This window comes from Pleurodeles waltl, chromosome 2_2 (assembly GCF_031143425.1).
Source record: "Pleurodeles waltl isolate 20211129_DDA chromosome 2_2, aPleWal1.hap1.20221129, whole genome shotgun sequence".
NCBI lineage: Eukaryota > Metazoa > Chordata > Amphibia > Caudata > Salamandridae > Pleurodeles > Pleurodeles waltl.
Window position 1 is genome coordinate 517,806,852 of NC_090439.1, and position 72,089 is coordinate 517,878,940.

Below are 72,089 nucleotides of genomic sequence, written 5' to 3' on the forward strand. Positions count from 1 at the left end.
GCGAGACTTGGGAGACTTGGGAGACTTGGGAGAGAGGCGGCTGGAGAGGTCCGGACCCGAGGGGGCTGCGAGCGGAGCCCGGCCGGCCCCGGGCGTCTTGTGCCCTGAGCACCGACCACCTTCTGATCCCAGTGTAGGGGTCCTGGTCACGGGACGTGGGGGTCCCTCCGCCTGAGCCCACTCCTGGCCACTGGCCGGACTACGTTAGGCCCGCCGCCGCCGCTCCGAGACACCGCGCAGCCGCCTCCAGCCTCGCCGTCCCAAGTTCAACCCTCGGCAGCGCCCAGCTCAAGCTCAAGCTCAAGCCACGCCGCGCCGTACAGGACCTCCGAGCCACGGTCTCAGCGCATCGCGGGTCGGATTTGTTTTCCCGGCGTTGCAGCTGTTTTTCTTGCTCTCTTCAGCTCCGCTCCCAGGAATACAAGTACCGCAAGTACCGCAGGGGATCGGGGGGGAGCGCTCCGCGCCCACACTCCGGCTCGCGGCTCGGGAGCCCCGCTGCACCCCCCTATGGACGGGCCAGGCCAGGCCAGCATACGGCGTCTCCTCCTCCGGCCGCCAGGTTGCCGCGATCGCAGAGCGAGCACAGAACCCGGCCTTCAAGTATCCTGACTCCAGTCCCGGGCTGCTGTGCCTCACGGCTGCTCTCTGCTCCCCCATCTTTCCACTGCTGAGCTGTTTGGAGGCCGGAGGTGGAGGTGGAGCACGAGAAACCCGAGCGGCGGGAGCTTAACAAGTGGCACAAGTGGCACAGTGTGCCAAGCACTCAGAGGAACAACACCCTGGTAACAAGTACCGTCAGCTCCTCCAGCGTTACTAGAGGAGGCGCGATTACCACGTCTGCCAAAGGCGCAGTCTGGTTGAAACTACAGCCTATCAGCTTGTCGCTCTTAGTCGTTTGGAACTGTCTCCATCCCCACTTTTGGTTATCTAAAACCCCAAGTCTCCTTTCACGTCTCTCCTTTTGTAAGTAACGGAACTGGAAACGTCTTGGTTGATCTCTTACGTCACGAGGCCAAGTCAGAGGTCAGAGTCAGAGATCGCGGTGAAATTACCTACGCCCGCATCGTGCTGTAGACCTGTACACCTGTGTTGTATACCTGTGTGCCCCTGTGGTCCTCGGGGTTGCTGTTCCTTCTGCTGGTCTCCACGTCTCCCCTCCGCCGTCGCCTGACATCGCGACCACTGTGTGGGGAGAGCGTTTGACGGGACAGGACGAGACTACATTACCTAGATCCCCTTGCACCCCGGAAGCGGAGCCAACGCATTTTGCGCGCCCGAAGGCGCTATTAAACTGATCCTGCCCCTGGCTGAGCGGGAGCTGAGCCCGGGCAAAGGGCGGGCGGGCAAAGGGCGGGCGGGCCGTTGTGTGGCCGTTGTCTGGCCGTTAGGGGGCCGGAAGGGGTTGGGTTGGGCCAATTCGCTAAGCTGTTAATTGCTGTTAATTGCTTCTATTTAATCTGATAACGCTTTAGTAAGCTGTATACTTGGGCCCCATTTAATTGAGTTATTGTGCCTTCTGGGTCATATACACTTGTTGTTCTGTGTTATTGCTGATATATGTAGGTGCCCTATACTTTGTTACGATATAAACGATATAAAAGCTCTGTGTAGGGCAGGGCTATAAATACTAGACAGTCCATCGAGAATTTTATCAATACTAGTAGTGGTTGTTATATACGTGAGGGTGGTGTAGAATGGCTAAAAATATCTCCACCCTGGATAATTACCTGGTTAAAATGGTGAGCAAGATAAACATTGATAGATGGAAATCCTTAGGGAAGGAGCCCACCTCAGAAGTTTTTTCTTCTGTAGACGATGGTAGCGGTTCTATTATGGTGGATCCCTTTAATATTGAAGCTCTCCCTTTGGAAAACCCAGCCATTTTACCCTTAGTTTTAGAACCACCAATTCAAGACCCATTGGAGCCCCCGAGTGAGTCTGCATTGTCTCACTCTCCTCCTAAGAGAGCTGTTAGAAAATGCAGAAAAACGCAAATTAAGCGGGGGAACATACATCTTAAACCAACGATAGAACATGGTCATAGAAGTAATGTAGCTAATAACAAAATTATAATTAATAAGGACGATGTGAATTGTGATCTCTTGGGTCACATCGCTAAGCTATTTGAGGAAAAACTAGACCATATGACTAAACCTCTTATGGAAAAAATTGAATTGTTATCTACGGAGGTCTCTAGGTTGGGTGGTCTTTTAGATAAGATGTGTACGGAACAGACTATGAAACAATCTGAACTACCCGTTCAATCCGGTAACTCTGCACAATTGGTTGTAGCACAGAGGTCATGTTTACCAGAATCTAGGGAGCCTCCATGTATGGTGGATAGTAACTCTCATATGAAAGCAGCTGCAACTAATACCGTGAGGTACACTACTCCCGTGAACAGACCAAATCATATTAATCTTCCACCTGATTGTGAACCATATGTCATAGTCCTTTCAAATGTTCCTCCCTTAGACCCAACAGCAATGAATTTCCGTGAGGAATCACATGATTCTCTCAAACGGAAATCAGTTGCTTGGTTAAACAAAAATTGTGGTTTCCCCCCACTTCTATCCGATCATATACTGTCTACTAGACGGGTACCATGGATCGGAAACGCAAGGAAAAATGTAAGGGGGATTGTGTAATTGTTAATTTTAGGCACCCTCAACATGTTGCGACTGTTCTTCTTAGAGCAGCTTCTTTGGATGTAGAGGAGTCTGACGTGGGTGTGCATCCTATGGGTTATTTTTATAGACATCTAGCCAGTACATCAGAATTTTCTAAAAAACACAGACTCTTGACTAATAGAAGAAACACAAATTTTTATACTCCAATTGAAAATAGATTTTCGGTACTGAGTACTCTGGATGAAAACGATTGACTCCCACGAGCAGGGGAATTTATCACAGAAATGTTAGTATATACCCAGACGTGGGAACAAAAACAGAGTATAGAATATTTAGAACCGAAACCTTCGAGCCCCAGAAATCCATGGACAGTTAAATTGGTAAAAAGCGTTAAATCCCCTTATTCTATTTCGAGTGAGGTAATCAGTTTGGGCGTACCTGATAAGCGCCTCATAGTGACTATGGAGGTTAATGACGTTAGTAAAGACTATAATCAAGACAAAGAGTTAAATCCGTTAGTTGAACTAGAGGATGTTACAGAAAAAGACAACTTACCTATAGTATTAGATTCACCCTGTGTAAAAGGGAAAACAAATATTAGAATGATATCTTGGAATATAGCTGGCTTAGCCAGGAACCTTGAGGATGTGGTATGGTGTTCCTATATTGAGAATTACGATATCATACTCCTACAGGAAACTTGGATGGTAGAAACCCCCCATAGGTTGGGGTATAAAACATACTGTTCTTATGCTATTCCATCAATTAGAGGTAGAGCCTCAGGGGGGCTGGTTATCTGGGTTAAAGTGACTTTAGAAATAGATATCACCCAGTTATCCATCCCCTCTCCGGACCTACTAGGCCTAAAAATTGATACTAGAGGGAAAGAAACCATACATTTAATAAATATATATAATAGACCGTCCCCATCTATCAAGGAATCAGAGGTGGTAGAACTCTTGGAATCCTTTCTAGATTCATTAGGAGATAATGTAAAGGTGTTAGTTGGTGGGGATTTTAACTGTAAATATGAGCCTGTCTTGGGGTTGGAAAAATTACTTGATGCACAAGATGCTGCTAATGATATCTTGCCCTTAGAATCTGCAAGTTCAGTTAAAAGCACAAAAGCCGCCTTACAGATTTTACAGTTGACTGTGGTACACGATCTAAGGGCTTGTAATGGTCGATTCCGATCAGACAGACCAGCAGCTCCAACCTTCTTTAAGGGAAATTCCAGGTCACATATAGATTTTGTAATGGCTACCCGGAATATATGGGACCAAATAACCGATTTCAAGATAGACCATAGGACGGAGAGTGATCATTTCCCCCTCCAACTATGGCTAGACTCTCAATCATATATTATTAGATCCGAAGAAGAGACCCTATTAAATACCACGGTCACGGAGCTAGAGGTAACCAATAACAGGCGTGCTCTAAGATGGCCATATATCTTGGGAACAGAAAAGACGCTGATAAATATTTACAATGTATTTACTGAAACGGTTTGAGACTTACAGTCAGCATTAGTAGGAACACAAGGTGTTCTTGATTTACATCTTAAGCTGGTAGATGCACTAACTCCACTATTGAGTAAAATTTATAAAAAAGATGGTAATAGGATAAGGAACCATCTTGAGACAGCGAACCCATGGTATAATAAAGATTGTCGAATAGCAAATTCAAGACTGATCCAGGCAGTAAAATCCGGGAACTGTTTGGATATAAAAAGCGATAGACTAGCCTACAAAAACACTATGGCCCAAGCTAAAAAAGCATGGGATGAAAGTTTTTGGGAGGATCTCTTGAATGCAGCTAAGTTACGGGATCAGAGCATGTTCTGGAATTTAATCGCTAAGGGAAATAAGCAGGGTAAATCAACAAAGGATATTTTCCTAGATGAAAATACTTGGTGTGATCACTTCACTAAGCTCTATGCTAACAAAAAGGAGAGTTTGCCCTTCGGGGACTACGAGACAAACTTAGAAATGAGCATTGCTCCATTAACCTTTAGTTTAGAAGAAACTAATAAGGCTTTATCAGCTGTGAAAATGGGCAAAGCCCCAGGCCCTGATAAAATTCCCGGCGATCTACTAAAATATGATGTGGATGTGTGGGGGCCTTATATAAATTACCTGAGTAATTCCATTGTGGCAGGCACACCGATCCCCGATTCATGGAAAGGGGCAGAAATCATAACAATTTTTTAAAAAGGTGATCTCTATGATCCAAGTAATTACCGCCCAATAAGTTTAATAGACATTTTTCAAAAGATATATACCAGACACATTTTAAATAGGCTTTTAGATTGGATTGAAGAGACTAAAATATTAACCAAATATCAGGCTGGTTTTAGAATAAAAATCAGTACGGTTGACCAGGTGTTTAGGTTTATGTGCATCTGTTGGAAGTATATAAACATAAGGAAGGGTAGTCTCTATGTGGCATTTGTGGATCTAAGGGCCGCCTTTGATCTTGTTCCGCGCAATTTGTTGTGGATTACATTAAGGAACATGGCGGTCCCTGGGGAACTACTTAAAGAACTTATCAAGCTTCATACAGGGAACTATGCAAAAATTAGATCGGGAAAAGAAGGTGAAACCTCAAGGGCCATACCTATATATCGTGGTGTGCGCCAAGGTTGCGTGTTAGCACCTACACTCTTCTCATTATATGTTAATGATATTCCGAGCTATTTAAGGAATTGTGTACATGACTCCCCGAAGCTAGGTGGTGAGCCGGTTACGGCATTATTATTTGCCGATGATACCATCCTTATTTCCCAAACTCCGAGAGGTTTGCAAAATTTGGTGGATTCTTTCCAGAAGTATTGTGTGGGGAAGGGACTTGAAATAAATCCTACCAAAACTAAGTATATGTCCATAAACCCCAATAAATCCCTCAGGATTAATCTGTCCTTGGAAAATCAAAAACTGGAACAGGTAGGGAGTTTTAATTATTTGGGGTTAATGCTGGATAGTAACATGTCCTGGAAAGGACAGATGGATAAAAGCATCTTATCCCTTAAACAAAACTCAATGCCTATTTTAAAAGTACACGGAGCTAGTTATTCCAATGCAATCTCACCGGCACTTGAAGTATATAAAGCGAAGGCCCAATCGGCCGCCCTTTATGGTGCTGAACTCTGGGGCTACTATTGTAACAATAACTTTGGAAAAACGGAAAAACACTTTGTATGAAGGCTACTTAAAATACCGACAAGAACTCCTCTAGTCCCTGTTTTCCTTGATATTAACCTTAAAAGAGCAGACTATCAAGCATTATTAAGACCACTGCTGTATTGGGTCAGGTTATGGGTAACCCCGGAGTTGAGTGATTATAAGAGTGGATTGACTGAACTAACTCAGATAGATGGTCATATGAATACCCCTTGGTTAAAATATGTATCTAAGTGGTATGAGAGATTAGGTTTATCACACCTATGGGAAGTTCCTCAGAATATGACAACATGTACCAGGAAATATGTAAAGGACACCTTTTGGTCTTATGTCAACAGAGAGCTATTGCATAGTTCATCGATTGGTATTCTGACTTTGAATTTTTTGAACATAAAAGATACACCTAAATTCGAACAATTTTTGGATGAGATCGGTCCTCCACTGGCAAAAACACTATATCTACAGTTTAGGTATGGGGTCTTACAGATTAATGCTTACACATGTAATTGGGGAGGGGTAAAAGGTTGTGAATTGTGCACTCTCTGTACTTTAGGGGCTAAAGAAGATGTTGCTCATCTACTCTTCTTTTGCCCAGTATACAAGAAACCAAGGGATTGTTGGATCAAACCCGTTTGTAAATATGTGGGGGTTAGATCCTACAAAGAAGCAGAGCGCATATTTCAGTCCAATACTTCACAATTAGTGGTGTTTGGCACGAGTAGATTTTTATTTAATGTGTACCTTATCAGAAAACGACTTGGTCACAAGCTGTAATATTCTATTAGGTGGCCCGCTCTTTCCCTTCCTTGTAAAGGTATATGATGCACTGTTTCTTCGATCCAAGTTAATTAATTCTTTAGCTCTGGCTTTTAATTAATTTATAAACTGTTATTTATATTTTTATATGCGGTACTGCTTAATCATGGAGACACCCATATATTTCTTGCCAATTGTATGTATTGTATCTTATATTTAATTGTGAAATGTATATATGTATGTTGTATTTATCTCTTGTCTTGACTTTTATGGCAATATTTGCCGAAATAAAGTTTAACGAAACGAAACGAAATGGTACTGTGGCAGTGGGAGAGGAAGTTTGTAAAGATGTTCGGTTTTGTTTCTTTGGACCTGAAGAGGAATATAGAGAAAATGAGGAGGTAATGGATGTAGGTGTAGAGCAACAGGACACAGAGATAGTTCAACATAGTATCTTCGGAAACAACAGAGTACGTTTGTATTTGTTGTCACCACACTCATTGCAAAAGCCAAACCCGTAAATTATTTGTATTTTCTAAAACAGAGGAAGAAAACAGAGGTAAGTGGCAGGACGTTGATGCATATCTATTTGTAGAAGAATGCCTTCATTTAGCCATGAAGCAAACCATATGTAAGTATTGTAATGATACATTAGAGGATAATAAAATGCCAGCTAGAGGAAGGTTAGAATTTTTATTGATCCCAGTACATCTTCAACAATTAAATGTTTAGGACTCAATTCTCATTAAAACTATACATGCTCTTCAAGCAATAGTTTGAATGGAACTGAAGACAGCGAAAGTACCAACACCAGAGGTACAGAAAGGACTTAAAGAAAGAGTAGTCCACTTACCCCTAAAATTAAAACAAAAAGTTGTGACTCTGAATATTGAGAGAGATATCGATGATCCACTCATCTTTCTAGTAAATGGTGTACCCACTAAAAATAAAAGCAAAAATATAGTAGAATTAAGTAAAGTGAAAAAGGTCACATTATACTTAAAAGAAAATAATGTTTTTTTGCAAAATGTTTGATATTATTGAAGATGTAACTTGTATCGATGAGGAAGTATTACAATCAAGTGGACAAATAGAAAAAGCAGATAAACACAAATCAGGAAACATATATGAGCACTACAGTATCCATCCACTTCATTCCATGGAAGCTGTTGGAGATTACATTGATCTGTTTCAAATGAAAAAAGCTAGAGGAGTTTCAATGAGTGTGTGGGGAAAAAAGTTTAGAAGCTTGCTGTTTTCCACAGCTATTTTCTACAGGAGTAGGTGGGCGAAATGATGACCAGCCTGTACAGATATCAGCAGCTGAATACAGGTCAACAAGACTATATTCAGAAGACCCTAGGTGTTCGCCAGTGTATACCCGATATGTTCAATCTATTATTTGAGAGTGACTTATCAGGATTGTCTTACTCTGTGAACCCTATTCTAAAGACAGGAGTTAATCTGCAAAATCTGTCTGCAAGAGAGGTTGTTGACAAAGCACAAGGTAAGGACAAAAACCCGGAATATGACTTAATTAATTTCATGGCATGTCAATGTGGTGCCAATGAGTACTGGTACCATTGTAGTGGAAAACTTAAATGTTTGCTTTGAAACGTATGTGTGCCTACTTGGTTTGTCACACTTAGTTGTACAGAGTATGCTTGGGATGATTTACTTGAGTTTATAAGAGAACCAAACTCTAACATTAGAGATATTAATTTGAAGACAGCAGGAGAACTTTGCTCTTTAGATCCTGCTAATGTGTGTAGATATTTTAAACACAAGTGGCAAGCAATGCTGGGTTTCATGTGCAATAAGAAAATTCTCCTCTTGGTGAAGTTGCAGATTTCTTTTGGCATACAGAGTACCAGGCAAGAGGTGTTTCCCATACACACATGCTCCTCTTGATAAAGGATGCACCAACATTTGGAACAGATAGTGATGACTCTGTACTGCCTTTCATAGAACAGTATGTTCCTTTCGCTATTCCAAAAGACAATGATGACAAAGCCTAAGACAACAAGTTTTACGATTCCAAACACATAGATCTGGCAAGTATTGTCACTGAAGATACAGATGTAAAGGAGAATGTTACACAATGTGTTGTTTTGGAGTTCCAAGACCTATCATTTCCAAAGGAAGAGTGAACAGCTTTTTACCTGCAGTCAGGCATACACTGACATGAAAACCATCAAACAATATATATATATTCTGAGAAGTTCAGAGGCCTGCAAGTAATGATTATAATCCTGCCATTCAGAAAGACATGGAATACAACTATGGACACACAGTTTGTTGCAGACAACTCCATTGATGTTGCTCGCTTTGTTAATTTGTAAATCACAAAATCAGATAAAACAGAGATGAAGGAAATATAGGAGAAGATTTCTGCAAAAACATCTCTAATCAAGAAATTGTACAGCTTCAGCTTGAAAATGCTTCCACATAGGGAAATAAGGCCCTACAAGTGCTGTGATAGGTTGAGTTTAGCTAGCTTGTACTCAAAGTCTAAGGGAATTGTTGGGTTAGTCTAGTCAACACGCTAAACAGAGTCTTTCCCAGAAATTCAGTACCTTCCAGAGTTTGATCCAGAGAGTACAGATATTTTATAAACAAATATGTTGGATACCTACCATCCAAGAGGAAGGCCACATCTCTTTAAAGCTTTTCATCTACTTCTGTCCTTCATACATGTGTATTGTATTATAACACTCTTAATATACAAACATACTTACTTTGAACTTATATTGATTGCATTACTTAATAACTATAGGTAAAACAGGTAGTGAGTGTGATGCACAGTAATGTCAATTTAAAATAATGTACTATGCACCTATGTTTTTTCACAATCTGTATGATTGTTTTTCCCCCACTGTTCACTGACGAGTATCTATATAACACTTCATTTATGGTGTAAAAGTATGGAAGCTCAGAACAGTGAAAAAGGAAAAATTAGATGCTAAACCTATATGTATGGTTGCTGTAAAGTAATATGCAATTTATTGTGTTTTATTACTGACAACAACAGCATTTTCATCACAGATTGTGAAACAATGAAATTGTGAAACTTTAATGAACAGATTTGTATGACAATTTAACATCTATTTATGTTTTCTTTTTTCACTCCTATTAATGGATGCATTTATTGCAGTAATTGGGTAACTAATTACGTATTTCTCCTTTCATAACCATTAACAACACCAAGCAGACATAGGTAATTATATTGATACACTAATGCACACTGATTAAAACAGTGATATTTCCACTTGTATACTTGTACACACACTAACATACCCAGACACACACTTATACATGCACTGACATACCACCCATACTTTGATGCACACACTGACACATCCATACATGCACTCATGTACATACTGACACAGCCAGATAAAGACGGATGCATACAGTGACACATCCAGGCACATACCAATGCAGATATTGAGACACCCAGTGAAAAAATAATGCATCAAATCCTACACCCACACACTCACTGATGCATAAACTCATACACCCAGACACACATTAATATAGATACTGATAAACCCAGAAACACACCAATCCACACACTTACAGACCTAACCAATACTAATGCAATCACTGAAACACCCAGACACACTGATGCATACACTGACACACCCAGGTACATACCAGTACATTAATTGTTAATCCCTGTGAAAAACTAATGCATCCAATAATACACCCAGGCACAGACTGATGCATACACTGACCTGACCACATAGATAATCATGCATACATCAACACACCCAGTTACACATCCGAATATACATTAACACACCCAGACACACAATCCTGCATACACCAATATACCCAGAGACACAGTCGTCTATACACTTACACACCCAGATCTACACTGATGCATACACTCATATAAATAGGCACACCATCAAACTTACAGTGACACACCTAGGCACCCATTCAAATATACACGGCCACTCCCAGACATGCTTTCATGCCTACACTAACATACCAAGCCACACACTGATGAATGCACTTACACATACATGCACACAGTGATGCATACACAAACACACCCAGGCATACACTAATACATACACTGACACACTCAGGTACAGACAGATGCATACGCTAACATAGACACACACACACACAATGATACATACACTAACTTACCCAGGCACACTTTTATACAAACATTAACATACCCAGGGATACACAGATCCATGCACTAACATGCCCAGGCATACACTGATGAATTCTGTTACACACACATGTACACAATGATGCATACACTAACACACCCAAGCACACACTAATGTGTGTACTAACAAACACAAGCACAGATTAATACATACTGTTTTATACCCTGGCACACACTGATGACTTCCCTTACACACACATAAGCACACAGTGATGCATACACTAACAAACCCAGGCATACACTGATGCACACACTAAGACACGGTAGCACATACTGATACATACACTAACACATCCAGGCACATACTCATGCATACACTAACATACCCAGGGACACACTCATGCATGCAAATGCATAGGAATGCAGTTGCTCTTTTTCATGGTTGCCGGACGGATTTTGCCGAACCCCCATCAACAAAATGAGCAGCTGCAGTCCCTTCAGATGCAATAGTAGAAAACTCCATAGATGAGGAATGTGAAGCGTGAACAGTTTGGCGAGATATTCTATGTGAAGAGGATTTTGCGTTCCTCACCATGGTTGGATTGCCCTGATGAAGGAGGTTGTGAATAAGGGACATTGACCCTGAAGTATAACTCCACTGAAACGCGCGTCGGCTATTTCAAAAGCGCAATCTTGAAGCAATACGAGAAATGGATTATACTCCTAAAATAGACTAGATGGAGTAGTATCAGTGAGCACATGTACTGACGTTACTAGTATTAATCTTTGCGACGTTCCCTCCGCTAAATAATTTTGGGGGATTTTTTGTGTAATTATTTGAAAACAAAGTTGATTATATTTAACTGTTGGTTGTATGTATATATGGACAATATTGACGTTCGGAGTGTTGATTTTTTGTTGAATGTTTTATATGTTTTATGTATTTGTAGATATGTGGTGTTGTGCATAATGAATTGTCTTATTGTTTTTCTTTGTTTGTATTGTTCTATCGGTTTTGGGGAAGGTTTTTTTTTGGATCAATGATGAAAAGCATATATCTATTTTTCTTGCATTATTTTGTTATTGTGAATAAATATTGGATCATTATTTAAGACAGTTTTATTTTCAGTGTCCGTCCATTCGGGACTGAACTGACTGTACAAGAACCTAGGGACAGCGATGTTGTACTTTTCTTATGCAAGGAGGGCACCATCTGTGCCCTTCAAAGCATTTCCAGAGGCTGGGGGAGGCTACTCCTCCCCAGCCCTTAACACCTATTTCCAAAGGGAAAAGAAACACTGCAGCCCATAGGGATCTCCTGGAACCCCAATACCCTGAGTACCTTGGTACCATATATTACGGTATCACTGAGGCTCTGCTAACCAGAACCTCAGTGTTTATGCTCTCTCTGCTTTTAAAATTGTCACTGCAGGCTAATGACCATTTTCATCAATTCTGATTGGCATACTGGAACACCCTTATAATTCCCTAATATATGGTATTTCGGTACTCAGGGTATTGGGGCTCCAGGAGATCCCTATGGGCTGCAGTATTTCTTTTGTCACCCATAGGGAGCTCAGGCAATTCTTACACAGGACTGCCACTGCAGCCTGAGTGAAATAACGTCCGCGTTATTTCACAGCCATTTTACAATGCACTTAAGTAACTTATAAGTCACCTATATGTCTAACTATCACTTAGTGAAGGTTAGGTGCAAAGTTACTAAGTGTGAGGGCACCCTGGCACTAGCAAAGGTGCCCCCACATTGTTCAGGACAATTTCCCCAGACTTTTTGAGTGCGGGGACACCATTACACGTGTGCACTACATATAGGCCAATACCTATATGTAGCTTCACAATGGTAACTCTGAATATGGTCATGTAACATGTCTAAGATTATGGAATTATCCCCCATGCCAAATCTGGTATTGGGGTGCCAATCCCATGCATCCCCGGGGCTCCAGCATGGACCCCAAGGTACTGCCAAACTAACTCTCTGGGGTTTTCTCTGCAGCTACCGCTGCTGCCAACCCTCAGTGGCGGCCCAGTCCCAGGAAGGCAGAACAAAGGATTTCCTCTGAGAGAGGGTGTTACACCCTCTCCCTTTGGAAATAGGTGTTAAGGGCTGGGGAGGAGTAGCCTCCTCCAGCCTCTGGAAAAGCTTTGAAGGGCACAGATGGTGCCCCCCTTGCATAAGCCAGTCTAAACCGGTTCAGGTATCCCCCAGCCCCTGCCCTGGCATGAAACTGGACAAAGGAAAGGGGAGTGACCACTCCACTGTCCATCACCGCCCCAGGGGTGGTGCCCAGAGCTCCTCCAGTGTGTCCCAGGTGTGAGGGCACAATGGAGTCCTCTGAGTGGCCAGTGCCAGCAGGTGACGTCAGTGACCCCTCCTGAGGGTTATTTAGGGTCTCTCCTGTGGGTTTCTCTTCAGAAAACGAATGCTAGAGCTCACCAGAGTTCCTCTGCATCTCCCTCTTTGATTTCTGCCAAGGATCGACCACTGACTGCTCCAGGACTCCTGCAAAACCACAACAAAGTAGCAAGAAGACTACCAGCAACATTGTCGCGCCTAATCCTGCCGGCTTTCTCGACTGTTTCCTGGTGGTGCATGCTCTGAGGGCTGTCTGCCTTCACCCTGCATTGGAGGCCAAGAAGAAATCTCCCCTGGGTCGACGGAATCTTCCCCCTGCTAATGCAGGCACCAAACTTCTGCTTCACCAGTCCTCTTGGTCCCCTCTCATCTTGACGAGCATGGTCCATGGAACACAGGAGCTGGATCCAAGTGACCCCAAAAGTCCAGTGGTTCTTCTGTCAAAATTTGGCGGAGGTAAGTCCTTGCCTCCCTACACCAAACAGTAATCCTGTGTACTGCATGAACTGCAGCTGCTAGGGCTTCTGTGCACTATTGTAAGGAATCCTTCATGCACAGCATAGCCCAGGTCCCCAGCACTCCGTCCTGCATTGCTCATCTCGCTGAGTTGACCACCGACTTTGTGGGACCCTCCTTTGTAGTGTTGAGATGACTGCTGTACTTAGATTTCTTGAATGCCTGTTCAAGTGCTTCTGCAGGTGCGGCCTGCTTCTGCATGGGCTCTCTGTCTTGCTGAGCGCCCCTCTGTCTCCTCCTCCAAGGGGCGTCCTCCTGGTCCTTCCTGGGCCTGGGCAGCACCCATTTTCTTTAACCGCGACTTTTGCAGCTATCAAGGCTTGTTTGCGGTCTTTCTGCATGGAAACAACTCTGCATTCTCCAGCACGCCGTGGGACATCTTCTGTGCCAAGGAATAGTTCCTGGCTCCACCCATTGTTGAAGAATCTTCAGCTTCTTCCCCCCAGAGGCAGCCCTTTTGCACATTCATCCGGAGTTTAGTGGGCTCCTGCCCCCCCTGGACACTTGTGTGACTCTTGGATATGGTCCCCTTCCTTTACAGGTCCTCAGGTCCAGGAATCCGTCTTCAGTGCTGTGCAGTCAGTTGTTGTCCTTGAAAAATCCCCTATCCCAACTTTAGTGTGTTTCTGGAGTAGTAGGGTAACTTTACTCCTACTTTTCTGGGTCTTGGGGTGGGGTATCTTGGACACCCTTAGTATTGTCCTACACTTCCAGCGACCCTCTACACACTAAACTAGGCCTGGGATCCATTTGTGGTCCGCATGCCACTTTTAGAGTATATGATTTGTGTTGCCCCTAGGCCTATTGTCTCCTATTGCATCCTATTGTATTCTACAGTGTTTGCACTACTTTTCTAACTGTTTACTTACCTGATTTTGGTTTGTGTGTATATTTTGTGTATTTGACTTACCTCCTAAGGGAGTATGTCCTCTGAGATATTTTTGGCTCATTGTCACTAAAATAAAGTACCCTTATTTTTAGTAACTCTGAGTATTGTGTTTCTCATGATATTGTGCCATATGATATAAATGGTATAGTAGGAGCTTTGCATGTCTCCTAGTTCAGCCTAAGCTGCTCTGCTATAGCTACCTCTATCAGCCTAAGCTGCTAGAATACTACTAATCTACTAATAAGGGATAATTGGACCTGGCAAAAGGTGTGAGTACCATCAGGTACCCACTATAAGCCAGGCCAGCCTCCTACAGAGATGCAGAGTTGTGCCCACATCAACCCTACATGCAATCCCTAGGGAATTGCACAGCATAACTTGCTGAGCCCAAAGCATTGATCTTGGAACTGGAACATACATATCCTGAAATCTCTACACTTATTGTATGTGATTGGTATTATTGTGTCCAGTCATTCAATGCAAACATATGCTACTAGTGCCTTAATGGGTTCAGAGATTCAAAAGGAAACACCGTAAAACACAATTTTTTATGGGCGAAAGTTGCAGAGCTTAAGGACACACTGCCATGTGCTCATGTAATACATACACTGGGCCACGGACGTGTTGCAATACGCGTTGCAGGACATTCTTTGGCTGATGAAGCCCCCAAATCTGCAATTGGTATGGCAACGGTTGCTGCAGTAACTCATTCTCATACAAGGGTGGATGATGACATTCTTGCCTTTGTGTATGCTTCAGCTGGTGGCAAGCCTTTACCAAAAGCATACCCCAAAAAATATTCCTGACACTTAAGTACCCCAAATAATCTTTTTGAAACAATACAAGGGGTGGGTGATCGTGTGATCCCCAACCAAGATCATAGGCTAGAACTGATCAAAGCAGCTCATGAGAGTGTTGCTGCTGAACATGCTGGTGTGGCAGCTACAATTTCTCTTTTACCAAAACGTTATTGGTGGCATGGCCTATATAAGCAGACCAAACAGTAAGTCCTTAGCTGTGACATCTGTCAACAAATAAAAGGTTCCACCATCAAGCTTCCACTGCAGACACCCCTCTAAATATCAAACAATCCTAGGCAATGTGTGTACCTGGACCGTTGCGGTCTGTAAATTCAGATAGTGCATACAAATACATTATATTAGCAGTAGAGCCTTGCTTCAGATTCCTATGTTATTAACGATTTTCAAGTATTTATCAGGACATATGCAATTGCAGCATTGCACTCGGACCAGGGCCCTGCTTTTGGGTGCAGGGCATACAGGGATGCCATGGGAACGATGGGTGTTACAGTGCATCATTCTTTTCCATACCATACTATTAGATATTTGGGGGCATATGTATATTCTTTTTGTTGTGGATTTGCGTCTTTTTTTTACGCAAATCCGGCACAAACTTCTACTAGTGTCAAAGTTATGGACTTTGCGCCATTTTATGGACGTGGAAACCTACCTTGCGTCAATGAAATGCAAGGTAGGCGTTCCCATGCAAAAAATGACTTTAAGGCATTTGCGCCTTATTTATCCTCCTGCGCAAAAATGACGCACGGGAGGAGGAGGGCCTTAAATAATCGTGCTAAGTCTGTTTAGGGCCATTATTTAATGCTTGGGTCAGGGCAGGCGTTATGGGACCTATGGGCTCACTTCCATGGTTTGAGACCATGAAAGCAGTCCACAGGTGCCCTTCCCTGCACCCAGGGACACCCCTTGCCACCCTCACCCACCGCTGGAGGACACCCATGGATGGGGCGACCCATCGCAGGTAAGTAGAGATAGGTATTAAAAAAAATATATATAAAGTGCCATGGGGGGCCCAACTTGGGCTCCCCTACATGGCACTGTGCCCAATGACCATGCCCAGGGGACATATGTCCCCTGGACATGGCCATTGGGCAGGGGGGCATGACTCCTGTCTTTGCTAGGACAGGAGACATTTCCATGCGGGTTGTGCATCAACAAATTATGCTAGTCAGGTTAGAGTCAATATTTTTGCCGCTAACCTGACTTGCACCATTCTTTGACGCACAAGCCCCATTCTTCCATATGCCTCCACTGCCCAGTTAGCGTCATTTATTTTGACGCTAACCGGGCCTTGGCACCGGCTAGCATCATCCCGCAAATATGACGCCCGGCTGGTGCATTGGAATGGCGGTAGCCGGCGTAAAACTTTTTGACGCAAATCTGTGCTAGCACAGGTTTGCGTCAAGAAGTATAAATTTGGGCCTCGGTCTCTAGTTGGCAGAGGTTTGCACCTTATCCAAGTAGGGACCACAATCCTAGTCAGGATACATCAGTTACACTCCCTTAGTTAACCTGTGTTCACCGTCTGGTAGCATGGCACAGAGCAGTCAGACTTGACTTAAGAGGCAATGTGTAAAGTATTGTGCAGCACTTTAAATGCAATAACTCAGTGACAACACCACAATAAGACTCCACACAGGCTTAGAAAAAATAGAGCATAGCTATCCGAGTAAAACACAACCAAAATGACAAAACTCCAATAAGTAGAAGTGGAGATGTGAGTTTTAGAGGATCAAATATGAAACAGTGCTTAGAAGTTACAAGTGGTCAAAAGGTTACTTGAGGTTGCGAGGGACCGGAGCAAATACAAAATACAGGCCAACCAGGATGGGGGAATAATCCGTCTACAGAACCCTCACAGGGCCTGCTGAAACAGTACATTTAATGGAGAAAAACATTGACATCAAGGGCTCGATGTGTCCGTTTGAGCAGAAATCAGCTGCAGAACCTACTTCTGAGGCTCAGGACTGGAGGGGGGTGGCACCTCAGCCAAGGATAGGACTCATAGCTAGCAGAGTCCAGCAACATGAGGAGCATTTTAGGCAGTCTTTGCTGTCCCTGAGACTGCAGGAGAACAGGGGTCAAGCCAACAAGACCCTGGTGAATCTTGGGTTCAAGGATGTAGCAAACAGATCCAGTCCTTCTCACTGCAGGTAAGAAGCAGCAGGTCAACACAGCAAAGCAAGTAGCAAAATGGCTGTCCTTTCTGCAGCACACAGTAAGCAGTAGGCCAACACAGCAATGCAGTTGCAGAGTGGCAGTCCCTCCAGGAAGCACAGCAGTCCTTCTTCCTGCCAGAATGTCTTTGGTTCCAGTAGAGTTCTGATTTTGTTGGGTTTAGAGTATAGTCTATTAAAACAAAAAAGGGCCCCAGTATGTACACGGAGAGCAGTATCCAGGGAAATAAAGACAACTTCAACTAAACTTCACTGCATCTCCTACATATTATAATTCTTGAATATTCCTCATATCATATTCAGTTTTCCAATATTGCATAAAACGTGGAGCCAACAAAAAACAAAAAAGAAATATATATCAAAAATCCAATATTTATTACAAAATGTGTGTTTTTTCATATATACATCTCACAAACATACATAAACACATGCTATAGAACTCATCAAGCACAATATGATACACTGAAATAAAACACGCTTATTATTCCAAATGCTCATCAACCCCAGGAGTTTCACACACCCTCAACCCTCCACACTCATACAATCATGCACTATCCAACATATTCAACCCAAGTAAAACAAAACTTTCATGATGCATCAAACAAATAACTTATTAGTTATTTAATCCTATAACCAAGTTTACATTCCTATAACCATAACCTTAGTATAACTTAGGAATTTGATTGTGACAACAATACAACAGACAATTAATTCTTGATAATTACATAGGCCTAAGACACGTATAACTACGTGGTTGGCAACTTCAATAAATACTATAAACCTATTAATAGATGTTCCTATAAGTAGCTTGTCGTCCAATGCAGAGTGCCAATTTATGTTTCAATGGAATGTCACACTCCACGGGAACCACCTTCCTCAGGACCTAACTATTAAAAGAATACATGCAAGACCCCAAGGCTGCCTCTAATGAAAAACAACAAATGATAATCAAACAGGCTCCAAATCCTAGACACTCAGTATCTAAAAAATATATATAAAGAGCTGCAGATTAACAGAGATAACAAATGACTGGGTAAAGTAAACTAGGGGAAAAAGAAAGAGTGAAATACCAACACCAGATACATTTGTGGTGATCATATACACCGGTAACACATTCCTTTCACCTGCGTCTGTGCTCAACAGCAGTAAAAGAACACAACTATCTTTTCTGAAGACATAGACCATCAAGATTTCTGGTAAGGTCTTTGAAAACTGCATCCCAAAAGATTTCTCTATGCAATATATAATGAAAATTTGAATTTTTTGCATAAGGAAGCTGTTGCTCATTTAAGGCAAACAGATAAGGAAAACTTAGAGAAAGCATTAGCCGTTGCCAATGATGGTACAAACACACTGTCCACTTGTGTATACACATTAAACAACATGGTGTCTTCTGCTATTGACATTATTCAAAATTACATAAACTTTTTATAATATGGGCAAAGTCATTATGCAGTTGAGTTGGACTTCACAACTCGGTTTGCGTGCCTTGGAGGCATGTGAACTCAAAGGAGTTCACCTTACACATAAACAACAGATGATGGCAAAAAAGAAGTTAGTTACATCATGCTTAATATCGCAAAGCTAGAAAAGTTTCCTTTTACAGTGGTTGAAACTCCATCATCAGCGTGGTTAACACATAGGGTGATATCCCTGCTGATATCCACATTTCACTTCATCTCATGTTTGAAACACTTTCCGATGGGCAGGTTTAAACATTTAGGAGATAGCTATATCCATGAGGTGTAGGAACTGTGCTTTGAGTTCAAATGTCTGAGTGGTGAAAAAGAGGTTTTCTTCATGGAAATGAATGTGAGACTACTGTAAGCCATTCAATGATTTGCAAACAGATGGCATTGCACGGCACTTGTAATGCTTTGGTGGCTAGGCTAACTTAGCCTGCTCCTTGAAGGTTAATCCTGCCTCTTTGATCCACCTTGTATTCCAGTTACTCTTGAATGGGAGTTACTTGATGTTGAGTGATCAAGGCTGTTGTGGGATGAGAGCAGGTGTTGTGTATGTGATTTCTGTTTCTTAAATAGTGACCTTCTGTGGAAACATTCTTTTCTCTCCGCATAAGAGATAAAAGTAGCAAATTTGTGACTTCACATTGCTACTCATAATGTCGATTTCGACAAGCTGAGCAGGCTGAAGGCACTATTGTTTCATGTGGTGCTCACATATGCCTGTGAAACCTATGACTTGCAAGTGGCAAGGTCATTAACTGAGATACAGTCCCTTTTAAATATAAACTTTCCACGACACATCAGTGAATTTCTGAGTCTCATTTTTAATGTATCCAACACTGCAGGGATTGTGCACTTCTATTTACAACCATTGGGTCTGGATTTTTACAAGTACATTGCAGACTGTCATTGGAATATTACCTTCAGCGCTCCCCTCACTATTTGTAAGTGTTTTTGGAACTTTCCTGATTGTTTTGGCATTAATTGGTGGTATCTTGATGTTGCTATTCTTGATTCGCAATGGTTGCTTCATCTCAACAAAGAAGAGTGAATAAGCTCCAACCAGTCCAACTGTGCCATAAACGCATGATGCAGGAGTGTGGAGTATCATTGTTGGAAGAATTTGATATGGACTGGTCAATGTCAAATTTGATATGGACTGGTCATTGTCATTTCAACCATTATTCAGCTGAGTGCAGCCTGCTTGCTTAGCTTTGCAAAGTTTCCAATGGTGCCCTTTTGAACACGCAATGCAAGTATGCCTTGTTCAGCAACATGTACTTATTGTGGACATTAATCTAATGGTGTTCTGGAAGAGGTCTCATTGCTGGAGTTGTCCCATGAGATTTTGGTTGTTCTATGATGCATTCTATGAGCCAGCCTTCATGGATCAAGTCGCTTTGACTCCCGGTGCCCTGACATCTGGCACACTACAGAACTGCCCCCTCAGCTATCACTATAGTTTAGGCTACGGATCATGTGTGCTTCTTTGACCTTTTGAATGAGGCTCTGGTGGTTATTTTGTCTGCCAAAGTGGCGTCTGTCCTGGATTCCATCTCTACCAATATGATTCTTGAGATTATGCGGGATTCCACCGACTTTTAATTTGGCACAATGTTTCTCAAAAGATGTATTTAATTTGGCCTTGTCCCTTTGGATTGTTCTGCTCTTTGATCGGGATATTTTTACATTTCTACAATTTAATACTTATATGATTTATAGTCCTTTATTGGTTAAAAATTGTCTATATCTTATAGCTTTTTATATGTATTAAGCTAGTTTTATATGAATACAAGAATCTGCACTCCTGTTCTGGCAAGGGAAGGGTGTTGCAGAGGCCTTGTGGCCTGGGTTTGACACCCATATTTTAGCCTAGTTCCATAGCCTTTGCCTTTTATACTAGAACATGTTTTATTCATTATCACTATCATATTTCTAGCAACGCCTGCTTTTAGCTAATTGTTTTTTATATTCTGGTCAACGGTCTCTTTCTAAGGCAGAGCTCACACTGCAGATTTTGCCAGCTATTGTACAACGTGCACTCTGTGCCTTGTACAAGGCTGCCATATACACTATATGATCTTGTACTGCCTACCCAGGAGCCAGTTCCTATCCACAAGACGCATGATTACATTGGGCCTGTTCTGCAAACTCCCTATGGGTTATTATGTAAACAATACAAAGGCATATGTAGGGTAGAGGACATTCTGGTCATAATCATTCTGGGATGTGTACCACACCACTGACAGCTTTGCAGATACTGGTGCTGACTCTTCAGCTTCTCGAGTGGATTGTCATCCATTCAACATGCAAACCTCTGCTATCCTATTCAGGCATGGGGTGGGGGTACAGCCTTAGATCGGTACAGGAAGAAGGGTTACATCCAATATGAACTAGGATCTAAACATAATGTTTGCTAGCAACCTCTAGGATCTCTGGGCTTTCTACAGTCATACATCATGATGGAGTTCATCTTTTTTACTTTTGTTGTAATGATGATGAATGTATTATGTTTCATCTGCCTTATTATTGCAGCACATGCTTTTTATACTAGGATACAATTGCTTCAATAAATGCATTGAAATCCAGTTTGCATCTTGTGTCCTGCCTTGGCATTCGTGAGTCAGTGTGTAACTGAGTGAAAGGGGTATGATCTGTTTTCGCAATTCCCCTGAGGAGTCAGAGTGTCAGGTTTAGGGTGCCACAAATCACCTTCTACCCTGCCAGGGTTGGGTGAGGCACTTCGAGCCAGCTAGGAGCTAGGCCAACAGCTTCCAAGTGATGTGGGGTTGACTCCCACCGTTGGTGGTGCTTCTGCCCTAACCATGCAATCTTATCACCAAAATAGGGGCCCCATTGCATCCCTATTGGGGGCAGATGGGGCTAAAACTATGGAATATCTGCCCCCAGGGTCTGCAGAAAATGGCCAAAATAATGCCCCAGTAATAGGTCACAATCGTTATTCAAGGGGCCACCCTCAAAAGTCTAAAATAATTGTATTCTTGGTGTCTAGTGGTTTTTGCCCCCCTTGAGGCAGATTGGCCTATGAATAAGGCCGATCTGCCCTCCTGGGGGGCTGAAAATGACCAAAATAATGTCCCAATAATAGGAAGTGACCCTTCCCCAAGGGGCCACTCCCTGCAAGAAAATAATATCCCTGATGGCTAAAAGGTGCATTCCTGCTGTTTAGATTGCAGCCCCACCCAGGATCCCACAGCAAGAATGCACTACAGAGAGACACTGAGGGAAAGGAAAAACTCCTTCCTTTCCCCTGGTGCCTCTCTGCCCTCCCTAATCCCTCCCCAGGGGAAACATGTACCTTCTCCTGGACCACGCTTGAATCAAATGGTTTCCAGTGCATCCCCCATGTGTTTTAATGATGTTAGTGCATGCCGTGCAAGCTGACGTCACCAGATCGGCAGGGGACGGGTCAGGGGTGGCAGCGAAAGTGCTTCTGCTGCCATCCCAGGTGGGGGCATGTGGTGGGGGGCATCGCGTTCCCCATGAGGAGGCGCAAGGACGGTCTGGAGCTGTCCTCCTCAATTTCCCATCATGGCTGAGGATGGCTCCTGGCCGTCCCCAGCACGGAACAGGTTAAACCATGCAGAGTGTTTAAATGAGAATTACCACTGACCTCTGCCATCTCCTTCGATTACACTTTCCAGCAGCAGGAGAAGCTGAACATGCATGTCTTAGAAAAGAAAATGTTTCGGTCCGGTTTTTTAGAAGTTCTCTACCCTGGCTTCCCAGTGATAAGCACCCACCCACAATCTGCAGCCTGGGCTGTAGCACAGGATGGGGAAGGGTGGCTGAAGTCCTTTAAGCCCAGTAGGCGGAACGCACCTGCCAGGCGCACACTATCCACAACCAACTGTCAAATATGAGACTGTACTGTCACAGAGAACTGAAAACACCTCAATTAACAGAAATAAAAGTAAAAGCCTCACCAAGAAGCTTCTCAGTTTTAAAATTTGGATAAAATCCTAACAGAACTTTTGCGTAGGTGTCCATTGGATAATAAGTTATGCATCTTCCACATATGTGCTCATTTGGCATACAATTGATAAAAATTGTGTTTCCTCTGTTCTCCTATGCAACATTAGTGAAATGTAAAATAATTACTGAATAACAAAAGGTATGTCAGTATTCACACTATTCATCAGAGGTGTGAATCCACAAGTATTCGGGTAATTAAAACACAAACTGGTGCTTTTTACAGACACTTTTGGTCCTTAAACTAGATGAAGGGGCATTTCTAATCGTTTTCAACTGTTTACGAAAAAAATCATAGACATACACAACCTCTGCTGAATTATGTTTTTATACCCTTTTATAGGGCACTTTCACCAGCCTTAGTCCTGAGGAAACCCACGAAGAGGTCAAAAAGCACAGACGTTTCAAGGGGTCGAGGAAATTGGATATTACACTCTTTCCAAGAAATCCCTAAAGGGATTACAGTTGCAGAATTGTTGACATGGTGGTTGTTTTGAAAGAGTTTTTGTAATTATATGAGTACTTTTATTGTTTCTTTGTGTAATTCATATTTTGATCTAATTTCTACTAATATTTTGATTGGTTAAGATATGTCAACATTTACGCGCTTTGATATAAACACATATTATCACAGCTGGATGGGGACACATATCCAGTTTACTTTTGTTGATAACGTAGGCATTATAGTGAAGGTCTTTTACTATGTGCTCTCTGTTCTGTAGTTTTGCCAATATATAAAACTCTTTGATACATGAATTGCATAGGGTGAATTGGCAACTCTTTTGTGTGATATGACTGATGCTGGCCCTCCTTTTCTTTAAGAGGTTTTCAGCTAAATAGCGGGTGGGGCACTTTTCATGTATGTGTATTTTAAGAGGCCCAGCCTATTTCACTTCTTTATAAAGGTGCAACCTTATTTTTAGTATCTGCTTTAAACTTGAGCATAGATGCAACACAACTAGATGATGAAAGCCTGATTCACAAATTGCACTTTGTAGTATGTTTTCCACTACTACAGTAAAGTACTATTCACAATCTGCACTTTCGTTGTACCTTAAACTTTTGTAGTAAATCACTTCTTGGATTATTTTCTATGGGAGGGTTTTGCAGTACCAGTGGTTGGCAATGTTTTGTGCTAGACTTACAACAAAAGTGTAAGTTACTACAAAAGTGATGTTTGTGACTATCAAAAAGTAGTGAGAGTTCTCAAAAGTGTAAAGATACTCAAAAGCATAAGCCGTCTGTGTGAATCAGGCCTTTCAGATGTGACCCTCTGCAGTTTCACCCCCAAGCTGTTTGCTTTCACCCCTCTTGTTTTCTGAATTTACTTTTGTTGGCCTTTGTGCACTTTACCATTGTTAACCAGTGATAAAGTGATTGTTCTCTTGCCATAAAACACAGAAAAATTGGCCTATAACTGATTGCCACATTTTATTTACTTATAATTTCCTAGTATATGGTACTCAATGTACCCAAGGCCTCTAAGTTTGATGCTACTAGTAGGCCTGCAGCACTCATTGCACAGCCCACTTGAGTAGCACTTTAAAACATGTCTCAGGGCTTCTGTTGCAGCATGTGCTTCAGTTTTGAACTGCCAATTTCACCTAGCAAAATGAACTTTTTGCCTGGCTTAAACCCTCATTTTTAATAAACATAAGTCATAAAGGACCCATTTAGCAGAGTACATCATTGTGTTTAATAAGTAGGCTATGGGGCACATTTGATACTCTGTTTGAGCTGTATCTGCATAATTTTTTTGACGCAAAAACTGTGTAAACTTAACTCCATATTTATATTTTGACGCTAGACCCATCTAGCGTAAAAATGTAGGAGTTATCGTCACTTTTTAGATGCGTGAACCCCCCTTGCATCAATGAGATGCAAGGTAGGCGTTCCTGTCCAAAAAATGACTCTAAGCCCATAGCGCTATATTTATCCCCCTGTGCTAGAATGACGCATGGATGGGAGGTGGACCCAAAAAATGATGTTAACTCTGTTTTGCACCAAATTTTAATGCCTGGGACTCACCAGGCGTTAAAATGAGACTGATACACCACTACTTAAGGAAAACTCACAGAAGGAACATTTGATACCTCCAGGACAACATGGAAGTCGTACTGCTCCAGCTAGGTACACGCCGCATACGTTGCAAACGCAGCTACCTCCACCACCACTACAGCAACCCCAAACACCACCACAGCACCCACAAAGGCAACGCAGAAGGCAGGAGAGGATATTTCAACAGAGGACAACACTCCTTAGCATCAGGGAGCGAGACATCATCAGGACTTAACGTCTCAACTGGGAGTCCATTCTACACCTACTGAACCAGATTGCTCCAGACATCACAGCCAGGCTGCAAACTCCCAATAACTTACCACCTATCACAAAACTCCTCACTGCTCTGCACATGCTGGCTTCTGGATCCTTTCAGACACAAGGGGCACTAGTGGCTGGTGTCTCCCAGCCATCAATATGAGTCTTCCTGTCTAAGGTCCTAGATGCAATCATCCGCCTCACACCCCACCACATCTGCTTCCCAAACACCCAGCAACTGCAGCAGGAGACCAAGCAATGTTTCTAATTGCTGTGTTTCCACACGTGCTGGGTGCAATGGACTGCACCTATGTACAACTGGTGCCATCTGCTGACACAGAACATCTCTACAGGAACCATTCAATTAATGTGCAGGTCATTGTGGACCACGTGGGCTCTTCACGAACATCTCAGCCAATTATCCCGGCAGCGTCCATGATGCATTTATTTTCCGACACTCCACTGTCAACGAGCGGTTCCAGGATGGACAATATGGCAATGGCCTACTTGTCTGTAATCACCCAACCAATCAAAACACACACAGCAGGGCATTGAAATTGCTGGAACTGTTGGTAAGTCTCCCATTGCCTTACAATCACCTGCATTTCGCATTTGACTGACAGTTTCAGACAAGTCTGAGTGCTGCATGTAATGGTTGTGAACATGCTGTTTGCAACTTGTATGAAGAGTCTCTGTGCCACTTGAGGCCTGCAGTTCAAATGTACAATTCAGCCAATGCAGCACACATGTATGATGAACCGTGCATAACCATCATGAAGCGGCTTATTTCAGAGCCCCTAGCACAACCTTTGAACTACCATAGTGTTATACTGTTGACGGTAAGGCAGCGCAAACCTGCCATTTACCCCACGTTGTCTTTACAATGTAGCTCAATGTATGCTTTGCACCACTTTCGTAAGGCTTGCAACACATTATGGATGTGCAAGGCACAATGTATGCAAGTGGGCAGCTCTGGCGCAAAGGGGGCCTCCAAATTAGCACAAAGAATTCAATGAGATTGATGCATCCTATTTGTGGCAGATTTCTTAACGCTCGCTCTTTCAGGTGTTAAAAATATGCTTCCATTATGATCAATAGGCCCCTGCAACAAATCGTTAGACGGTATTTCTGCAAAGCGCCAGACTACTGGCAGACAATTTGGTGCTACTCCCCCTAACTATCACCACAGTGCGCAGACTATTAGATACGGCACACACATGGTGGTGTCAAGAGTGCGCTAGGGCCCGCACTTCGACAGGCACTGCACTAGGTGCTGCGCCACTTCCATGTGTATGGGCCAAAGTGTAGTGATGCATGCACAGTTAAACTTTTCAACAAACAGCTAGAAATGATGCCTGCACCATGAAACAGGCATTAGAGGGTGTGTAAAAATAAAATAGGAATGGCAAACTTCAAACCTCAGAGTCCCTACCTATTTTCCTATGTATGACTTCCAAACACTCTGTAGGGCTGCTGAGAGAAGGTGTGAAATTTGGGCATGTATATGTATGAGAAGATCCCTATGTACTCAGCAGAAGTTTCCATGATCTATAACATCTCTTGCTGGGTGCATCATTGGGCTTCACATGAATACATGATGTTGGACCACACCGCCATCATTGTGTGACTTATTTATGTCTACGCACAGATATGGCTGTGAGTAAGGGGTGCACTAAAGCCCACAAGGACAGTATAGATGCAATAGGTGCTGCATTACTGTAGTCCTGTAGGCCTCTTGGTGTCATTATGCAAGACCATGTAAGGGAGCTTGACCATGCACTGGGTCCAGACTACTGGCAGTTCCATTTTACCTGTGCATTGTGTATCAGAGTCAGCCTATACAATCTCCATGCCCACACACATGTGCTGTGTCTGTTCCACTGGCCTGCTGCTCCTCCCAGACAGTATGGGCCTGTTCTGCTTCATCTCCATCACTGGCACATCACTCACTAACTGCAACACCAGTTGCATCCTCCGACCACTGAGCAAGTGTGCCTGTGTTGAGCCATATTCCTATGCCCATGTACTTATCCCTCGCTGGTTCAACAATGGTATACTGTGGCAACAATGGCAGGGCACACATAATTGGCAATACATCCATGTTTTAAATCAGTCAATGTGCAGGTGGGTATAAAGATCTTCACATGAGTCCACTGCCATTGCAATTTTAAAAGTGTGTCTGCCTTGTGATGCTACACACATTTCACTTACTTCACTGAAGTATATATTATATAAATCCTCAACACCTTGGAATACCCACAAAACCCCAGGGCAGCAGTTTGTCAGTTTGCTATTATAATAATATAGATGTATACTACATCTGGTACAGGCTGCAATGCTATGGTTGTGATCATGGGCCAGCCACTGCAACAACCATAGCATGGCCCTCAGGTGGGATATACATGTTCAAGATGTCCCATAAAGTCATGGAGTTGTTGTGGTACCAGACAGCTGCATGACAATGCCATTTATAAATAGTTCAGTGAAATGCACCACAGGAGTGTCACGGACAGTGATAGTCTGCAGATATGTGGGTCTACCACATCAGAGAGTACGTGTGATTGAGTGATCATAGTTGTTTGTCATTTTCACTGATCTTCCACTAGGATGACTTCCTCACACAGCCTAACAAGTTTACACTGAACTATGTTGTCCAACTGCATGAACTTTCCATTTACACTAAGCAATGTTTACCATTCATGTCTAACTTGTGGACCAGCCCCATAAACCATAGGAGAGGTGGCGAGATTCGAAGACCCGATGCATCCACTAAGTGTCATATTGTGGGTCCTGTCAGCTAATCCACGGTTTGGTGTGAGTCAGTCAGAAGTGTGGAATGCAATGAGTGATGTTTTTTTCTGGACCAATGAACATAAATCATAGGAGGATGGATGGAGACATCATGGGGCATATGTAAGAGGCCCAAGTGCCACCGGAGCTTCACTATTTGTGAGGGTCTGGGGGCACTATGCCCTTCACCGTGTATACAAGGTGGGGTTAAGACACATTTTGTGGCTTCACATTACCTTGTCAATACGGTCCCTTCACACGCAGAACTTTGTTTGGAAGGAGCGCGTAATGGGGGTTGCTGTGACTGTGACACAGCAACACCCGTAGCAATTAGACTCTGTCCCAGATTAACACATTTTTTTACACCAGAGGCTGTACTAAATTCTGAAAACACACCAAGGGGTGGCATTAGCAGGGCACAATGAGGTAAAATATTTGTTGTTGTACCCTTCATTTTTGCACTTTCGATGGGTGCTGCATTTGGCAGCACACATTGAAAGTGCAATGAACCTTAGAAGATTATGTTTGTGTAGGAAGATGTTCCTCTATGCACAATAACATTCTCCCCCTCCACACAGCCAGCTATGCACTATGGGGCAAGGGTGGCTTAGTTAAGTACTGGAAGTATCATTAGCGCCTGCGTAGGTGATAACACAGTGATGCGCCATCTTCTATTCAAAACGGCACATCCCTGAGTTGTGAAAATGGTGGAGTGCTGCGCTGCCAATTGTCTAGCAGCATGGTGCTCTGTCAAATTCCCTTCATGTAGGTTGTGGGGTTGTGCAATAAGATTGGCTTGCATGTAGTTCTAAGGCCAATGTGTGCTGGCGTGGAATTGTGTGTAAAAGGAATAGTAATGGCTGACCACATGTTCATGGATGTCTACCATTATAGGTCACAGGCCAGCTGTATATGTACGTAGCATGTCTGTTGAAAACCACCTTGTCACAGCACCATTATCAGCAATGTGTGCCACACATAGCTTACACTTGTTGACAAGATGGCACAGATGTAGGGTTCAAACTGCAGTACTCTCGAGGGGGATTATGTAGGAGACAGACATGCACCACAGGTGTCTCAGTACCCTCCAGAGATGATGAGTTAGTGGTACATCAAGGAGCCATAATGTGCAGAACTGCAGTCATCAGTGTACACAATATGTGGACAACTACACTCAAAGTGTTTCAGGAAAAAGTGTATTTATCTCCTAACACCAGATGTCTGCAGTTGTCTCAATATGGTGCAGCCACCATGAGAATTGTGACTGATGTAGGTCACATCACAGATGCATAAGACGGCAATGCTGTGTGTGTAGCTGGTGCTGTGAGGATATCTGACATGCATCTGCTAATGATGTAAGATGTAAGATGCTTCTGGATATAGTTTCAGCAACCAAAGCTGTGCCACAAGTACTGTGGGCTTAAGGGCATCCATACAGCCACCATGTGTGTGCTATTGAACACAGGGTAGGGGGGTACAGTGCTATTATGTCTTGACAACAGTGATGTGCAGCTCAGGCTTTGCCCAACCTTTCTCATGGCAAGATAGCATCAGTTGTACATGTGGCTACAGCATGGAAAATTGAGCCGAACCCCTGTAAAGGAGGCTCAGGCCAGGTTTTACACCTGGACACATGAATGTAGATGTAATACAACATAGTATACCAGCTTGGTAGTTAGCAGCCCCCCTAACAAATGGGCCACACCTTCACTCCATGATGAGTGCTCAGGCCTTGGTGTATCACCAGGGGTGTTAAGCTGATGGATTGCATGGCCAACCCCTCTTATGGTCAGGGAGAGAAGAAATCCAAACTTGTTGAGACACAGTGTAGATGAGAGTGATGTTGAGCAGCCCATTATTCGTTTCTATCAGCTGTGGGGCCTTTTGATTTACAATGGATTGCTGTATTCTCACTGACATGTAGAAGATACTGGTGATGTATGGTTGGATATAGACGCAGATGAGAAGCAATTCATTATTTTTGAGGAATGTGTGTAGAACTGTATGTGCGAGCAGCCATAGCAGTGTAAGTTCCAAATCTGTACATACTCCACCCAGCGCTGATACTGATGGTTGCTTGTCCTCATTTTACAGCTGCCAGTATGACAAATGATGAGAGGCGCCAGTTCACACGGAGGGCCGAACGATACTACCACCTCCTGGAAGTGTATTCAGGGTATTGCTGCATAGCACACTGTTTTCGAGCTGAAAAAGCTTCATGGGAATGTCGGGTCTTTCCACACCGGGGACCCACATAGCCACCCAAGACAATGCATGGAGCAAGCTCCTCAACTATGCAGGTGCTCCTAGCTGCACCCATCCCATGCACATTTGCACCCCCAGTCGCCACTCATGCACCAGTTTTGCCACCATCAGCCACTGTGCCATCCCAGTTTGAACTGGATATGCATCAGGACATTAACCTAATCCTCAGTTATTTGGTTAAGTTGGAGGAGGATTTGGCAGAAGACCGCAAAACTTTAAAGTACATTAAGAAGAAGGTGAAGAAGTCTAAAAAATGTACTTGTACAGTAATGGACTACCTCCCAGTTCCTTCCCCTCCCTTTTAAAGTTGTAACATATTTTGGTTTGGGTTTTATATATTTAGTGTAGTGTAGCCATTAGTTAGGATAAGTATAGTGGGGGGGGGGGGGGTTCATATTCCTATGTTTTTATTGGTGGGTGGTTGGGTGGGGGGTCATGTTGGGTTATGAATGTGTTTATTACAACAACAAATTACAAAGCATATATATTTGTTTAGGCCATTGGATAAGGTAATACATGTGTAGTTGTAGTAATTGTTGTCCTACTTGTATCTTGTTTTTAAGGGGGTGGGGGCAATGTTTAGAGTGTGGTGTTTCATGTGTAAGTTAAGTTTAGCATAGGTTAGAAAGATGTAGTTGTATGATAAGTAGAGTTAGCATAGGTTAGTTTAGTATAGGGTAGGTTTTATTTGTTTTTAAGTGGATTTATTTTCAAATAAACATCTTATTATAATTGCATACATTTTGTGTAATTAGTTTGAACCTCAGGGTCTTCCCATGAGTGCACTCGGCAAACTGGGTGAATGGCCTAGGGAATCCGTTCTGCCTTCAAAATCCCTCATTTACCATGTGATACCCATACTGACAATGGAGCTGTAACATTGACTGCAACATTACATCTACTAGTCCATGCATCTGCCATCCAGTGTACCCACCATTCATGATGAACATGTATACCTTGTATTGGACAGGTAAGTCTGGAACTTCAGCTGTGAGTGTTGGGGTCCTGTAGTTACAATGCTGGGAACTGTGACACATCTGACAACAGCCACAACTGGAACTCTAAACTGCAACACTGATCAGTGGCCTTCACTGATAAGGTTAGCTACCTCTGTACCACACCAATGAGTTCTTCTGGTACTCCCAGATGACTATGTTGCCCTTTACTTGCTTTTCAGTCATACCTGCCGTTTATGATGAGGAGACTACATATGTGTCTTTCATATTTAACATACTCAGTGAATTGCTTCTAGGAGATGACACCATCATACACATTTGTCATGTTAGGATCCTTGTGTGTAGCTTTGTGCCCCCACAGTCCTACACTCGTACTGATATTCTGTGACCAATGACATGGATTAACACATTACAATCACCTAGCTGAGTAGATGGATCACAGGAGACGTAGACATGCTAAATGTGTACAAGGTGTTTGTTTACAAGTGGGAGTGTGAAAGTGAGATATTTACAATGTCTAGGTCAGAGACCCCATTTGTGAAATCCAGATATTTGTGACACAATACAAGTCCAGGGTTGAGGGACATGTCCTGGGACATGCTTCAGAGTAGTGTTGATAAGTGTGGAGGAACAAAAATTGCCAATTGGTAAGTGAGAGACAATGACAGTCCATAGTAGACAAGTCAACAGAGGGTGGATGAAGAGTGCACATATCCTACTGTGACAACACTGGCATGACCTTAAGCTCAGAACTAAGGTGAAAACTGGCCATGTGGGACAGACTGGTGGTACTGGGTAGTTTTCTGAGTGAAAGTAATTTCTTCCACATCTTTATCCTCTGCTGTGTGTGGTGCCTCCTGTGCCATTGGTGGTGGTGGTGGAGAGGTAGAAGGGAGCACACACACACTTCAGGGGTTAGAGATGCGTTTGCGCATTTTGGCATCAAAACAAATAAATATGGGCCTCTGTGTTTTACCTTGTACATGTCCTAGTAGTGAACAATGCCTAAATGTAATTTTTCACTACTGTAAGACCTACCTCTACCATAGGATAACATTGGGTTACCTTATTACATTATTAAGTGCTCACTTTTGATTGGGAGCAGGTAGAAATGTCATGTTTGAAATCAAATGAATTGTAATTTAAAATCCTCTTTAAGTGTAAAGTCAGATTTTGCAATTTTGAAAATGCCACTTTCAGAATCTGGCATTTTCCTGCCCTGGATTTCCTGGGGCCTTCTAGGAGTGCTTACAGCTGCCTCTGCCTGTTAATCGCTCCCCCATCAGGAACGCATATTGGGCCCGACATTGAACAATAGGGGACTAGATGTGGGCAGGGTGGGCTATCTTACCAGGGTGGCTGGGGCAGAGCTGTTCTCTGCCCATTTACATTTAAAAGGGATTGCCTCCAGCACACACAAATTAACTTAACACAGTAGTCTATTGACACCCCAGACTTCTTGGAGCCTTGGCAGGGAAACGAAAGAACATTCAAGAACCAGATGTGCAGGTAGCCTCAAAATTCCCCAACGTAAAGGCTGGCACTAGGCATAAATACTGGACCCTCAGAACGCCTCTCCAGTATACTCCTGGACCTGTGGAGTACTTCAGGACTGTCTTGGACCCCCAAGGGACTGCTCTGCTGTTTTGGGCTCTTCTTGTACTTCAGAGGACTGCCCTGCTGCTAGAAGCCTGCTTTTCTGCTTGAACCCAGGAATACCAGAGAGTCTCCAAGGGCTACTTGCCTGGCCTCTAGTTTGAGCTACAGGGACATAAAATGGTCCAGAGATCTTGAATCCTGCACCTGGCCTCTGCTGGAGTTAGTGCTGACCCCCAAGTGGTGCCCATCCAGTGCTGCTCCTGACTAACGCTAAAAGTTTGGACTTAGAAAAATTTTCACTAAAAAGCGGTGCTGCTCCTGACTAACCCTAAAAATTGGAACATTGAAACTTTTTCACCAAATAGTGCCCTGAGAACAGATAGAAGACCAAAACCAACCTGCCTGCCGAGCCACCTGAGCTGTACCGCCGGTTGGCTTGACTTTCTGGTACCTCCACTATGTTCTTTTCTGCTGCACAAAATACAGTTCAGCAGGACCACTGAGCAATGTTATCCAGTCTTATGGTGCTTCGTCCTGCAGTAGATTTTCGACCAAAAAATGGACAAAGTTTGAAGGTAGAAATCTTCAATGCAACTCCATTTAGCGGGTCCACAACGCTGCTTCCTCCTCCACGGATTCCGTCTGCTGCCTTGACCTGGGCAAATTTACCTTCTCAGGAACTTTTCTTTGAAATATCTTCTGAATCTGAAGGTAACCCAAAACCTGGGCCCAATCCACCTCAGATAACTGAACCATGCTAATTTGCAGTCGGCCTTAACTTTTGAGTTTGTCCTTGCCTTGTATGACCAGATACCAGTGTTCGGCAAGTTGATCTTTTGTGCACTATTTTTCACTCAAAATATTTACAATTCATAACTCTGGTTCTACTGACTGGATTTAATTCATTTTGATGTCATTTTATTTATTAAAATGTACACTATATTTCTAATTTTGGGGGGATTTTTCTTGCATTTTCATTTTGGAACGGTTTGTGTGCTGCATGCATTCTTAACACAGTGCTTTGAAGTTAAGCCTGACTGCTTTTCTACCAAGCTACCAGAGGGTTAAGCATAGGTTAATTTAGTGACTTTTGTGGTTCACCCTGACAAGGACTGTGGTTGTTTCTTGAGAAGGATTTCAACCCCACCCCCCTCTGCCTCCACCCTTGCAACCAAGTCCTTAATTTCCTACAAGACCCATATGTTTCTTCCTTTCACGAAAGACATTTGCAATAACGTGAATATGGATTTACTTTCTAATGAATAATTGTTACTTGCCCTAGCCGCTTGGGAATAATTGTATTAAATTATTCATCCCCGAGCAACTGCGTGTAAAAAGGATGGAAAACAATGTAGGTGAAATATATAATGATAGTGATGTTAATCCACAGGGGTGTGACATCACATAGAGTATGGGAATTAACGTGTTATAAAAGCACAGCCAACAACGGCGGACCTCTTTCAAAATGACCAACAGGCTGAAACAACAGTGATATCTGTTTCGGTGAATATCTGCGGCTCTACAAAGAGCTGCGGGTTGCCCAGTTTTTAATTACTGCCTTAAGATGAACCTCTTCGCAAACTCATCTCTTGCCGACCAAAATGGAACTCTCACTCCCATCAATAATGGGTATTTATTTCCCTTTAGCTATGTCATAGTGCTTACATTGTTGATGTCATTAATGAGTTTAACGACCGTGTTGGGAAATACTCTGGTCATTGTGGCTTTCATCCTGGATAAAAGGCTCAGAAATCACAGCTCTTATTTCCTTGTTAATTTGGCAGTTTGTGACTTTTTTGTTGGTAAGTAGTTGACGGATTTATTTACATCCTTGTACATCTGTGATACACAATTGTATTTTATCTGTCCGAATCTATACTTTTCGAATCGCATGTGACTGATAGTAAGTAAGATAGTAATATTGGCCATTACGATACTTTTTTGTCTTTTTAACTTTTTGTTCACTGTGACAATTGCATTTCATGTTTGAAAAGTAAAATTAAATAGCAAGTGTATTAATTTACTGCATGTTCTAAAAAGGGTCAGACTGGCCTGTAGGGCAATCAGGCGGTGCCCGAAGAGAGGGTCTGAGAGATCAGTGTGTGTGCCGGTTACCACATACATTGCCTGCAGCAACCACAAATGCTTGCAGCCCACAAAACCTTGTGAAACACCTAAACAGCATGTTTTACAAGTTCAAAACAGCCTCAGTTTGAAAATCATGGCCACTTTTTTATCTATCCAATTAACTAATGTGATTACCTTTATTTTATTTTGATCACTACTTTCATCTTTCTGTCACAGTCCGACCCAGGCTCTACAGTGGAATTACATTGTTCGTTGATAAGTATGACTCGGTAAGAAGTTTGGAATATTAGATCATATTTAAAGCCCCCTCCCCTTGTTATGTTTTGCCAATACTAATATATTGGTGTCTGACTTAAGATGGACCTCTTGCAGGAAGCAGATAGACTCATCACAGATCATTGACTCATTGAAAGAGTTCATCACATTACTTATTGGCTAAGAAAGCGAATTCACACATCATTTTTTTAAATTCCGCGTTTACAGGCAGTGGTGTGGAGGCGGCTTAATGGGGATGCAGAAGCCCCCCTGCCACATCCTTTCTGTGGTAGTCAGTTCCTCTATATGTGACTGGTGTAACAGAAAATATTTTAGTTGATAAGAATCACGAAATGACTAAGACAAACATTTCAAACCTGGATATAGCCGGCAGCCTATCAAACAGGAGACATTTTACATTTCACAATTAAAGTGTTTTTTTTTCCCCACGGTCTTTTATCTCCCTATTAGGTCGCAAACCATTTAGAAGTAGTACATTTCGATATTTTAGTATTTCTAAGTTCGTTTTTGATGCTAATTTGATGAACTTGACTGCAATTCATTGCAAAATGCTTACAACGGCTGTTTGCAAAATGAAAACTTATTTCGAAACTAAGTTAGAAAATCCTACTGTTGCTATTGGAAGATGTTGCTCCAATATTAACACTCATCTGCATCCACCAATGATTTTCAGTGATTAAGACAGAAACTGAATCAAACTTCACACGTCTTCCTATTGTCAGAAACTGTGAATCTTTCCGGGTATTGTATCTTGATATTAGTATCCACTGGTAAATGAACACACCAAAACTGATGTTTTGCTACTCTGTTTTTTATTACTGAAAATCCTCCTTGTTATTGTTGTTCTTTTACTTTTAGGGGAGCTTGTTTCCACTTATAGGACCTGATTCACAAAGGTAAACTTGGACCAAAAGTATAAGTTTAGACCAAAAGTATAAGTTTAGTGGCTACTAGCAAAGTTAGACTTTTGTTCTAAGTTTAGACTTTTGGTCTAGGTTTACACCAAAAGTCCAAACTTAGATCAAAAGTCTAACTTTACTAGTAGTAATCTGTTACGAGCTGTACCTTTATAAGACCCTAAATCTATTTTTAGGAGATTCGCTCTACAAGCAATAGCTTTATTATAGCCTTATAGCCTGCTATAGCGGGCTATACCTGCCTTTAAATGCCTGTTCCAGTATTTAATAAGGGAGGGGGCATTAATGGGCTGTATAGCCTGCTGCAGAAGGCTATAAGGCTATTAAACATTCTTGCCTTTTGGGTACAATGTTCTAATTAGAAAAATAAAGGGATCTCAGAGTTCCAGAGATTGAAATCACAGAGGCTTCAAAGACTTTATTTCACAGCTGTTGCTTGATTGTTCAAAAGCTAACGACTGCCCGTAGGACAATGGCGGTTAGCTGTTGAACATTCACAGCAATGGGTATGAAAGGGAGCTGAAGTCACCCCTGGGTTTTATCTGGCCTTGGCTGAACTGCTTTCTCTCATTCTGCTGAGCCAGAGAGACCCAGTGACTCTCTGAGGTATGGGAGGAGGGAGGGGGAAGGCTCCAGTGTGCCTGCAGCATCACCACTGACTTTTAGTTTCCCCTGACCACTCCATGTATTTTTGACAAGTAGGGGAATGAGAAAGGCAGAGGCTGTGTATTAAAACATAGAAATATTGAGAGCAGCAGGCTACACCACTTTAAATAGGATGTTGCTCCTCCTTTGTCTTCAATAGAGCTCTTGATATTCCAATGTTCTAACTGGTTTTATAAGAATGCAAGAAGAGTGATTCACCTTATGCAATTACCTCTGCAAAGAGGAGTTTGAGCTCTTCCCAATTTGAAATTCTAGTTTTGGGTCAATGAACCTACTTGGTTTCTGATACAGGTGTCAGAGGATATTTGTGTATTTATCATCTTAGGTTACTAGGGGGTCTTCTCTCATCATTTTGATATCAACTTTTTTAAAAGGTCACTGCAGCGCAGCGATACAGCTCAGTCCAAGGCAACCCTCTCCTGGCATATGGGGGTCACCAAACAGACACTGAACATGGGAAATGACCCAATCGGTGCACAGCAGTTCCCTCACACCTTGCTTAGGGAGTCCTCTCAACTGGGCTCCCGATTGGACCTTGCGGGACCTGACTAGCAGGCCATTGCCCCCAGTCCTGATCAAAGGCAGAAGTCTCACAGATCTTCCCTTTCTCACATAGCCCATCTGGCTGCTTGGCAGATAGCAAATTTTGGGGACTCAGCTCCCCTTCTTAAAGTCTATTTCCAGAAAAGCAAACTGAATTGAGGGTCTGAGTCATTGAACGTTTATGCCATTGTACACTCCTCATTTTCTTCTTTCTCCTTCAAAGGATGTCTGTAGCAGCAGGCACGTCTCATAAGCTGATTGACCCACAATACAATTCATGGGAGTGACCTGAGTTCACACCTGAATGTCAGCCACAGCGATATGTCCATTAAGAGGTTAATCACAGGCTCCAGGCCCTACTCTTTCTGATACCCTTATCAGCCCCATCTTCTTCCGGAGTTGGGTCCGGGCCCTTTCTTGTGAATCAAAGAGCAGCATTTAGAATTTTAAAAGGGGAGTCTGTCCCTCCTTTCCTCCAGTGTGTGTCCCGCACAGCTCGCAGGAATGCAGCAAAACACAAATCTGTGTAGGTGGATTTCTCTACTCCTGATGTTTTCACCAGGCAAGCCTGGCATTCCCAAAATGGGTCTTCCATTTAACTTTGGATTGAAGGCACAACTGCCAAGTGTACGTTCTCACCTACTGTCCAGCAAAATTACCTCCATGCATTGTATCATTACAAGAACGCATACATTCAGTACACAGATTCACAGATTCAGTCTGAGTGCACTGTTCAGCACTGAAGCTTTTCTATACTGTTCCAGGGTGAGCTATTCGAAAAACATTCTTTGCCAGCTCACATATTCACCATGTGCATGCTGCACAACACTTCAACCTTCATGTATTGCACTTCATGCAAGCATACATACACCCACTACATGCTTTTCATTGTGCATGCCTTGCACAACACTACCTCTCTTCTGTAATGTATTCCTCACCAGCATATATCCCCCAGGTACATGCAATAGCCACACTTACACTGCACAATACTGCTCTATCTCTGTACTGTACCCTTCCCAGGCACACATACATCCAGAGTAGAGTAACTACTCATGTGCTGTGAGCACTCTACATTTACTTGATGTAGGCCAAGAGTAGGTTGAGCACACAGCAGTGGAACGTTTAAAAAAGTGAGTGAGTTTGTAGGCCCCACTTCAGAGACACAGGGTTAAAAGGTCCTGTTTACTACTACTGATCGCTACCCAGTATGCTGCCATCGCCATGCTTGTGTTTCTTAGCTCTGCATAAAGACAGTAGCCTTCCACCACTAAGACCCTCTCTGTACAACAAGACTGTAATCCAATAGACAGGCCAATGTCATGGCACACTGCATGATCCATGTTTACCTATGACAAAACATCATCATTAGGGATTCAGACAACAGTAGAGTTGAGCACTTACCATTCAGAGGACTCTTCCAGTCCAACAGATACCCCCACCCCCCAGATGAGAAGACCCCCAATCTAACTCCTAACCTGGAGAGGCTGGGGTGATCAGATCGGTAAAACCAGAAAGTCTCTCAGCATTCCCATGGTTCAATCAGATTCTGTGCTCCACTACAAAGTCTAACCCTTGCAAAGAAGTTGACAGATTCAACAACATGAGACTCTCTCCCTTCATAGCAATTAACTATTTCAAATACTTATGATCTGTTTGCACCTCAAACCTAGTGCACAACAAATGTGGGCAGAACATATGCAAGGTCCATATTGTGGCAAAACACTCATTCTCAATAGCCACCCAGTTCTGCTCTCTAGGTAGTAATCCCCTACTAATGAAGGCTACCTGACACTCTCTACCTTTGTCATATAGTTGAGTTAAAGGCTCTCCAACTCTTTTGTCAGAGGCATCTGTCTGCAAAATGAAAGGCTGGCTGTATTTAGACACTTTCAGCAGCAGGGCAGCTTATGGTGCCTTCTTCAGTTCCTGAAACGCCTTTTGACACTCTCAGTCCATATTACTTTCTGAGCTGCTTTGTAGAGGTCAAAGCAGTCAATAGGAAAACTATACTTCCATAGTTTCAATTTCAGAGGGCCCCAGACATGCAGGGGTTACTGGGTCCAACGTTGGTGGTTGAGGCCTTTAACACCTGATGGCTTGGGCCAAGAAATTGGGCCAAGTACCCCTTCTGCTCTTGACTCTCAATGGTAGCTGTGGGCGTGCAGTCAAAATCTCCCTCAGGTGGAAAGTACAGATACAAATAAGTGAAGACGACTCATAACTCAAATTGCAAACCGTACAAACAACAAATCAATGCCCAGTCAAATACTTGCTTTTATAAGAAAACAAAGTATTTTATTTCTAACTACACATGCAAAGGTATACAAAATTCACAAGCAACAACATAATCCCCATTTGGGTCAGGTCTCTAGTAGTTGTCAGCTCAATCTCTACCCCACCCTCCTTCATATAACATGTTTGGGGTTATGCCTAATCCACCATTGACCACATCAAGGAAGTGTGCACTAATAGGCCGTACTCGAAAGTTCACTTTGACTCTTTAGGATTTTAGTCACAAGTGTCTATGGTGCTGCAGCACCATTAGCAGCACAACCCCTTGGACTCAACTGGCCTAGTTCTCATCTTACCTGTTTTGGCAGCACAGAGGCATTCAATGGAGCAGGGGGTGCCCTCAGAGCTAGCACCTGTAAGTCCTGCTCAGTTCTGAGAAGTCGGACTGCTTGTGGCTTAAGCTGCAGCACCTGGTCGGGCAGGTTCTCTCTCCCGAGTGGTGCTGCCAGAGTCCTTCTCTGTTGTCGGAGCATCTCCTAGCTCGCAAAGACACAGTAAGTTGGCTTTATCCAGTTGAAGCAGGGGATCCTTTCTTTGCTCCAGTCTGGAGCCCAGTGAGGGTTAATTGTCATCTACAGCAGCGTCTGGTCAATCAGGTGCAGTTTCCTTGCAGCACGGGTCCTACCCAGGGAACGTCGCCTTAGTCTTGCCTTCAGGTAATGATCTGAATATTTTGGCATATTCCACCTAATTGTACCCCATTTTCTTACACTAATAGTAATATGTTATTATTCACTATTGGTGTAGTAAAAATTGATAGAAAAGAAAAAGAGTGGAGTCACAACTGACATCCATAAGAATGAGCTGCCACTGTGTTCCTGGCCCTGATTCTGACAACACAGAGGCCAGGAGGCACAAAGGCAGTGCAGGGGGTTGTAAAGGGCAAGCCAGGGGTCACAGCTGCAATCCCTGGCGACCCTTAAATGATGTCCATGAGTACATACACTAACCACACATGTACTACGCAGTGCTGCTCTATCCCTATACTCTTCCCTTCCCAGGCACACATATAACCAGTTCAGAGTCACCACTCCTGCACTATGCAGTGCTCCACATCTATCTGATGTAGGCCAAGGGTGAGTTAAGAACACAGTAGTGGAATTTTCAAAAAAGTGAGTGAGCTTGTAGGTCTCCCTCCAGTGACACAGGATAGGGCTATCATTACTGATCACTACACAGTATGCTGCAACCACTAGGCTTGTGCACCCTAACTCTTGGTAAAGACGGTACCCTTCCACCATGATGCGCTTTGTGCGCCCGTCGTGGTCCAACAAGTCTGCAGTCTTTGAAACAGACATATGTTACGGAACACATGCATGACTCTTGTTTGCCTAAGACAGAAAATAAGCATTGGGGATCCAGACAACAGTACAGTTGGGCACTCAGGGCAGGGGTACACCTCTTCAACTATGGAGAGGACATTTCCAGCTGGCCCGAAAGTTCGAAAGAGCTAAAAAAAACTCACTTCAGTCTGGGTAGTAGGCAACTTCCATCACATCGGAGCCTGAATCTTGGCATCCAAAGTGTGAAGCTTCCTTCCCTATCATTTCCCTAGTGGGACAGAAAGTCCACTAGCACAGAGGGATTTAAAAAAAATAAAAGTACAGGGGTGGGGCTTCTCAGCATGGGTATGGCTATTCCCCTATCCAAAGAAAATGAGGCAACAATATTTTTGTCCCCCATGGGTCAGAAAGGGGTAATTGTCCCTGCTTTGCTCCCCGAGGTGGCAGAAAGATAATCAAACTCAAGTATAAGTTTGTTTAAAAAAATACGTATAGGGAATGGGCGCTGCCTGTGATGGACATGGCTATACCCCCACCCCAACTAAATGAGTAAACAGTCTTTCTTCACCTTGGGGGGGGCAGATGAGGTAATTATCCCCAATCTGCCTCCTGGGGGTAAAAGTCCACTAGACATCAGGGACGTTTTCTTATATATAGGGGTGGGAGCTGTCCTACATGAGCATGGCTGTGCCTCCCCAACTAAATGGGGCACACAATCTATCTGCCCCTGGGGTTAGATGGAGGTAACTACCCCCATCTAACCTCTGGCTGGGGAACAGAAAGCCCACTGTATGACAGCAATAGATATTTTTCATAAAATAATAGGAGAGTCTTGCCCATCCTAACACGAGGTCCCAACCTTATCCCTAAAGCCTAAACAGTCTTTTTGCTCCCCTGCAGACTAAAGCTTTTCATCCAAATGACAAGCAAGAGGACATTTTATTCTTTTGCCTGTTGCTTTTCCATTCGGACCAGGGGAGTGTGGCTAACTCCCAATAGCATCGAATTTGGAATGGCATATGGCTGCACTTTTTCGGCATAAGTAGGCTGCGACCTGGAAAACCTACCAAACCCAGACAGTTGTGAGAACTAGACATCTGGGGGAGTCCGGGTGGTGTGTTTGCATGCATGCCACATCGTTTTCTTACACAAAATGCCCTGCAAACCTCAAACTTTGCCTAAAAACACATCTTTTTCGCACATATCTCTAAGAAAAACCTCTGGAATCTGTGTGGAGCCACATATTTCCTACCACACTGCATTCCCTTAATATTCCTGATAAAAATGGTAACTCACTTGTGTGGGTGGGCCAGGAGACCTCAACACAAAAGGCCCTAAAGTGCGACATTGAGGGATCAGCAATAGGAGTAGCACTGGCACATGGGGCCATACTCGGCCGCCACCCATGGAAAACTACTAACCACAAACATTTTTGAAAAGTAGACAACCAGGGGATTCCAGAGTGCTGGGCCTTAAATGAATCCCATGAGATTTTCTTACCCATAATGCCCTAAAACCAAAACCTTTTCCTGAAATCACACATTTTCTTCACATTTCTGTGAGGGAAACTTCCAGAATCCAAAGGAATCCACAAAATTCCTTGGACCCAGCGTTGCCCCACTTGTGCCGATAAAAATGCTGTGCCACTTATGGGATTAGACACTTGCTCCCATTGAGCTTGGTTTGATCTGTTCCTCTGGCAGGCGCTAGGCCTAGCCATATAAGTGGGATAGCATTTTTATCAGCACAAGTGAGGTAATCGTGGGTGGTAGGAAAACTGTGGATTCCTGCAAATTCCAGAAGTTTCCATCACAGAAATGTAAAGGAAATTTGCAATTCTAGGCAAAGTTTGAGGTTTGCATGGCAGGTAGTGCAGGAGGCTGGCCTGGTTTATAGTGGGTACCTAAGATATTTACAGCTTATACCAGGTCCAGTTATCCCTTATTAGAGAAATGTAGGCAGTGTTCTAGCATATTAGGCTGTCTAGAGGTAGCTGTAGAAGAGCAGTTTAGACTGAACTACGAGACATGCAAAGCTCCTGCAATACCACTTTAGTTACACAGTACTTATACGCAATAAAAGACAATACTCAGTGGTACCAAAAATAAAGGTACTTTTATTTAGTGACTCAAGGCCAAAAATATCTTAGAGGCAATGCTCCTTCTGGAGGTAAATATAATCACAATATATACACTAGAGACCAAAATCAGGTAAGTAAATAGTCATAGAATAGTGCAAACAGTAGAAAATACAACAGAACGCAATAGGCCTAGGGGCAACACAAACCATAAACTAAGAAAGTGGAATGCGAATCACAAATTCTCCCCTAGGCAAGTGTAGTGTGTAGAGGGGCACTGGGAGTGTAATATAACACCAGAGGTAAGTAAAATACCCCACCCCAGAGCCCAGGAAAGTAGAAGTAAAGTACTCCAAGTTTCATCAGGACACACTACAAGTCGTGATAAGAGATATTGCAAGAACCAAGCAAGACTGAAATCAACAAATGGTGGATTCCTGGACCTGAAGACCTGTGAAGAGATGAGACCAAGTCTGGGAGATGTCCCACGTCGAGATGTTGGATGCAGGCTGTTTGCGTCGCTGGATTCGTCCAACAAGCCTTAGTTCAAGGAAGGTCGTGGTTTGCGTACAAATGGCACTGGCTGGACCCAGGAGGGACCTGGGGGCCTGAAATCAGACTGAGGAGGCAGAGGGGGTTCCAAACACTGGAGACCAGACAGCACCCACGGGAGTCCCAGGACACAGGGACAAAGAAGATGTAAAGTGCGGTTGGTGCAACACATTAAAAGAAGATCCCACGCCGCGAGGGAACAACTCAGTGAGTTGTGCATCGCAGGTTGAAGTGCTGGGGTCCTGGGCTACACTATGCACAAAGGATTCTTGGAAGAAGTGCACAGATGCCCAAGGAGCTGGAGATGGCGGGGTGCACAGGGGTACTGTCGCAAACCGGGAAGGCAAGCTCTTACCTCCTCCAAATTTGACAGCTGGACCTTAGGACAGCTTGGGTCGTGTTGGTCCACCACCTGTGTTCTAGGGAGCACGCTCGTTGTCAGGAGAGGAGTCACAGAGAACGGGTCGTCATCGCAGAAGGTGCCTGCAGGGAAGAGACTCCGTCACTCCATGGGATATTCCTTTGGTTCTTCTGGTGCAGGGTGAAGACAGTGAGTCCTCAGAGCATGCACACCTTGGAAACTGTTGCAAATTCTTGTTGGAGCTGAAGTTGCAGGTCACAGGAGTCGTCCTGGATACTTTGCTGCAGTTACGGCGGTTCCTGGAGCAGTCTGCGGTTGATCTGACGGTCAGAAGCTGAAGCAGATGATGCAGAGGATTCCTGTAGGAGTCTTGCAAGCTGAATCTGAGGAAACACCCACAGGAGAGACCTTAAATAGCCCTGAGAGGGGGATTGGCTACCTACCCAGGTATGCACCTATCAGGAGGGGTCTCTGAAGTTACCTGCTGGCACTGGCCACTCAGAGATCTCCAAAGTGTTCCCACATCTTGGAAAACTAGATGGTTAACTCCAGGGACACACTGGAGAAGCTCTGGGCACCACCCCTGGGGTGATGATGGACAGTTAGGCACTACACAGGCATACACATTAGGCCGCAAATTATGAGCACTGGGGTCCTGACCAGCAGGATTCCAGTGAGACAGGCACAAACTCACTGACATACAGGTAAAAATGGGGGTAACATGCCAAGGAAGATGGTACTTTCCTACAAGCTACAGCTGCTGTCACCTCACAGACAGGGTTCTGCCCTCCTGGGGTCTGGGCAGCCCAGTCCCAGGAAGACCGAACAAAGCATTTCCTCTGAGAGCAGGATGTTACACCCTCTCCCTTTGGAAATAGGTGTTACAGGCTGTGGAGAGGTAGCCTCCACCAGCCCCTGGAAATGGTTTGAAGGGCACAGATGGTGCCCTCCTTGCATAAGTCAGTCTACACCGGTTCAGGGACACCTTCTCCCCTGCTCTGGTGCAAAACTGGACAAAGGAAAGGGAGTGACCACTCCTCTGTCCATCACACCCTAGGGTGGTGCCCAGAGCTCCTCCAGTGTGTCCCAGACTTCAGCACCTTTGCTTTGCAAGGTGTGGGGGCACTCTGGAGGCCTCTGAGAGGCCAGTGCCAGCAGGTGATGTCAGAGACCCCTCCTGATAGGTCCATGCCTGATAAGGTAGCCAAGCCCCCTCTCAGGGCTATTTAGGGTCTCTCCGGTGGGTTCTCTTCAGATTCTGCTTGCAGGTTTCCTTCAGGAATCCTCTGCAACAACTTCAGACACTTCAGCCTGCTCCAAGAAATGCTGCAACTGCAACAAAGTTTCTACAAGAGACACTTTTCTTCAGCAACCTTAGCTCCAAGTCAGCAACTGCAACAGTTTTCACAGTGTGCACGCTTTGGGAACTCCCTGTCTTCATCCTGCACCAGAAAGACTGAAGAAATCTCCCGTGGAGTGACGGAGTCACTCCCCTGCTCCAAGCAGGCACCTCCCATGACAACTACCGGTACCCTGGGACACCTCTCACAGTGACGAGCGTGCTCCTAAGGACAGAGAGGGTGGAGATCCTCAACACAGACTGTCCTGAGGTCCTTCTGAAACAAGTTGGAGGAGGTAAGACCTTGCCTTCCCTGAGAGCGATGGTACCCCTGTGTACTGTGTCTTCTTCACCTCCTGAGGCTTCTGTGCACTCTTTGAAAAATTCCTTTGTGCACAGCCTTGCCCAGGTCCCCTGCACTCCATCCTGTGATGCTAAACTCGCTGAGTTGTTCTCCGGTGGTGTGGGACGTTCTTTTGTTGTGCTGCATCAATTGTGTTTTGCACTTTCTTTGTACCCCGATCCTGTGACTCCTTGGGGTACTGGCTGGCATCCTGAGGGCTCTCTAAAGTGCTGATAGACCCCTCTTCTTCCTCACACATAATTGAGACCCCATGGTCCTTCCTGGGTCCACCCGGCCCCACTTTGACGCAAAATGCACTTTTGTCATAGCCAAGGCTTGTTGGTGACTTCCAACAAGAAATCTCGTCTGCAACACTCTTCACACCATGGGACATCTTTTCAATCATGCAGGAACCCGCTGGCATCTTCCTAGGGTGCATTACTACAGTCTTTCGACTTCTGGACTTGGTCCCCTTCCTTTGCAGGGCTTCAGGTCCAGGAATCCATCAGTTGTTCTTTGCAGACTTGGTTGGCTGCTGCAAAAACCCAATCACGAGTTGTAGTGTGTCCTAAGGAAACTTGCAGTACTTTACTCCTGCTTTTCTGGGCTGTGGGGTGGGGTAATTTACTTACCTTTACTGTATCCTTACTCTTCCAGCGATTCTGCACACACTACACTTGTCTACGGGGGAATTTGTGATTCGCATTCCACTTTCTTAGTATATGGTTTGCGTTGCCCCTAGACCTATTTTCTCCCATTGCATTCTATTGGATTTCCTATTGTTTGCATTGTTCTATGACTCTTTACTTGTCGAATTTTGGTGTCTAGTGTACAGTATATATTGTGTATAAGTACTGTTTAACTATAAGTGGTATTGCATGAGCTTTGCATGTCTCCTAGTTCAGCCTAAGCTGCTCTGCTATAGCTACCTCTATCAGCCTAAGCTGCTAGAACACCACTACATTTCACTAACACAGGGATAACTGGACCTGGTATAAGGTGTAAGTACCCAAGGTACCCACTACAAACCAGGCCAGCCACTTACATTGGTGGTGCAGCAGTGGGATAAGTACTTGCAATTGCTTTACCTCTTTGTTACCTGTGCTTTTCACAAGAAAAACTTGCTCCAATACCTAGAGCATATATAATATATACCTAGAAGCAATTTACTAACTTTCTCAAAAGTTCTTTAAACTTTGCAGAAGTTTTTACAAAGTTCTGAAAAAAATTATTCTTTTCTCTAAAAAGTTAGCTGTTATTCTACTAGCTTTTTACTCACTTTCCTAAACTTGTTTTATTTCAATATGTCTTCTGTAGAAGCTACCCCTAGAGTTGTCAAGACTACCTATGAGAATCTAAACTTTAAAAGTTTTAGGGGTCTCTGTATTGAAAGAAGTTTAGGGATTTGGAAGAACCCCAAAAAGGAGTTCCTCTTAAATCTTCTCTTCCAAGATGACCAGGGACTCAGCACTGGCCCAGATCAGACAGGGGAAGAGACAGAGGATGACTCCAACCAGGAAGTCTCAGTGGAGCAAGAGGACAATCGTGGGGAGGGTCCTTACACAGACCTATCTGCCAACAAGCCCTCTAGCATGACTGGTAGTGGGAATGGTTCACGCACAAGTAGTTCTCCCTTCACCTCCACGTGCCAGGTCACTAGAGTAGCCACTGTTAGAAATAGGTCTGCTTCTACACACTCTCATGTTACCTCTGTTTCAGAGGCCTCACATAATTCTAACCCTGAGGACCAGTCCCTAGATAGGGAACTCAGAAAGCTGAGGTCAGAGGAGGCCAGGCTGAAGCTAATGCAGCAGCAGTTGGCCTTAGACAGGGAATCCCTGGCTGTGGATAAAGAGAGGCTGGTTTTGGGGTTAGTTCCCCATGGTGGCAGCAGCAGATTTAGAAATACAAATGTTAGGGAACCTTCATTTGATTCTAGGAATCTGCACCCAATTGTCACTGTTTACAAGGATGGTGATGACATCGACAAGTGGTTTGCTGAACTTGAGAGGGCCTGTAAAGTTCAGAGGGTCCCTCATGTACAGTGGGCTGCTATCCTTTGGTTATCCTTCTCTGGCAAGGGGAGAGACAGACTTCTTATTGTCAGGCAGGATGATGCAGATAACTATCAAATTCTTAAAATTCACTCTTAGATGGTCTGGGCTTAACCACTGAACATTGCAGACTTAAGTTCAGAGAGACCAGGAAGGAGTCATCACAGGACTGGACAGACTTTGTAGACTGTTCTGTGAAGGCCCTAGAAGGTTGGTTACAGGGCAGTAAGGTGACTGATTGTGAAAGCCTATATAACCTGATTCTGAGAGAGCATATCTTAAAAAATTATTGATCTGACTTGTTGCATCAGTATCTTGTGGACTCAGATCTGACCTCTCCCCAAGAATTGGGAAAGAAGGCAGACAAATGGGTCAGAACAAGGGTGAGCAGAAAAGCTCATACAGGGGGTGACAAGGATGGCAAGAAGAAGGATAGTAAGTCACATGACAAGGGTGGGGACAAAGATAAAAAATAATCAGAGTCTTCATCAGGCCCACAAAACTCCTCTGGGGGAGGTAGGTCCAAATCCTCTTCCCACAAAGATAAGAAACCTTGGTGTTATATGTGTAAAGCAAAAGGCTATTGGGCAACTGATCCTCATTGTCCAAAAAGAAACGCCAAACCTCTCACCACCACAACCCCAACTGCAACCATTAATGCCCCTAGTAATTGCAGTGGTGGTGGGAAAAACACTACTAATAGCCAGTCAAAGGCTGTAGCTGGGCTGACCATTGGTAATGTAGTTGGGGTTGGTCTAGATAGGGAGATCACTGAGGCTGTTTTAGTCTGTGATGGGGGCATTGACCTAGCCACTTCAGTTGTTTGTCCCCTTAACATGGATAAGTGCAAGCAGCTACCCCTGATTAATGGTGTTCAGGTTGAGGCCTGCAGGGACACAGGTGCCAGTGTCACAATGGTGATGGACAAACTGGTTGCCCCTGAGCAACACCTACTTGGTCACCAGTACCAAGTGACAGACGCCCATAGCAACACTGTAAGCCACCCATGGCTGTTGTGAATGTCAACTAGCAGGGGGGTTACTGGTCCCAAGAAAGTTGTGGTAGCCACTGATTTAGCTGTAGAATGTGTGCTAGGCAATGATTTGGAGACTTCAGCTTGGGCTGAAGTATAGTTGGAGGCCCATGCAAAAAATGCTAGGCATTCCTGGGCATATCGTTGCTCTTACCAGGGCTCTGGCCAAGAAGCAAGGAGGACAGGGAAACTTGGATCCTTGAACAATGGACCAAGTGCTCCCAAAAACTAGGGGTAGGAAGGGCAAACCCTTGTCCACTATCTCTCCCTCCACAGATGATTCCCCTTTTGAGGAAGAGGAATTCTCTCCCTGTGCAGAACCTACACCAGAGGAGCTGGAAGCTGATACAGCTGAGCTTTTGGGTGCAGTGGGGCCTGCCAGGGAAGAGCTGAGTGTGGCACAGCAAACCTGTCCCACATTGGAGGGCCTCAGACATCAAGCTGTCAAGCAGCAAAATGGTGATGTCACTGACACACACAGAGTTTACTGGGGAAATAATCTCCTTTATACTGAAACCTGGTGCCACCAGGAAACTGGGCATCCCCCTTCAGTACAGGGAATTCCTCTTAATTCTGGCTCATGATATCCCTTTAGCTGGGCATTTAGGCCAGAGTAAAACATGGGACAGACTTTTTCCACATTTTCACTGCCCCCATATGTCAGAAGACACAAAGGAGTTCTGTCGCTCCTGTGTCACCTGCCAAGCCAGTGGCAAGACTGGTGGTACCCCAAAGGTCCCCTTAATGCCACTACCAGTGGTTGGGGTGGCCTTTGAAAGGGTAGGGGTTGATATTGTTGGTCCCCTTGCCCCTCCAACAGCTTCTGGCAATAGGTTTATCCTTGTGGTGGTAGGCCATGCCACAAGGTACCCAGAAGCTATCCCCTTAAGGACCACTACAGCTCCTGCAGTGGCAAAGGCCCTCCTGGGAATCTTTTCCAGGGTGGGCTTCCCTAAGGAAGTGGTGTCAGACAGAGGTAGTAACTTCATGTCTGAATACCTAAAAGCAATGTGGAAGGAGTGTGGTGTTACCTACAAGTTCACCACCTATTATCATCCACAGACTAATGGACTAGTTGAGAGGTTTAGTAAGACTCTCAAAGGTATGATTATGGGACTCTCTGAAAAACTCAGTAGAGATGGGATGTTCTATTACCATGCCTCCTTTTCGCCTACCATGAGGTACCCCAAAAAGGAGTGGGTTATAGCCCTTTGAACTCCTCTTTGGTCACCCTGTTAGGGTTCCACTTGCTATTGTTAAGGAGGGTTGGGAACAACCTTTAAAAGCTCCAAAACAAGACATAGTGGACTATGTACTTGGCCTGAGAAGTAGAATGGCCGAGTACATGAAAAAAGGCAGCAAAAACCTTCCGGCCAACCAAGAGCTCCAAAAGCAATGGTTTGACCTGAAGGCTGTCCTGACAGAGTACCACCGAGGACAGAAGGTGTGGGTATTGGACCCTGTGGCCCCAAGAGCACTCCAGGACAAATAGAGTGGAGCCCATCTAATTGTAGGGAAAAAAGGTGAGGTCCCCTACCTAGTAGACCTGGGCACTGCCAGAAGTCCCCTTATGGTGCTTCATGTCAATCGCCTAAAGCCTTACTATGACAGGGCTGACTTAACCCTGCTCATGGCTTCAGATGAGGGACAGAAAGTAGAGAGTGACCCTCTCCCTGATCTCTTCTCCATCACTGAAACTGATGGTTTAGTGGAGGGAGTGGTTCTGGCAGATTGTCTTACTGCTGAGCAGAAGGAAGACTGTAAAAATCTCCTTGATCAGTTTTCTGAACTCTTCTCACTCACACCTGGTACAACTACTTGGTGTGAACATACAATTGACACTGGAGAAAGTTTACCTGTCAAAAGTAAAATTTACAGGCAACCTGACCATGTCAGAGATTGCATAAAAGCTGATGTTCAGAAAATGTAAGACCTTTGAGTTATTGAGCCTTCTGAGAGCCCCTGGGCTAGCCCAGTGGTGTCTGTCCCCAAACCTCATGACAAAGAAGGAAAGAGAGAAATGCAGTTTTGTGTGGACTATAGGGGTCTCAATACAGTAACCAAAACAGATGCTCACCCTATACCCAGGGCAGGTGAGCTAATAGATACACTGGCATCTGCCAAGTATCTAAGTACTTTTGACTTGACTGCAGGGTATTGGCAGATCAAAATGTCAGAGGATGCTAAAGCAAAAACTGCATTTTCCACCATAGAAGGGCATTATCACTTCACGGTGATGCCCTTTGGTTTGAAAAATGCCCCTGACACTTTTCAGAGACTGGTGAAAACAGTCCTCCAAGGTTTGGAAGCTTTTAGTGCAGCATATTTGGATGACATTGCTGTCTTTAGCTCCACCTGGGAGGATCACCTGGTCCACCTCTGGAATGTTTTGGAGGCCCTGCAAAAGGCAGGCCTAACTATCAAGGCTTCAAAGTGCCAGATAGGGCATGGGAAAGTGGTTTATCTGGGCCACCTGGTAGGTGGAGAAACAGATTGCACCACTGCAGGGGATGATTCGGACCATTATGGACTGGGCTCCCCCTACAATTCAGACCCAGGTCAGAGCCTTATTAGGTCTCACTGGGTATTACAGAAGGTTCATTAAGAACTATGGCTCCATTGCAGCACCTCTTAATGACCTCACCTGTAAGAAAATTCCCAAAAAAGTATTGTGGACAGCTAGCTGTCAGAAAGTGATTGAGGAGCTTAAGCAGGCAATGTGCTCTGCACCTGTCTTAAAGAGCCCAAACTACACAAAAAAATTCATTGTCCAAACAGATGCTTCTGAATTCTTGGTAGGGACTGTTCTATCACAACTTAACTCGGAGGGCCAGGATCAACCTGTTGCATTTATTAGCAGGAGGTTGACCCCTAGAGAAAAGCTTTGGTCTGCCATAGAGAGGGAGGCCTTTGCTGTGGTCTGGGCACTGAAAAAGCTGAGACCCTACTTTTTTGGGACTCACGTTATTGTTCAGACCAACCACAAACCTCTATTATGGCTTAAACAAGTGAAAGGTGAAAGCCCCAAATTGTCGAGGTGGTCCATTTCCCTACAGGGGATGGAATATACAGTGGAACATAGACCTGGGAGTACCCACTCCAATGCAGATGGAGTCTCCAGATATTTCCACTTAGACAATGAAGACTCATCTGGGCAAGTTTAGCCTTATTGTCCCTCGTTTGGGGGGGGAGGGTCGTGTAGGAAAGTACCATCTTCCTTGGCATGTTACCCCCATTTTTACCTGTATGTCAGTATGTTTTTGCCTGTCTCACTGGGATCCTGCTGGTCAGACCCCAGTGCTCATAATTTATGGCCTAATGCGTATGCCTGTGTAGTGCCTAACTGTGTTACTGAGGCTCTGCTATCCAGAACCTCAGTGCTTATGCTCTCTCTGCTTTTAAATTTGTCACTGTAGGCCAGTGACTTCATTTACCAATTTCAATTGGCACACTGCACCCCCCTTATAAGTCCCTAGTATATGGTACCTAGGTACCCAGGGCAAGTGAATAGTCATAAAACAATGCAAGCAATAGGAAATGCTATAGATTGCAATGGGAGAAAATAGGTTTGGGGACAACACAAACCATATACTAAGAAAGTAGAATGCAAATCATGAATTCCCCCCTAGGCAAGTGTAGTGTGTGCAGAATCGCTGGGAGAGTAAGAATACAGTAAAGGTAAGTAAATTACCCCCCCCCCCACAGCCCAGAAAAGCAGGAGTAAAGTACTGCAAGTTTCCTTAGGACACACTACACCTCGTGTTCAAAGAACAACTGATGGATTCCTGGACCTAAACACCTGCAAAGGAAGGGGACCAAGTCCAGAAGTCGAAAGAAGTTCCTGGAAGGACAGGAGCCCCTGCCAACCCAGAAAAGGGTGCAAAAGAAGAGTCCCCTGTTAGTCAAAGACTGCAAAAAATGCACCCTAGGAATATGTCCGCGAGTTACTGCATGATGCAAAAGATGTCCCATGGCGTGAAGATTGCTGCAGATGAGATTTCGTGTTGGAAGTCACCAACAAGCCTTGGCTACGACAAAAGTGCATTTTTTTTTTGCTGATGACCGAAGGGAACATGGCAGCTGTGTGCAGTCGCGGCTGCGAGCTCACCTGATTCCTGGTCGGCGCGCAAGGGTGGCGCAGCAGGGAGGTGCCGGGCTGTGCTCATTCCTTCTCTCCCTCTTTCCCCTCGCAGCCAGGCGAGGTGAAACGGAAGCGGGGAGTAGACAAAGCGGTCAGAGCTTAGGACTATGGGGTGCAGTTCTGACAACTCTGCAACACGGAAGCAACCAAACGCTGAAGGAGACGCTGCCAGCTTGTTTTGGAAGCCTGAACGTGCGTTTTTGGGTTTTCGGAGGGCATTTCTTTCCCTCAGCTTTGTTTTGAGGAAGGAAAAAAAAAGGAGAAAAAAAAAAGGAAAGCAAAACTTTTAGAGCAACTGTGAGGTGTTGAGAGAACAAGAGGACATTTGAAGAAGGCATATGTTTCTTTTTTCTTTTCTTTCTTGATGGCTCTACTCTGACTTTACTCTGCTATATTCCAGTTACTTCATCTTATCCACGGTGAGAACTGTGTGTGCATGATGCCGGTTAAGCGAAGGGCTCGTGCAACACTTAGAAGCCCTCCATTGGCATTACTTCAGCAGCAACATAATAAGGGGGGGTCGAGGAGGCTTTTTCAGAATCTTTCTCGGGTCCCCCCACGGGGGGGGTCGGGGGAAGCAGAAGGAAAGGCCACGGAAAACAGACGGCAAATGAAAAAAAAGGGGACAACGTAGTAAAAAGGAAGCCGGAGATTAAACTCCGGAAAAAGCAGAATATTAAATCAGGCTTCAAGCCCATTCTAAGTAAGGCTACCTGGGCACAAGCTAAGTTGTTAGAGGGTGGTAGGACAACCTCCCCCTTAGCACCTTTTTTGAGGAACCTTTCGGGAGGTGCAGACATGCTGCCCTCCCAAACCCAAACTCTTACCCTCGCCCCCCCACCGGAGGTGGGGAGAAACAGAAACGGCAGTAATGTAGTGGCCGTTTCAGTTAAATCTGCAAATGCACCTACCCCTCAGTCAGCTGTAGTACCAGAGACAGAGCCAGCCCCACAATCACAGGATGCGGTGCTTCAAAACCTCTAAGTATCATTAACAAACGAGATTAGGGGAAAGTTTGAGGTTTCTGAGCATAATCAAGAGAAAATCAGGGAGTCCTGCGCAGTCCTGGAAACTAAATTGAACATGTTATCCGAGAGAATTAGCAGGATTGAGATTGTGGTCGCGAAGCAGGAGACACGGTGTCCGCCAACTCTCAGGGTATTGCACAATTGGTTCATAAGGAAAAAGTGTTTCAAGAAAAGTTAGAATCATTGGAGAATAATCTGCGGAGGAACAACATTAGAGTATTGAATGTTCCTGAAGGTGTGGAGGGCGAGGATATCAGGGGCTATGTGATGAGCTTGCTTACGAGGTTTTCTCCGTCGATGGTGCATATAAACTTGGAAGAGGATATACAGAGAGTTCATCGAGACCCTTTCAGAAGGAAGCCTGATAGAAAGGTCCCTAGGAAGATTATTATTAATTTTGGTACATATTCCATTAAGGAGAAGATTCTGTCTGAGTCTCTTAAGGCAGGCAGCTTTACCATGGGAGAATGGTCCTTTCAGATACGGTCAGATGTTTCTAAAGTGACTCTAGACAGGCAGTGGGAGCTGGGAAAATGTATGCAAGAACCCAGAACCCTGGGTGCCACAGTGTAGATGAGATTTCCGGCATTTCTAAAAATTATGTGGAATAATACAATGTACAATATTAGGGATCCTACTGAGGTTCAGTCTTTGATTGAGAAGATGAAAAAGCCACCATAATTGTGTAACTTTGTTTTTTGGATATTAGCCGTCCGGAACCATACTGAGCTCGTATGGGTTGTAATATTCATCCTGTTGAAGGTGTAGGGAGGGTTCCCATGGGGGGGGGTATGTGGAGGCAGTGTTTGTGTTTGGTTGGTGTTTTTTTTTCACTATTTGGGGGGTAGGGGTGGAGTGGGTAAATATTAAATGTGTGAAGGTCCTCAAGAATACTGTGGAAGGGGTAGTTAAGGGTTTGGGTTACATGTATCCTGGTCTTGTTTTTTCTTTTGGACAATGGTTAATAAGGAGGGTGTTTGTTTGAAGTTTGTTTCAAGGAATATTAGTGGTTTAAGGGTTAAAGGGAGGAGGAGAAAATGTTTCGAATACTTGAAGGGGGCGGATGCTGAAGTGATTATTTTACAAGAGACACACATAACGCAAAGTGAGTGGAAGGAAAGTATTAAACATTAAACATTTAGGCTGGGTTGGCTTGAGTGCAAGCACAAATCAACCTTATACAGTGAAAGGTGTGGCAATTGTTATAAAGAAATCTTTAAAGGCAAGAGCAGCAAAGACTATAAGAGATTCTAAGGGTAGGTGGCTGATTATGGAGGTAGAGTTGAAAGGTATGTGGTTCACTCTAGTGGGATATTAAGGGCCTAATGTGGATGATCCTATCCCTTTTCAAGAATTTTATAATCATTTACTGGAGGTAAAATATCCGATCATTATGGGCGGGATTTCAATATCTTATTAGATCCACAGTTGGATAAGTCAACATCAAGGTTGACGGTCAACCTTCCGAAAACTCGTATGTGGATAAAACAAGCGATGTTGAACCTGAGCTTGATTTACATCTGGCACCAGAAAGGCAGGGATGGCCCTAGGTTTACGTTTAATAACAAAAAGTACGGCCACCAATCTAGGATAGATTTTTTCCTTGTGCAGAACAACTTGAGGGATTTGGTGAGGTTTGTTGATCATGCCCCGTTTCATTTGTCGGATCATGCAGCAGTAAGAATGCAGATTTCTTTTCAAATTCAACCTTTACCCTACAGATGGACAGTTAATCATACCCTTTTTTGGATCAGACGATTGTTGAGGGATTGAGGAAAGATACAAAATAATTTTTTGAATTTAATTATGGTTCCACTACTTTGCAATTTTGTGGGATGCATATAAAGCATTTATCAGAGGGAGGTTGGTGGGTCTAGCTACTTTCAAATATAGAGAAGAAAAGAATCAGTTAGAGCAACTTGAATCTCGGGTGGCATCCTTGCAGGAAGTTCTCTTTAATCATACAGGCAAAAGAAATCAGGCAGATTCACTGGATGCCCAATTAGATTCTGCTAAAATAGATTTAGCTTTGTTTCTGAGGGGGAAAAGCAGAAAGAGCTGGGATCGCAGCCAGTTTGCTCATTATGAATGTGGGGAAGGCTGCGGTAAACTTTTAGCCTGGAAAACCAAGACGGATCACTCTAAAAACTATATTATGTCTATTAAATCAGAGGTAACTGATACATTATGTGCCAATGCTGTTGGAATAGAAGAGGCTTTTGTGGCTTTTTTTCAGGACCTCTACACTGAAGACCTGTCCTGCTCGGAAGCACTGGTTAAGGGTTACCTAGAGGGGATGTATTTCCCTCAGTTAACGGATGTTGAACGGCTACAGTTGTCTAGGAGTATAGATACTGGGGAGGTCAGGGCAGCAATTCAAGTTTTGAAAAAAGGGAAGGCCTCGGGTCCTGATGGGCTCCCCAATAAGCTATACTGTGCACTTTGTGATGAGGTCGCCCCTATTTTGGTAGAGTTGTTCAACCTTCTTTTACAGGAAGGGGTAGACATGCCTACCTCCTTGAAAGATGCAGTGATAAGTCTTCTTTTAAAGCCCAGGAAAGATCCGGCATTGTGTAGTTCATATAGACCATTTTCCTTGTTGAACTCAGATTATAAACCGTATACATATGTTCTGTGTAAGAGACTCCATGGGTTAATTAGGAAGTTGATTCATGAAGATCAAAAAGGCTTTATCAAGGGGCGACAACTGCACGAGTTGACTCATGACTTGTGAGGTGCAATAGATTTGGCCGGTTTAAGCAGAGTTCCTCTGGCGGTTCTAACCTTTGACGCTGCTAAAACATTTGATAGGGTAAATTGTTTTTTTTTATTGAATGTTATGGAAAAGTGCAAACTGGGCTCAAGATTCTTCAGTGCAGTTCAGGCTATTTACAGAGCCCCGGTTGCCAGCATTCTGGTTAATGATAGAGTGTCCCAAAAATTTAAAATTGGAACAGGAACATGCCAGGGCTGCCCACTGTCCCCTCTTCTTTTTGATTTGTGCATTGACCTGTTAGCTTCAAAAATTAGGGCTGATAGTCAGATTCCCCCGTTTCAATGTCAATTTTGGATGAAAAAGGTTGCTTTATACGCAGAGGATTTAATGATCTATACAGGTGAATTGACATAGGGTTTTCCTAGAATTGTGCAATGTTTAAATGATTTTGGCAAAGTCTCAGGATATTTGGTAAACTCGGATAAAACAGAACATTTGGGGTTGGAATACCATGTTCAATAGTCTCTTGGTTAAACAACAAATCAGATATTTAGGGATACAAGTTATTGTCAACCTCCGTGAAACAGCTACGACAAATTTTGCTTTGGTGTATACAGAGACTCGCAGAATATGTGCGGGCCTCCCATTATCTTTTCTTGGGAGAGTAAATATTCTTAAAATGATTATCCTCCCAAAGTTTACCTTTGTGTTTAATGCAATTCCTTTGGAATTTATGAAAAGTTGGTTTAATAAATTGCAGGGAGATTTAATTTCATTTGTGTGGGCTTCTAAGGGGGTCAGGATTGCCTGGCAGAAACTATATAGGACAAAGGGGAAAGGTGGTATTGCAGCCCCAGACTTTTATAGTTATTATTTAGCCTTCCATCTGAAGAATGTCCGGATTTTGCTATGTGATAAATCGGAATATACGGTCTTTTGGTCTGGAATGACCCAGGAGCTGTTAGAGGCTGGCAGGTACTTTTTATATAAGTTTGGCCACCCTAAATATCTTAAAAAGATCCGGCTGAAGATCCTCAGGGACCCTGCCAGGGTGTGGTGGTGGGTCAGACAAGCATTAGGCATTAAGTACTATAGTTCCTTGGCTCCAGTGTGGGATTCCCCCGGCACCCTAGAATGTTTGTTGGATAAGTTATCACTTCCGATAAGGGGGGTGGGTTGCTGGGGGCAGTTTCTGGAGGATTTAAACATGGTAGTTTGGGAGAGGTTTGAGAAAATAACCGAACATAGGTCTTCGAAGTTTAAGTATCTGCAGCTGGCTAGTTGGGCAGCAATTCTTAAGGATCAGAAGATTATGGGGAATGCCTGGAAAGAGAAATTAATTCAGGTCTCGGTTCCCAAGGAAATTGTGGTTTGGTATCAGGCATTAAGGGAAGCCTCTGACTTAAGTCTTCTTTTAGTGGAGAGGAGATGGGGTGAGGTCTTTCCTTCCTTGGATTTGGCTAAGATATGGGAAACATCTTGTTCCACGCTTTAGTCGGTTGTTAGGCCAGCCCCACTAAAGAAAAATCATCTGTTTACCTTATACAGAGCATATTGGTCTCCTCGGAGGCTATCACGGCTGGGGAAGTCAGTTAAAAGCTGTCCACGTTGTGGGGAGCCTAAAGCGAATGACATTCATATGTTTTGGAATTGTAGTAGACTTGGAGGTTTTTGGTCTAATATAGGTGCTACCCTTAAGTATATGATAAATCCTGATATAGAAGTAACTCCTACATTAGTGATCTTTGGGGTAGCTCCTGAGGGGCTTAAATTACTTAAATCTCAGAGGGATCTCATGTTTCTGTTGTTTTTACAAGCTTGGAGACAAATTTGTTTTCAATAGATCTTCTCTTCCCCTCCTTCTGTTTTTGACTGGTTGACATCAGTCAATTATTATTGCCGTTTGGATGCCCTTGGCCCCCCTGAAAAAAGGGATGATTGTTAGGAAATTTGGGAAAACTTTGAACAGTGTGAATTCTTCCTTTCTTTGGTCCAATGATTATTTGCCCTCCTTCTAGCAGGCCTACCTTGTATGCCTAATGATGTATTAGGCTGGCCTGGACAACATCATACTTTGATTTATAAGCGTATAGGTGTGGATAAGACCAGGAGAGGTGAGCATATGTGTGCCTCCCCCTTTGTGAGGGGGCACAGATTGATGACCCTCGCTTGGAAGAACGGGCTTTTATGAGGACAAAAAAAAAAGTGCGTTTTGCATCAAAATGGCACTGCATGGACCCAGGAGAGACCTGGGGGCCTCAACTCTTTGTGAGGAGGAAGAGGGGGATCTCAGCACTTTAGAGAGCCCTCAGGATCTCAGCCAGCACCCCCAGGAGTAATAGGATCTGGAGACAAAATAGGTGCAAAATGCGGTTGATGCAGCACAACAAAAGAAGGCCCCATTTCTGCCGGAGAACAACTTAGCGAGTTGAGCATGGCAGGATGCAGTGCTGGGGATGTAGGTCAGGCGCTGCAGGAAGGAATTTTGCAGAGTGCACAGAGGCCTCAGGAGGTGAAGAAGACGCAGGACACAGGGGTACCATCACTCTCAGGGAAGGCAAGGTCTTACCTCCTCCAAATTGCATCACCAGGACCTCATGACAGTCTATGTTGATGATGTCCACCCGCTGTGTCCTTAGGATCATGCTCGTCACTGTGAGAGGAGTCCCAGGGTAACGGTCATCGTCTTGGAAGGTGCCTGCTTGGAGCAGGGGAGTGACTCCATCACTCCACGGGAGATTTCTTCGGTTCTTCTGGTGCAGGATGAAGACAGGGAGTCCCCAAAGTGTGCACACCGTGGAAACTATTGCAGTTGCTGACTGGAGCTGAGGTTGCTGATGAAAAGTGTCTCTTGTAAACACGTTGTTGCAGATACAGCGTTTCTTGGAGCAGGCTGCGGTTGATCCAAGGTCAGAAGAGTCTGAAGTTGTTGCAGAGGATTTCTGAAGGAAACGTGCAAGCAGAATCTGAAGAGAACCCACAGGAGAGACCCTAAATAGCCCTGAGCTGGGGATTGGCTACCTTATCAGGTATGGACCGTCTCTGACGTCACCTGGTGGCACTGGCCACTCAGAGCCCTCCAGAGTGCCCCCACACCTTGCAAAGCAAGATGGCTGAAGTCTGGGACACACTGGAGGAGCTCTGGGCACTGCTCCTGGGGTGGTAATGGACAGGGGAATGTTCACTCCCCTTTCCTTTGTCCAGTTACGCACCAGAGCAGGGGAGAAGGGGTCCCTGAACCAGTTTAGACTGGTTTATGCTAGGAGGGCACCATCTGTGCCCTTCAAAGCATTTCCAGAGGCTGGGGGAGGCTACCCCTCCCCATCCTGTAAAACCTATTTCCAAAGGGAGAGGGTGTAACACCCTACTCTCAGAGGAAATGCTTTGTTCAGCCTTCCTGGGACTTGGCTGCCCAGACCCCAGGAGTGCAGAATCCTGTCTGTGAGGTGGCAGCATCTGTAGCTGCAGTGCAAGCCTCAGAGAGTTGGTTTGGCAGTACTGGGGATCCATGGTGGATCCCCCAGGATGCATAGAATTGGCTCCCCAATACCACATTTGCAATGGGGGGACAATTCCATGATCTTAGACATGTTACATGGCCATATTCAGAGTTACCATTGTGAAGCTACATATAGGTATTGACCTGTATGTAGTGCACGCGTGTAATGATGTCCCTGCACTCAGAAAGTCCAGGGAAATGGCCCTGAACTATGTGGGGGCACCTTTGCTAGTGGAAGGGTGCCCTCACACTTAGTAACTTTGCACCTAACCTTCAGCAAGTGAAGGTTAGACATATAAGTGACTAATAAGTTACTTAAGTGCAGTGAAAATGGCTTTGAAATAACGTACGTTATTTCACTAAGGCTGCAATGGCAGTCCTGTGTAAGGGTTTGTCTGAGCTCCCTGTGTGTGGTGAAAGAAATACTGCAGCCCAAAAGGGTCTCCTGGAACCCCAATGCCCTGGGTACCTAGGTACCATGTACTACGGACTGATAATGAGGGGTCCAGTATGCAAATTGAAATTGGTAAATGAAGTCACTGGCCTACAGTCACAAATTTAAAAGCAGAGAGAACATAAGCACTGAGGTTCTGATTAGCAGAGCCTCTTTGATACAGTTAGGCACTACACAGGCATACACTTTAGGCCATAAATTATGAGCACTGGGGTCCTGACCAGCAGGATCCCAGTGAGACAGGCAAAACACACTGACATACAGGTAAAAATGGGGGTAACATGCCAAGGAAAATGGTACTTTCCTACAGTATGTTTTAAAGTTGGGCAGTGGGATTGGTCCACTGGGCCTATGTCAAATGAAGAAAATGCTAGGATGCTGTCTCAATAATTCCATAGTTGGGCGAAAGGTTTGTCTATATGGCTGTTAGAGAGAACATGGTTGCTGTTTCTCTTGAGTTGGAGCAGAGCAGGGCTTCTGTCCTATACGCCCTACACTGGGACAGGACTGCTGTCCTAAGTGTTTAGAGATAGTGCAGGGCTGTTGCACTAAAGTTTCTTTGGGAGGGCTTGAGAGTTGCTCCATATTTACTAAGATGGTACAATTTTGCACATCTGCTTTAGTAGTTCCACAGAGAGGTACTTTTACCTCCGGGAGTCCAGCTGTGGTAGCTGAGGGCTCCCTTGGTACAGGTTCCACCCCAGGAGAGGTTTCTCCCACCATAGGAATGGTTTCCTCAGTGGCAGGATGGGGAAGGGATACTTTGAAACCCTTTTTACCTGTTGGTGGAGAGGGACCCTGAGATTTCAGGCCTTTTTCTCTCCTTTGCTTTTTCATTTCACCAGAAATGAGAGGAAACAAATCCTCAGGGATACCCAGCATGGATGCATGGGTCTTAAACTGTACCTCAGCCCAACCTGAGGCCTCTAGGTCATTCCCTAAGAGACAATCTACAGGTAAGCTAGGTGATGCCACCACCTGCTTTGGGCCAGTAACCCCACCTCAACTAAGTTGTTGACATCAGTAACGTGGTATGTCTGTCCAAGGAAGTGCTGTGCAGGTGACAGCAAGTTTTTAGTCACCAAAGTGATACTGGCACTTGTGTCTCTGTAGTCCTGGGCCTCAACACCATTTATAAAGATTGACTCCTTGTACTTATCCATGTTAAGGGGGCTAGCAGCCAAGGTGGCAAGGCCAATGCCACCAGGTATGACAGAAACTGCCTTGGGATTGTCTACCCCAGTTTCTATGATGGACCCAAAAGTGAACCCAACTACACCCTTCGTTGGACTATTGCCAGTAGTCCCACCACTATAACCACTACCGCTGGGGCACTAGAGTTTGATGTATTAGTGGTGGTAGGTTCAGGGGCTGCACCTGAGCAGGTCATATCCCCTGTCCAATGGCCTTTGCCTCTGTACACATTGCACCAAGGATTTTTAGTGTGTGTAGAGTGAGAAGGAGATGAAGAAGATGGTTTATCCCCACCCCAGAGGAGTGTTTTGGACCTGAAAAAGGATCTTTGTGCTTACTTTTATCCCAATGCTTGTCCTGAGATTTTTCACCATCTTTCTTTTTGCTGTCTTTGTCATCCCCCGTATGAGCTTTTCTGCTCACCCTTCTTTTCACCCATTTGTCTGCCTTCATTCCAGTTCTTGGGGGGAGGTCAGATCTGAGTCCACAAGATACTGGTGCACAAATCAGACACACGATTGTTCAATATATGCTCTCTCAGAATTAGATTATACAGTCTTTCATACTCAGACACCTTACTGCCATTTAACCAACCTTCTTGGGCCTTCACTGAACAGTCCACAAAATCTGTCCAATCCTGTGATGATTCCTTTCTGGTCTTTCTGAACTTTATTCTATATTGCTCAATGGTAAAGCACGGGCCATCTAAGAGTGCACTTTTGAGAATGTGATAGCTGTCTGCATCACCCTCCCTGACAATAAGGAGTGTGTCTCTCCCCTTGCCAGTGAAAGACAACCACAGGATAGCAGCCCACTGTGCTTGAGGGACCCTCTGAACTTTACAGGCCCTCTCAAGTGCAGCAAACCACTTACAAATGTGATCCCCATCCTTGTAAGGGGGAACAACCTTGTGCAGATTTCTGTAATCAAATGTATGTTCCCTAACACTGGAGTTCCTGAAATTACTGCTGCTGCCATCATGGAGAACTAACCCCAACACCTGCCTTTCCCTTTCCACAGCCAGGGATTCCCTGTCTAAGTCCAACAGTTGCTGCTGTAACCTCAGTCTGGCCTCTTCCAACCTCAGGTTTCTGAGTTCCCTATCTAGGGACTGGTCCTCAGGGGTGGAGGTGTGTGATACCTCTGAGACAGAAGTGACATAGGAAATGGCAGAGGCAGATCTTTCCCGAACTTGAGTAACCCTAGTTACCAGGCCTCTAGTTGTGAAGGGAGCCCTACTTGTGTGTGACCCCCTTCCCACTAGGGGATTTGTTGATAGAAAGATTTGTGGAAGCACCCTCCCCAGGATCTTCAGAATACTCTCCTGATTCTGCCAGATTGGAATCCTCCTCTACGTCCCCCTCTGACTGTACCTGGCCAGTGGTATATCCCTGGTCATCCTGCAGGAGGAGATTTAAGAGAAATTCCTTGTTGGGGTTCTTCCCAATCCCTAAGCTTCTTTCTATGCAGAGACCCCTCAAACTTTTGAAATTCAAACTTTCATAAGTTGTCTTTACAACCCTGGGGGTAGCCTCTACAACAGACATAGAGACAGAAAGAAGTTAGGGAAAATAATAAAAAGTTAGTAAACAATTGGTCCTATCTTTTTAGAGAAAAGAAACACTTTTCAGAAACTTTTGAAACTTTAAGAAAGTTTTAAAGAACTTTTTAGAAAGTTAAGAATGACTTCGAGGTACAATTATGTATAGCTCTAAGTATTGGAGTACATGTTTTCTTGTGAAAAGCACTAGTAACAAAGTGGTAAAGAAATTGCAAGTACTTATCCCACCACTGCACCACCAATGTAGGAGGCTTGCCAGGCTTGTAGAGGGTACCTAAGGTACCTTATACCAGGTCCAGTTATCCCTTATAAGTGAAATGTAGGCAGTGTTCTAGAAGCTTAGGCTGTCTAGAGGTAGCAGTAGCAGAGCAGCTTAGGCTGAACTAGGAGACATACAAAGCTCCTGAAAAACCACGCTAGTTACACAGTAATTATACACAATAAAAGACAATACTCAGTGTTACCAAAAATAAAGGTACTTGTAGGAAGGTAGCCTCTTTCTAGAATTGTTACCCCGTCTTTTGGCCTGTTTGTGACTACATGTGCCAGCCTGAAATCTGTGCCAGCCTGAAATGCCGCCCTTTACCTTAAAAGAAACAGAAATGGCAATTTGTGCTCAAAGATCTGGCAGGGCGCCTGGCCAAGATGGTATTCCTTCGGATCTGTACAAATCAGATCTATCTGTATGGACCCGGTACATCAATAGGGTATCGAAGACTGCCATGGCAACTCGATCTTATCCGTGTTTATTAATGCTTGTTTGCCATACCTTTTAGATTGCCAAAGTGATGCCCCTAGCCTGGGCGGGCAGAAGCTCCCTTGTCTTCTGTTTGCAGATGATACTCTACTACTATCACGTACTGCCATGGGCCTTTCTAAACTGCTCTCCAGATTTCTGGAGTTTTGTATTGACCATGGGCTATCAATTAATTCAGCAAAAACTAAATACATGGGCCCTCATTCTGACCTTGGCGGGCGGCGGAGGCCGCCCGCCAAAGTCCCGCCGTCAGGTTACCGTTCCGCGGTCGAAAGACCGCGGCGGTAATTCTGACTTTCCCGCTGGGCTGGCGGGCGGTCTCCTTCAGACCGCCAGCCAGCCCAGCGGGAAAGAGGCTTCCACGATGAAGCCGGCTCGGAATCGAGCCGGCGGAGTGGAAGCTGTGCGACGGGTGCAGTTGCACCCGTCGCGTATTTCACTGTCTGCGCAGCAGACAGTGAAATACATTTAGGGGCCCTCTTACGGGGGCCCCTGCAATGCCCATGCCAGTGGCATGGGCACTGCAGGGGCCCCCAGGGGCCCCGCGACCCCCCCTACCGCCATCCGGATCTCGGCGGTCCGACCGCCGGGATCTGGATGGCGGTAGGGGGGGTCGGAATCCCCGCGGCGGTGCAGCAAGCTGCGCCGCCGCGGAGGATTCAATGGGGCCGCGGTACACTGGCGGGACCCCGCCAGTGGTGCCGGTCCGACCGCGGCTTTACCGCCGCGGTCGGAATCCCCATTGGAGCACCGCCGGCTTGTCGGCGGTGCTCCCGCGGTCCTCCGCCCTGGCGGTCAAAGACCGCCAGGGTCAGAATGAGGGCCATGGTCTTTGGGGACATTAGGCATAAAATGAAGAGACCTGTACATTTAGAAGGTGTTCCCTTGGAGAGGGTGGGCACCTTTGATTATTTAGGCATAAAAGTGGCAGTTTCACATGTTTGGCATGCTCAACGCCAAAAATCTTTATTATGCCTGAAGCAGAGGGAGGGTGGTATCGTTAGATTTGCCTCCAGATCCCCCAAATTTGCAATGTCCCCTGCCCTCGAAATATATAAATCCCAAGCTAGGGGGGGGCGCCTTATATGGCGCCGAACTCTGGGGCCATTGCAATTTGGCGAATTTGGCAAGGGCAGAAAATTAGTTTTTAAAAATGTTGTTAAAGGTCCCATCGAGCACTCCATCCTTGCCCATTCGACTGGACCTAAACCTCTTCTCAATCTCGCAGATTGCTGCTTTAAGGCCCCTGCTGTTTTGGATTCGGTTATGGACAACAGATGCCCTAATCCCTTTTCGTTGTGGGCTTCTTAATTTGGTGGGCCGTGATTCTATTATCAAAATTAAATGGTGTGTCTTTGTCAAACAATCTTTTACCCAGCTCGGCTTAGGGTCCTATTGGCAGAATCCTATTTCCATTCCTAAAAATGCTGCACAGCTGTTAAAGGATGCCTTTTGGCATAATGTTCAGGTTGGCCAATTTGTTAGTTCTATTCCATTGTCTATGTCTGACAATTTCTTATCTGCCAAATGTCATTATGAATTCGAGCCTTTTATGGACGCAGCGTTATCTCCATTTGCTCGTGCCCTTTTTATTAGGTTCAGAATTGGGTCCCTTCCTTTGTGCTGTTTAACGTACAAATGGCCAAGCTCAATTAACAAATCTAAATTATGCCCGATGGGTTGTAAAAGTGAAGAGACTGTTTTACACGTTTTTTTCCACTGTCATGTGTATCATAAACAAAGAGCACTTTGGCTCATCCCGCTTTGCAAACAAATAGGGGTTAGATCTAGTTTTCATGCTGAGAGAATTTTAAAATGCGACCCGTCCGTCCAGATAGTTTTACCAGTGGCAACATTTCTCAAGTCAATTTGGCGGCTGAGATTAGCAATTTTAAGGAAAAAGACTGGGTAGTTAATTCTTAGTTTTATCTATGTATATTTATTGAATTTGGATGCATGATTGTAGCTTCTGTTTCATAGGATATAGATATTGGTTATTATATTATTGATTATTTATTGACTTAGGGTACCGGTCCCTTGCCTTATGTTGTGTGAATTTCAAAATGTGATTTATCCGTCTAGATAGTTTTATCAGCGGTAAAATCTTTTGAATTATTCTGACGGTTTAGATTTGTAATTTTAAGGAGTAAGATTGGGGATTCAACTTTTAGATTTATTTATGTATATTCATCAAGTTGGATGCATGATTTTAGTCTTTACTCTTTAGGATACAGATATTGGTTCATTATATTATCAACTATTTACTGACTTATGGCACCAGTCTTTTGCTGAGTGGACCCTTTTTTATACTAAGAGGTGTTTATCTGGTTGCTATTTTGTTTGATTTTTAAATTTTTTAAATTTTCTACTGTGTTTTTATCTTTAGTATTCTCTTGTTCTTAAAAAAGTCCTTTTTCTCTTTGATGTGTATTGTACTTTTATGGTATGTTTTTTTTACTTACTGAAATAAAGTTAAAGACTACATGTCAGAGTGTTTTTACTGTCTCACTGGGATCCTGCTAGCCAGCACCCCAGTGCTCATAGTTTGAGGCCTAATGTGTGTGTTGTAGTAGTGCTTAATTGTGTCACCGAGGCTCTGCTAACCAGAACCTCAGTGCTTATGCTCTCTCTGCTTTTAAACTTGACACTATAAGCTAGTGACTTCATTTACCAATTTCAATTGGCACACTCAACCCCCCTTATATGTCCCTAGTATATGGTACCTAGGTACCCAGGGCATTGGGATTCCAGGAGATCCTTATGGGCTGCAGCATTTCTTTTGCAACCAATTAGGAGCTCAGACAAACCCTTCCACAGGCCTGCCATTGCAGCCTCCGTAAAATAGTGCACACACTATTTCACAGCCATTTTCACTGCACTTAAGTTACCTATAAGTCACCTATATGTCTACCTTCACTTGCTGAAGGTTAGGTGCAATGTTACTAAGTGTGAGGGCACCCTTTCACTAGCAAAGGTGCCCCCACATAGTCCAGAGCCAATTCCCCGGACTTTGTGAGTGCGAGGACGCCATTACACATGTGCACTACATATAGGTCAATACCTATATGTAGCTTCACAATGGTAACTCCGAATATGGTCATGTAAGGTGTCTAAGGTCATTGAATTGTCCCCCCATTCCAACTGTGTTATTGGAGAGCCAATTCCATGCATCCTGGGGTCTCCACTCTGGACCCCCAGTACTGCCAAACCGGCTTTCTGATGCTTGCAATGCAGCTACAGCTTCTGCCACCTCACAGACAGGGTTCTGCCCTCCTGGGGTCTGAGCAGCTCAGTCCTAGGAAGGCAGAACAAAGCATTTCCTTTGGGAGTAGGGTGTTACACTCTCTCCCTTTGGAAATAGGTTTTACAGGCTGGGGAGGGGTAGCCTCCCCCATCCTTTGGAAATGCTTTGAAGGGCACAGATGGTCCCATCTTTGCTTAAGCCAGTCTACACTGGTTCAGGGACCCCTTGGCCCTGCTCTGGCATGAAACTGGACAAAGGAAAGGGGAGTGACCACTCACCTGTCCATCACCACCCTAGGGCTGGTGCTCAGAGGTCCGCCAGTGTGTCCCAGACTTCAGCCATCTTGCTTTGCAAGGTGTGGGAGCACTCTGGAGGACTCTGAGTGACCAGTGCCAGCAAGTGATCTCAGAGACCCCTCCTAATAGGTCCATACCTGATAAGGCAGTCAATCCCCCTCTCAGGGGTATTTAGGGTCTCTCCTCTGGGTTCTCTTCAGATTCTTTCGTTGCAAGTTTCTAGCAGGAATCCTCTGCAACTACTACATACACTCTGACCTCGGATCAACCATAACCTGCTCCAGGAAACACTGTAACAGCAACACAGTATCCAGAAGGGATACTTTTCTTCTGCAACTTCAGCTCCAGCCAGGAACTCCAACAGTTTCCCTGGTGTGCACGCTCTGAGGGCTCCCTGTCTTCACCCTGCATGTGAAGGAGTGAAGAAATCTCCAGTGGGGTGACAGAGTCACTTCCCTGCTGAAGCAGGCACCTTCTAAGTCGACGACCAGTTCTCTTGGACACCTTTCCTGATGTAGAGCGTGCTCCTTGGAACACAGAGGGTGGACCCCATTGACACAGACTGTCCAGAGGTCCTGCTGTTGCACTTTGGGGGTGGTAAGACCTTGCCTTCCCCCAGAATGACAGTAACCCTCTGCACTGTGTCCTCTTCTCCTCGTACGCCTCTGTTCACTATTTGCAAAATTCCTTCATGCACAGCCTGGCCCAGTTCCCCAGCACTCTTATCCTGCGAAGCTCAACTCACTGAGTTGTTCTCCGGCAGTGTGGGACCTTCCTTTGTAGTGCTACACCAATTGCATTTTGCACCTCCTTTGTCCCCGTGTCCTGGGACTCCAGTGGGTGCTATCTGGTGCTCTGAGGCCTGAGAGGACCCTCTTCCTCCTCACACAAAGTTGAGGCCCCAGGGTCCCTCCTGGGTCCAGATAGTGCCTACTTGATGCAAAACGCGACTTTGCCAGAACCGAGGCTTGTTGGAGGAATCCAATGCCAAACCCCGTCTGCATTCAACTTCACGACGAGGGACATCCTTTGCATCATGCAGGAACCCGATGGCATCTTCCTAGGGTGCATTTCTGCAGTCTACATTTAACTGGGGACTCTTCATTTGCACCCTCTTCTGGGTTGGCAGGGGCTACTTCTTTTGACTTCTGGACTTGGTCCCCTTCCTTTGCAGGTCTTCAGGTCCAGGAATCCACCATTTGTTGTTTTCAGACTTCGTTGGTTCTTGCAATAACTCTAATCATGACTTGTAGTGTGTTCTAAGGAAACTTGCAGTACTTTACTTCTACTTTTTTGGGCTCTCGGGTGGGGTGATTTACTTACCTTTACTGTATTCTTACTCTCCCAGCGATTCTGCACACACTACACTTGTCTTGGGGGAATTTGTGATTAGCATTCCACTTTCTTAGTATATGGTTTGTTTTGCCCCTAAACCTATTTTCTCCCATTGCATTCTATAGCATTTACCATTGATTGCACTATCCTATGTCTAATTACCTACCTAATTTTGGTGTCTAGTGTATATATTGTGTATAATACTTACCTCTAGACAGAGTATTGCCTCTAAGGTATTTTTGGTACTGTCACCCAAATAAACTATCTTTATTTTTGATAACACTGAGTATTGTCTTTACTTGTGTATGAGTACTGTGTGACTATAAGTGGTATTGCAGGAACTTTTCATGTCTCTTAGTTCAGCCTAACCTGCTCTGATATAGCTACCTCTATCAGCCTACGCAGCTAGAACACTACTACATTTCACTAATAAATGGTAACTGGACCTTTTGTTAGGGGTAAGTACCCACTACAAACCAGGACAGCCTCCTACATTGGTGGTGCAGCGGTGGGATAACTACTTGCAATTTCTTTACCACTTTTGTTAATGGTGCTTTTTACAAGAAAAGCTTGCTCCAATACTTAGAGCATACATAGTATATACCTAGAAGTAATTTTCTAACTTTCTAAAAAGTTCTTTAAACTTTGCAAAAGTTTTTACAAAGTTCTGAAAAGTTTTCTTCTTTTCTCTAAAAAGTTAGCTCTGTTATTCTACTATTTACTCAGTTTCCTAAACTTTTTGTCTTTTAATATGTCTTCTGTAGAAGCTACCCCTAGAGTTGTGAAAACAACATATGAGAATCTTAACTTTAAATGTTTGGGGGTCTCTGTATTGAAAGAAGTTTGGGGATTGGGAAGAACCCCACTATGGAGTTCCTCTTAAATCTTCTCCTCCAAGATGACAATTACCTCAGCACTGGTCCAGATCAGAAAGGAGGGGGGTAGAGGATGATTCCAATTGGGAAGGCTCAAAGGAGACCATCGACAATCCTGAGGAGGGTCCTTCCACTGATTTCTCTGTCAACAGACCCCTTAGTACAACTGGTAGTGGGAAGGGTTCAAACACTAGTAGGGCTTCCTTCACACCTAGAGGCCAGGTCACTACGGTGGCTCCAGTTAGGGATAGATCAGCCTCTGCACATTCCCATGTTACCTCTGTTTCAGAGGCATCCCACACATCTAACCCTGAGGACCAGTCCCTAGATAGGGAACTCAGTAAGCTGAGGTTACAGGAGGCCAGACTGAGGCTACAGCAGCAACAGTTGGCCTTAGACAGGTAATCCCTGGCTGTGGAAAGGGAAAGGCAGGATTTGGGGTTAGTTCCCCATGGTGGCAGCAGCAGTTTCAGAAATACAAATGTTAGGAAACCTTCATTTGACTCTAGGAAGCTACATAAGGTTGTCCCTCCTTACAAGGATGGAGATTAGATTACATATATAAGTGGTTTTCTGCACTTGAGAGGGTCTGTAAAGTTCAGAGGGTCCCTCATATTCAGTAGGCCGTATAGGAGGCTGGCCTGGTTTGTAGTGGGTACCTTGGATACTTACACCTTATACCAGGTCCAGTTATGCCTTATTAGTGAAATGTAGTAGTGTTCTAGCAGCTTAGGCTGGTAGAGGTAGCTACAGCAGAGCAGCTTAGGCTGAACTTGGAGACATGCAAAGCCCATGCAATACCACTTATAGTCACACAGTACTTATACACAAGTAAAGACAATACTCAGTGTTGCCAAAAATAAAGGTAGTTTATTTGGGTTTGCATGCTATAGAATGCAATGGGAGAAAATAGGTATAGGGGCAACACAAACCATATACTAGGAAAGTGGAATTTGCATCACAAATTCCCCCCTAGATAAGTGTAATGTGTGCAGAATCACTGGAACAGTAAGAATACAGTAAAGGTAAGTAAATTACCCCACCCCAAAAAAACAGTAGTAAAGTACTCAAATTCCTTAGGACACACTACACTGCGTGATTTTGGAGTAACCAACCAAGTCTGCATACAACAATTGCTGCATTCCTGGCCTGAAGACCTGCAAAAGAAGGGGAACAAGAGCAGACGTTGAAAGAAGTCCCAGGAAGGGCAGTACCAACCCAGAAGAAGGTGCAAAAGAAGAGTCCCTGCTTTGACGAAGACTGCAGGAATGCACCCTAGGAAGATGCCAGCGGGTTCCTGTACAATGCAAAGGATATCCGACGACGTGAAGATGGATGCAGACATAATTTTGAGTTGGAAGTCGCAAACAAGCCTTGGTTAAAACTAATATGTGTTTTGAGTCAAAATGGGCTGGCTGGACCCAGGAGGGACCTGGGAGCCTCAACTCTGTGTAAGGACAATGAGGGGGCTCTCATCACTTTAGAGAGCCCTCAGGGTGCCAGATAACACCCCTGGGAGTCCCAGGACATGGGGAAAAAGGAGGTGCAAAAGCAGTTGGTGCAGCACAACAAAGGAACGTCCCACGCCACCAGAGAACAACTCAATGAGTTGAGTGTCGCAGGATGGAGTGCTGGGGACCTCGTTCAGGTTGTACACGAAGGCATTTTGCAAATATTCCTCAGAGGGATCAGGAGGTGAAGAAGACCCAGTACACAGGGGTACCGTTGCTCTTATACAAATTGCATCAGAAGGACCTCAGCAAAGTCTATGTCCATGGGGTCCACCCCCTGTGTCCTTAGGACCATGTTCGTTGCTGTGAGAGGAGTTCAAGGGTACCGGTCGTCATCTTGGAATGTACCTGCGTAAGCACGGGAGTGACTCCGTCACCCCACGTGAGATTTCTTCGGTCCATCTGGTGCAGGATGAAGACAGGAAGTCCTCAGAGCATGGACACTGTGGAAACTGTGAGGGGTAGCCATTCCCAGCCACTGGAAATGCTTTGAAGGGCACAGATGGTACCCTCCTTGTATAATCCATTCTACACCAGTTCAGGGACCTCTTGTCCCAGCAGGAAAGTACCATCTTGCCTGGCATGTTACCCACATTTTTTACTTATATATATGTTTGTTTTTGCCTGTGTCACTGGGATCCTGCTAGCCAGGACCCCAGTGCTCATAAGTTGTGCCCTATATGTGTTCACTGTGTGGTGCCTAACTGTATCACTGAGGCTCTGCTAACCAGGACCTCAATGTTTATGCTTGCTCTGCTTTTAAAATTGTCACTGCAGGCTAGTGACTAATTTTACCAA